This window comes from Danio aesculapii, chromosome 13 (assembly GCF_903798145.1).
Source record: "Danio aesculapii chromosome 13, fDanAes4.1, whole genome shotgun sequence".
Classification (NCBI taxonomy): domain Eukaryota; kingdom Metazoa; phylum Chordata; class Actinopteri; order Cypriniformes; family Danionidae; genus Danio; species Danio aesculapii.
The window spans coordinates 37,612,174-37,667,145 of NC_079447.1; the positions used below are offsets into that span (position 1 = coordinate 37,612,174).

At 34.3% G+C, this 54,972-nt stretch overlaps 2 protein-coding genes across 3 annotated transcripts in view; both read left to right on the top strand.

Annotated features, from left to right (window-relative positions):
* mocos (molybdenum cofactor sulfurase) overlaps positions 1 to 6,722 on the top strand; it is an 18,719-nt gene extending 11,997 nt beyond the window's left edge. For both annotated transcript variants that reach the window (XM_056470996.1, XM_056470997.1), the window contains 4 exons: positions 3,827 to 3,926; positions 4,129 to 4,270; positions 6,203 to 6,307; positions 6,414 to 6,722. In XM_056470996.1, coding sequence (XP_056326971.1) covers positions 3,827 to 3,926; positions 4,129 to 4,270; positions 6,203 to 6,307; positions 6,414 to 6,527 — 461 coding nt within the window. In that variant the 3' untranslated portion in view covers positions 6,528 to 6,722. The remainder of the gene's footprint in view (positions 1 to 3,826; positions 3,927 to 4,128; positions 4,271 to 6,202; positions 6,308 to 6,413) is intronic.
* Positions 6,723 to 8,775: 2,053 nt separating this feature from the next.
* On the top strand, positions 8,776 to 53,438 carry anxa11a (annexin A11a). The gene is made up of 12 exons (XM_056471494.1): positions 8,776 to 8,872; positions 21,616 to 21,843; positions 29,022 to 29,095; positions 33,745 to 34,074; positions 36,254 to 36,341; positions 40,749 to 40,843; positions 41,419 to 41,532; positions 45,623 to 45,713; positions 45,867 to 45,946; positions 47,431 to 47,487; positions 47,677 to 47,770; positions 53,281 to 53,438. Exons 2-12 carry the CDS (start codon positions 21,624 to 21,626, stop codon positions 53,436 to 53,438), a joined length of 1,401 nt encoding a protein of 466 aa, XP_056327469.1. The 5' UTR covers positions 8,776 to 8,872; positions 21,616 to 21,623.
* The last annotated feature ends 1,534 nt before the right edge of the window (positions 53,439 to 54,972 follow it).

Here is a 54,972-nt window from a genome sequence, read left to right on the forward strand (position 1 = left end):
AGGTGAAACAAACCACATTCCTGGGATCATTAGCCATCAAGGTCTTCAAGGTCCAAGTTTTCACAGCCAACTGCAGTAAAGGTGTTCCAACAACTTCTAGGTTTTTGCCAGCTTCTATAGAAGATTCATCAAAAATAAGCAATGCAGCTTGATTGCTTCTCCCCTTGCATTACTCCTCAATAAAAACACACTAAACTCAAGTGGACTGAGGAAGCCTCTGCAGCATTTAGAAAAATCCAAGGCCAAATTTTAAAAATAATTTCATCACTAAAGTGATGTTTCATCACTAAAGTGAACTTTAGACCAGTTGTCTGTCATCTTAAACGTCAAGGCACTTTATATGAGACAAATTTGTTACCTTGTTCTGAGCCAAACTGGTGAGCAATTTCAGTTGCAGTGTTGAAATGATTGCCTATTGAGAATTACTGCATTATCCAGTTTTCTTGTGCATTTGTGTTTTGTGGGCTAAGTTTAGTGTTGGCCAGCCTTTTCGTAAGGCTAGAATGAGTTAGTGACATTGTAAAAATGCAATATATTCTAGAAATTACAGATTTGGAATGACTAGTTTGTCTTGCAATGGCTAAAAGGGTTGTCTGTTTAGTCTTCATCTGGACCTGCTGCTGAAGGGTTTCAGTCAAATTGAATGACTCATCGTCTATATACACTGAAAAAAATACCTGTAAATTGACAGTTTTTCCATATTTTTTATTCAAGTTTTTTCCACTTATTAGGCTTTTGAATTGATGATACCTTGGTCTTTCCTCCAACAACTTTTAACCTTAAAAAGTTTGAAAAGGTGACTTTTATGAACATTTTTAATAGTTTAAACTAATATATCGTCTGGGCTGGTGTTGTACAGTATATTATGCTGCAAAAAACTGGTAATAAGCTGCCAGTACATTGTTCATGTCTCTTTACAGACTTGTTTCAATACAATATCTTGTCTCAAACTACTAAAATGTCAATAAAAGTCAATTTGTTAAACTGCAGAGTTGTATTTTCAACATCAAAAGTCAACAGAGCAAGGATCAACATCCTATAATGCAATTCACAACTGTAAACAAACGGAAAACAAAAAATATGGAACCTGATATTTTTACAGTGTGTATACAGGGGTTGGACAATGAAACTGAAACACTGGAAAATTTAGTGTTGGAGGTTTCATGGCTAAATTTGACCAGCCTAGTGGCCAGTCTTCATTGATTGCATATTCCACCAGTAAGAGCAGAGTGTATAGGTTTAATTAGCAAAGTAATAGCACAGTTTTGCTTAAAATATTGCAATGCACACAACATCTGAGTTCAAAAAAGGACAAATTGTTGTGCGCATCTCAAAAGTCTTTATGATGTAGCAAGAGCCACAGTATCAAGGGTAATGTCAGCATACCACCAATAAGGTTGAATCACATCCAACAGGAGTAACTGCGGATGCAAGAAGTAGCTGTCAGAATGTTCAGGTGCTAACATGAAAAAAAAAAAACATAATTCAATCAACATCCTTGAAACATGAATTCAATTCATGTTTATTTATATAGCATTATATAGCGTATATTTATAAATAGGTTTTGTTTTCTGATGAGTCTACCTTTAACTGTCTTTTCCACATCTGGGAGAGTTACGGTGTGGAGAAGCCCCAAAGAAGACTACCACCCATATTGTTGCATTCCCTAGGCCCAATACTTGTGCATTCTGGAGGACCATGTACACCCTCAATGGTTCAAACATTCTGAAGGCAGTGCCATATATCAGGATGATAATACACTTTTTCTTCAGATGTTAGTATCACATTTCATAGTATCAAATTAGAATCAAGATTTCTTTAGATATTAGTATATATTATTATTATTTCAATCCACATTTGAAGTGGATCATCACCTTTCCTTAAAGTTGTCATAAACCAATTGAACAGCATCCATTTTTAAAAACATTTTTGATTCATTTCGAATATTGACAACTGTACAGTATATATAAAACATATTAAAAATATAAAAACAAATCATGTTGATTTTATGCCATTGACTGTTTCTTATTTGATGTACTGATCTTACTGATCTTGATTGATTTATTTAATCTTACTTGATAACCTCATGTTAAACTGACTTTTTTTTTACTATGTCAACTAATTGAATTAAAATGTTGGTTTTGTATTCATGAAATTTGCTTAGAATTTGTTAGACATCAACATTAATGGGAGAACAGTGTTTGTCTCACTTGGGCTATTTGATTTATAATTTCTCATGTTAGATTCTTTTTAGTTGCTGTAATTCAATTCAATTAAATTCAATTATTTCTCCAATGAAACTTTACAACGAAGGCTCATGAACTAAATGTTTTATCTAAAATGTTCACCTACACTCTCAGAAATAAAGGTACACGAACGGTCCCCTGGCTGGTACCTTTTCAAAAGGTACACATTTGTACTTAAAGGGTCCATATTGGTACCTCAAAATTATATATTAATACCTGAAAATTTTAAGAGGAATACGTTTGTACTTTTTAGGTACTAATATGTACCCTTAAGGTATTAATATGGACCTTTTTAGATACAAATTTGTACGTTTTGAAAAGGTACCACCCCAGTGACAGCTTGTGTACCTTTATTTCTGAGAGTGTACTGTGAAATATTAACAAGATACATTTTTACAAAGAAAAACATTTACAACAATCTGTTATCTATTCCCTTTTACCCTTAGCAAATGAAAGCACATGGAAAGCATCTTGAAAAGGGCAAGATATGTCAGATACTTCAATGCATTTAATTAGTCAGAAGATTTGATAAGAAACTGAAGTATGTAAAAAAAAACATTGATCCATTTAGACAGAAGTGACAAACTGCAAGCTTTGGATATTTATATCTTCTAAATGTGAATTTTGTCACTGTTTTGGAGCACACTAGATCATAGATATCCTTACAACCAACATACTGATTCTAACATCTAAAGCAGTGGTTCTCAACTACATTCCTGGAAGACCACCAGCACTGCATGTTTTGGATGTCTCCTTTGTCTTTCACAGCCATTTCAGGTCTTTCAGTCTCTGCTAATGAACTGATGATCTGAATCAGGTGTGTTTGGTTAAGGAGACATAATCTGCGTCCCATGAGTATGACCGCATTCACCATTAGGAGACGGCATAATCACTCTCATAGGAGAAATTTGCTTTCACAATCCAAAATAAATAAAGTAATCCAACATCAGTGCACAAAAGCTCCGACCCTACGTGAGCAAAGCAGTGGTCGTTGAGTGTGTCAAGTGTCCATCATTCCACACTTAATTTTAACGGTTGAATAAGAGCATCATCCGGGTATTTAAAGTGCAATTATTCTTTTTAGAGTTTTCAGTGTGAACGCACTACATACACTATTTATACTACAAAATGGCATAGAGGAGCGCATAAGTATGTGATTTGGGATGCAACGGTTGAAAATGTACACACTGTAAAAAATGCAGAGTTCCACACAATTAATTCATGTTGTCTCAACACAAATCGATTAAGTTAACACTTTTAACAAATTTATGTGGATTGAACATAAAAAAATCAAGTTGTCCCAATGAAATATCAAGAATTGTGTTGTTTCAGCTTATTTCAAATGGTGGTCCTCCAGAAACGTAGTTGAGAAACACTGATCTAAAGAACTTTATTTTAATTTCACTGGGACTTAAGAAAATAAACACTATAAATCTATTGTTTGTCTTTTTTGTAGTTTCAAATGAGACTTCAGTATTTCAATCTGCTCAAATTTGCAGAGCATTTGCAACATTTTACATAGGAAAAAAATCATACTGTACTAAGGAATTTCAGCTTAATAATGTTTTCCTGCTCATCAGGTGACTATTGTCCCACTCCTCTGTCTCTGGTGAATGAGGCTCAGTTTCTGCTTATTAACAGAGCCAGTGTGTGTTTTCTACAAGAAGGCATTGCCAACAGGTATAGTAAAATCTAATCCCCTTACAACAACTAATGACCAACACAGTCATACAAATGCGCTGTTATTTTGGCAGTGTAACATTTGAGGCAGCCCAAATAGCTATTAACTAACCTTTCATTTGCCAGTGTGTTTTCTTACATGATAATATGTTGTCTATTCCTTCATTATTATTTGATGTTTTTGTTTTTTGGCATATTAAAGACATGACAGTGATAATGAAGGGACTTGGAGTGACACAGAGCAGCTCGTTCAGCGTTTCAGGGCGAATCTTGTCATCTCAGCAAAGGAACCGTTTGCAGAGGACAACTGGTCTCACCTTACAATAGGAAGCACACAGTTTCAGGTTAATGGAAATATTTAATGCAGACATAATCAGCAATGATTAAATCAGATGTTTAGGTTTCTTTCTTTATGTTTTGTTTGATGAAACTTGCTGACTAATTTTGGTGTCCAAAGCTAGCTAGCTAGTAGATATTTAGTTTTTCTGCTTTTTATAGTGTGGTATAAGAAAAGATCATAAATTTCCCCCAAGGGACTTGAAAAAAACATTATTTTAAAAATGTTTGTTATTGGTATCAGTGGTTGAGTTGATTAGCTAGATACAACTAGCAAAGCTACTATTGTAACCACACTGATTTTTGTAAATTACACAGTAGGTTATTTAACTTTAATATGAACTGAAATTTACTTTATGGCAGTTATGCAGTATGTTGCTGTATTTTGAAGCTGCATTGTGAAAATTGCTGTATATATTAACACTAATAATATACAATACTGTAAAACATAGACAGCAAGATAAATGGCGCTGTAAATGTTAATACAGTACCTTTGCTGTAGATTCTACAGTATATTCACTGTAGATTCAACAGGTAATTTTAACGGAGTAAATTTTTCAGTTGTTTGACATTATTAAACAATGTTAATGTTCCAATAGCTACATTTTAAAAAAAATAGCTTTGACGGATGAGTTATTCTCTTAATGGGTTATTATTTCTGTGTTTTATTACTCTTTCCCTGAAGGAGGGAACAGAGATGTTACGCTGGTGACCAATAGATTGGGGAATTCCTCTTAGAAAACCAATCACATTGACTTTATTTCAAATAGGGTCAATGACAATTGGCAAATGCAATCTGCATATAAGGCCATACACCCCATATGTACTGTACACACAAGTATTTAAATGGCATGTATTTCCAGTAGTGATGAGAAGTTCTGATAATCTTACCAACATTTGAGTTTCATTCAAGAAAGATGAACAAATCTTTTTTTCGAGTCATTTTTTTAATTTTGATCGATTTGCCTGTTGCTTCTCAAATGTTGCTCCCCAAACACATCTATGCATAGTGCAAATGTTTATCACACTATAAACAAGATCTATATTGTTAAAAGAAAGAGAACATAATGATTCATTGTTTACCTGGGTCTTTTGTCTAAGATTAGCTCAGCTCTCCTCTTATCTAAATTTTCAAGTTTGAGCCATTCGTTCACTTGACACTGACAGTCACTCCTACTGTATATAAGCTTAACCTATGCACGCAATCTGAGCCAGAAAGACCCATAAATAGTTCACCCTTTGAGTCTTCAGGGTTTTTTTTGTCATTTGTTCATCATGTGACAGCATAAGCATAACCTATGCAGTCTGAGCCACAATTGACTTGTTCATTTTTTTGAATCATCAAACAGGTTTTGAGTTTTTCGTTCATCACATGAATGCCTTAATTAAATCAAAAGCATTGGTTCATCTCCACCATATGGATAAAGTTTAAAAACCCTATTACCTCATTCGGTATTACAGGAAAGAACCATCATTCATGACATAAATTCAAAGATTCACAGTTTGAGATCAAAAATTGCACATAATAATAAAAATACTAAAGAAGTGTTACATCTGTAGCTGAGATATTCTCTTTTAGTCAGTCACTATGCATTACATCGGCATACATCCCATAATACCACATCTGTTCTGTATTGATGTATTGTGCAGCCCTAAAGTATTATTGGCAAAAACAATTACTCCTTTGAGCACCCTTGTCATCCGCCTATGCGATGAGTCGGCTCAGCTTGTCTTTTTTTCCCTATATGACATATAATCAAATAAATGCATGTTCTTGATTGAGAAAAATATGTAGGATGGGACTTCATTTTGGCCATCAGGGATTGGTCATTGTTGAATGGTTGTGGATCATTGATGTTGAGGATCTCATGTAAGTAACAGGTTGGAGGTAAATGAGAAATGTGAATTCAAAATTTTTTGTGAATTCATTGTGATTCAAGGTGATCGGGAAATGTGGCCGCTGTCAGATGATTGGAGTTGATCAAAAAACAGCCACTAGGACCCACGAACCCCTTAGGTCTCTTTCTGAATGCAGAAGTGGAAAGGTTTGTCAAAGAAAACGTATCCTGTAGAAATAAAACTACCTCCTCTGATTCTTCTGGTTTTGATTGTTAAACAGTACTTCTCATTCTTCTCTCTTCTTGTTTTTAGGTGACTTTTGGAGTTTACTTGGCTCACCAATCAGCAAAGAACTCCACTCACCCTGTTTTAGCCATAGGTGATCATGTTATTCCAAAGATATCTGATTCGACAGATAAACTTTAGAGGTTTTTTGTTAGTTTGATATCTAATCGGTGCTTACAGCCTCATTTTATTTTTTTATTATATATTTGCATATCATTTACTGTTTAAACAAAGTTTAAACATTTTTTTATATTTAACATGAATAATGACTTGCATATAATAGTTGTGAATTTTAAAAAGGTGTAATATAAATAAATAAATCCTCATTATAACTGTTTAAAACTTTGATCATTTTAAAGTACATCATTGCTGTGATTATTAGCTGTGATTATCCACTTACTGGATATTTTCTCTTTTTCTGACCATTCTCTGTAAACCCTAGAATATGGTTATGCGTGAAAATTCCAGTAGATCAGCAGTTTCTGAAATACCAGCCCATCTGGCACCAACAACCATGCCACATTCAAAGTCGCTTAAACCACCTTTCTTTCCCATTCTGATGCCTGGTTTGAACTGCAGCAGATTGTCTTGAGCATATCTACATGCCTAAATGTATTGAGTTGCTGCAATGTAATTGGCTGATTGGAAATTTGCGCTAACAAGCAGTTGTACCTAATAAAGTGACCGGTAAGTATATATAAAAGTATACTTAGTCCCTACTGCCACTGTTGAGACACACAAATGCACCAGATTCTTGTTTAATGTTTCTTTCTTATAACTAATTTCTTTCTTGTTTCTTGCATTATCATTTTATACCACGCGTGTACAATATGAATATGTACAACAGCATGTTGCTACATTACACAATATATTGAAAACAGAAACAGTTACAAAAATTTCATAATGTATTTTGATTTTAACATATTTTTTAAATCATAAAATATATTTTCCTACAGTAGAGAAGACCAGAGATAATTGTAAGGCATCAGTTGTAAGACTTCCAATCTCTACAACCAGGATCTAGTTACAAATCGGTTAATTCACTTCACACATGCTCATATTAGTCCACATTCCAAATCCTGTGACTGACACAGCAGATGTTAGATGGGAAAAAACTACATCTAAGCTAACAAAGTCATACTTTTTACTTAAATAATTTTTGGGATAGTAATGCTTAATTTGTACTTAAACTCATCAAAGTTAAATGATGTCATTTGTGTGTTTGTGTAGATGTTTTAATTGCATGTTGTTGGTTATAATGTTTTAGCTGTTGGCTGTAAAGACAACAAATTTACAAAAAACTCTTGGTTAGTACCAGGGGCGTTGCTAGGGTCGAAAGGGATAAGGGCCTTATAGAACTATTCAGTTTTGCAGCTGTATTATTACCTCATCAGCTTCAGTGGTGTATGTGCTAATTTTAAGAACTTGGATAACAAAATAAATGTTATACAAAATATTATTTTTAAGTGCAACATATTTAAAAAAAAAATTAGGGGCTTTTGACAATACTTCAGGGGCTTAAACCTCCAAATTCCACCACCAGTATCAGTAACCAGTATCAGGTACTCCACCATCAGTAACTCCTTCAAGAATATGACGGCGATATTTAAGCTGTTCTTCCAACTTTTTTCAGAGAAATGAAAAACTACTGCTAGTCCTGTAAGGGGAGTTAAACTCTAACTCTAATAGCTAATTTTAAACTGTTTACATGATTTAATTTCAGTATACCTCTTGAACAAGAAAGACCTCAAAGCCAAAGGAGTTTAGGTTCCGCATTGGGTTCACACACACATACTGAAAACTATGTCTTGAATAAAAAGCTTTCAGATCCATTTTTGGTCATCATTCTTATTTTATAAAGTTATATCTCACCCTTGTGGAAATCATAGTTTCAATAACATTTTTAACACACCGGTTTAAAAGATGTAAAAGCTACAGAGAAATGTTAAATGTTAAACACAACTTTCTCCAATCTCTCCAACGTGTCCATTGCACGGACGTCATACGTACCCATAGTTGGGCGTGGCTAAAATTTAGGGCGTGCTCTGCTTGGCAAACTTCCATTTATAGACGCACCCAGCCTTTCTTGTGTGGATTGCCCTATTTGTGCTGAGACATTTGCAATAATACTTCTTTAAAAACATAATCAAATACATTTGCAACGGGTCCATGGACACGGTAGTGTACTCTGAAAGTAGAAATCTTAAAGCATTTCATACACTTGTTTTAAACGGTAAATTACACAATCGATTATGTAATTTTCAACATATTTATGGAAAGAATACAAATGTCATTCCTTTGTAACCAAACAATATGAGTCATGTTGCACGAAAGCGTCACATGTTTTGTGTTTAGTTAAAGACTGTTGTGTACAGTCATGGAAAGTATGAGTCCAGCCCACCTCATTAAATATTACACTGCGTGTCTCACGCAAGAGCACAGAGAGGTACTCTGTACCTAGGAAGTGACTGCCCGCTGCTTAAACTGTAAGTGACATAAAACCTTACTGTTTTACGCTATTAGGGTTTTATATTATTAAAATAGTTACACATTTTCGGAATGTGCTGTTATGTAGACCTTTATGCGCTTTCAAATCAGTAACTCCTGCAAGGACGGCGATATTTTAAGCTGTTCTTCCAGCTAGCTTTTTTCAGAGATCCACCCATAAAGCTGCATTAAACGCACATTTGAACTTTTACGTCGTTGATCTTCGGCTTCTTGAAATTAACAGTCCATCTAAAATAAAGTCGGGTTTATAATGTTGCAACAGGAGGAAAATGTTAATATAAACATTTTTTTCTTAAAGGGGTAGTTCAATCAAAAATGAAAAAAAAAAACTATTGCTTGTCCTGTAAGGGGTGTTAAACTCAGTTTCTGTATGCCACCGCCCAGTAAAGCTTATACTCAAAGCTATTAGAACATCCTTTTTAAACTAGTCAATGCATTCTGGCTTATTTTGGAAAAAAAAATACAAATATTTGTGGTTGAGCAGGGTTGTAAATAAACTACAAAACCTATTGTTAGAGTTCCCTTCTTTTTTCTTTTTTTTTTTTAACCAAAATTATATTTTGGAACTTCCGTGAAATTGAATTTCGTGGAATTTTTTTGAATCTGTGGACTGTGGATGCAGTCAAACTGGTTTCCAACATTCTTTAAAATATCTTCTTTAGTCCAGTGAATAAAGAAACCCAGAAAGGAACAACTGGAGTGTGAGTAAATTGAGTACATTTTAGAGTTAACTAATACTTTGAATACGGTTGTGTAAGACAGGTGTTACAAGAGTTTTCCTAAAAACTAAAATGTGAAGTCAATAGCAATTTCACAATCCAGGAAAATATAGTACATTGAGGATACTATTAGTCCGATAATATTCCAGAATTGTATTAGACAAGATTTTTAGGTAAAATACTTTATTTAACCCGCTGTATAAAATATGACATAAAATGGCAAATCTAAGATCAAAAACAAAAGCATGAGACTCATAATTTTGGTTCTAATTCTTAATACCACTCAATATCCCTCTTAAAGTTTTTCATTCAGATGTTTGAGATTACGAGGAATTGGTTATTTACATAACAAAAACACAGTAAATTTATTTATAATGTCATGTCTATGTTTTTTAAATAATAAATGTTTGTATTTTTGGACTTTCTATTCATCAAACTGTTTTTAAAGTAGTTACTGCATAATATTTTCCACAGTTCATTAAACAACACAATCTTTTTCAACTGTGTAAAAATGAATGTTTCTTTAAAGCAGCATATTAAAATGATTTCTAAAGGCAAAGATTCATATGGCTCTTACTGAAGTAATCAAACTCTGCCATCACATGGAAAAAATCTAAATGGCTGTTAGGTATTTCCTCTTTATTGTAAATGTAGGATACCAATTGTTTTTTGCTTGTGTTTTATGCCTGTGTGCGGTCATATCATATTACCTATAACCCATTTGGCTTCTATTTACTAAATAGACAAACATTTAAAACAATCAAACCAGCACAGACAAAAATATTAGTGCGGTGAATATAGACCTGCACTGTAAAAAATGCAGGGTTTCACACAATTCATTCATGTTGTCCCAGCACAAATGAATTTGAGTTGATTAAACATAAAACAATTAAGAAGTCCCAAAGAAATCTCAAGAATTTTGTCATTTCAGATCATTTAAAATAAGTAGATTAAACAAGCAGCAGAAGTCTTCATTTTTTTGAGTGTGCAAACATTTGTTTATTTCATATTTTGAATTTCAGATATGATAACAACTAGTAAAAGATGCTATTTTAAAGAATCAGCAGAACAAAAATCATGAATGCCAGTGAAGGCTATCATTCACTCAGTGATGACTGTGCAACATGCACACAAAAACACAATAAGCTTACAAAATGTTACTTTATCTTAGACATACATTCGCATGACCGTGAGTTTAACTCTTTACTTAAAAAAAATCCTCTGGTGGTATAAAAACTACTATAAAACTACTAAGAACTAAAATTTTTAGTTTCACATGCATGGCTGGAAAACTCAAGAATATTAATAATGAAAATCTCAGAAACAGAAAACCTCACAACACCAAAACTAAAATAGTTTTGTGGATTAAATTAAAAGCTTGCAAATATAGGTAACATATGTGGTGTTGATTGCGTAAACATAATTTGGGCCTGAATGGAAACTTGTTTCTCCTTATTTGATTAGGGTACATAATGGTAATCTTATGTTTTTACCTAAATTCTTACCTTTTTTTTTTTTGCGATGTTGTTGGGTGTAGAAGATCAATTTATACTGTAACAAATTATGGTTCTAAAATCATTTGAGGATTCATTTTGGTGTTCACATCAAATTTACTTAATGCAAGTGATTCATAGAAAGACATTAATTGCAAGTAAAGTATCTGCTTCAATGTTTCAAATAACTTTAGTTTAAAAAAAAAAATACTATGTTATATACATACAGTGCTCAGCATAATTGAGTACAGCCCATTTTGAAAATGAATATTTTTGTCAATTTCTCAGTGAATATAGGCAATGTATTTTGGTGCATTTGAACAAAACAAATTTATTAAAACAGATATATTTATTAAAATAATATTTTAGTCACCAAACATATTTAAAAATTGAAATATAATGCAATTTAAATTTAAGCAAAATATTGCAAATATAAAATTACAACCTACAAAATTTAAACTAAATTAATTTTTTTTTTTTTTTTTTGCTTCTCTTGATTTTTCTTTTTTTAAAATTTGTATTTAATATATTTCTATAACATATACATTTTGGTGTTTTTTTAGACTGTTATCATAAGTTATTTTGTTAGATAAGCTCCAGATTTAGCTTCAGTACTGACTAATCTAATGTATATGCACAAATATAATATTCTATAGCTTCCTATTAAAAATATAAATTTGAAAGATAGTTGATAGTAGATTTGTGAGAGGTGTACTTATATATGCCCAGCACTGTACTTATTCTGATATGGGCTTATAAAAATATCTAAAATGCTAAGTGAACACACAAAGTTTACATACACATTACAGTTTCCTTCTTTCTATTTTTGTTTAAACAACCCAACCCCCACCCCCAATACCAGAACATCCCAAGGCAGCTTGATAAAATAATTAGGGTCAAAAACAATAATTACATAGTCTAGAGTCATGCATGTCCCAACATAGCCTGTGCTTATTTAAATATCTAAAATTCTAAGTGAACACAATTGTATAATAATTTAAATGATTAAAAATTGGTAGTGGGTGACGCGGTGGCGCAGTAGGTTGTGCTGTCTCCTCACAGCATGAAGGTCACTGGTTCGAGCCTCAGCTAGTCAGTTGGCATTTCTGTGTGGAGTTTGAATATTCTCCCCACGTTGGCGTGGGTTTCCTCTGGGTTCTCCGGTTTTCCCACACAAGTCCAAAGACATGCGGTACAGGTGAATTGGGTAAGCTAAACTTTTCCGTAGTGTATGTGTGTGAATGAGTGTATATGGGTGTTTCCCAGTGATGGGTTGCAGCTGGAAGGGCATCCGCTGTGCAAAACATGTGCTAGATAAGTTGGCGGTTCATTCCGCTGTGGCGACCCCAGATTAATAAAGGGACTAAGCCAAAAAGAAAGTGAATGAAAATTGGTAATGGTGTAATGGACCACAAGTCTCACGGTTTGGATCACATTATGTTTTTTTAGTCACGGATCTGACTATTTGTTGGACCAGCCAAAAAGGGGAGGAGACAAATTTAATTTGCTTTCCATTTAATTTCCATAACTCAAAAGACTAAAGCTTAAAATTATTTTCTGATTTTTATGTTTTTAAAACACAGATTTGAATGCAGTGATTCGAAGGATCAATTAACATATGCAAATCAGCATCATTAATAATGTATTGCGCGTGGTTGTTGAGATTCTGATCTTTTAATGATTAATCATGCAGCTTACACTGAATGCATTAAACAATTAATGACAGAAAACACTCTAATAAACTAAGAAACCAACCACATTCCGAAAAACCTATCACAACTTATTTCGTCATCATATTTTACAGGAAAGCCTAAATCTTTTGCGCATGTAATTTACTTGACACAAAAGGCGGTCTCTAAGCCAAAGATTTAACATTAAATTAAACTACAAGTGGAAAAAAGAAAATATTAATCCATGGGTCACATGTGTTCAGATCAACCGTGATCCGTTACACCCCTACATATTGTTAAAAACCTTGTGGTCTGATATGCCTTGTAACATGTTGTCAAATGATTCTTCTAAATATACATGACAATAGTTTTTGGAATAACTTTTGTTATACTGAATGACATTTTACTTGATGTATTCTGTAAATTATCATAATAATTTACAGATCATATGATATATTGACACAATTGATTATTTTTATTTTATAAAGTCATTAAATTATTCATATTAACAGTGTCATGAATGTACATTTGAGAAAATAATTGATTTTATACTACAGTTAGGAGTAAACAGTTTGTTATGTTATGGTTTTAAATGTGAACACAAGGCCTGTTGACAAACTAAATGCTTGTGAAACTTATAGGCAATGCATTATAAGTATAACATATAGACATAACAAAGTTTTAGCGTGGGATTTGCATTATACAGTATGTTAAGGTGTGTCAGCTAAAAGTCTATATAGAGTTTTATGGCAGGTGAGGTGCTGTGACAAACCACTCCCACTAAGTAAAGGTGATAAGACTGTATGCAGAGTATATTTTACTTTCAAATATGTCCAGATAGTTTCCATATTAACCACAAATAGAGCTTGAATATATAGGCTGAGCATACTGTAGGCCTAAATGGTTATTTGTAGGTTTTAATCATGGACAAGCCAATGCTTCATATTACTGAGTAGTATAATAAAAGGCCTATTTTTTGTATCTTATCTGCTCCTATCATGTTATCCATATATTAAGTGCCCCATGTACTGTCCCTGTTTATTTTTCCCCATTTGCTTGCTTCATTGCCTGAATAATTAGTTATTTAATATGGGTAAAAATGTACAATATTACCGGTGGCTATACAGGCTTTTTTCCTATACAGATTTCAAAAAACTGTCCAATGTAGAGTTTAAAACAAGCTAACTTGTTTAGTGATCTACAATTTCCACAGTTCAGATCATGCCAACATGCACTGTAAAAAAAATGCTAGGTTCCACTAAATTTCTTCATATTGTCCCAACACAAATCGTTTAAGTTAACTCAATCGTTTTTGCAAATTTAAGTGGATTGAACATAAAACAATTAAGTTGTCCAAAAAAAACCCTCAAGAATTGTGTTGTTTGTACTCATTTGAAATAAGTAGTTTAAACAAGCAGTTAAAGTTATTTTTTAAGGTTGAAAAGGATTGCTAAATCCTTTTTTCCTGGACTAGATCCAGCAATTCTGTTTATGTTCTGTCTATATTTTGTGATCTGAACTGTAGAAATGTGTCATATTTTTGATGAATAAATCAAAAGTCTACATCTAATCAATTAGTAGCTGAAAATTAAACAGCTAAAAATATGTCAATCACCACTCTTTCAGTGAATGAATGGTAGTTTTTGTTTATTACACAGACTCTCGAGCAAGTGTAACAGAAATATATTGCTATTATACAGTAAAAATGTACTTGAATTTGAATGTACACATTTGAAATAATTTTTAAAAATTATTTTATTAGGGTTATTAGTGTTAGATAGCTAATGATATTTACAGGATTATGTTGTTGATGAATAAAGGATTATTTTTGTGTAGTTCTTTTGCACATAACAAAATCGCACAAAACAACTGAACTTAAAAAAGTTTCATATGGGCCTATAATTCCTAGATCACAACACCGTAACATTTCATTCAACATGAAAATTTATCCAATCACCCCAGTCAATAATAAAAATGATGTTGACGATGGGCTGTCATTGAATTTCTGTTTTCATATTAAAATGACAATGTCTTATTAATGAGGCTGTCTTCGGGATTTTAGGTGGTGTATTACAGTATTTCAAATATTTCAAAATGAAAATGTTCTTAGAACACTGATGTTTTGGCTTCTACATAAGCATCTACAACCTATCAAATTGTATGCAAATTTTTGCAAACAATTACATAAACTGAATGAAAAAAAACAAAGGAATTTGAATAGTACTAAATTTAATTTCCTTGTTTAAATTCAGCCCATAAAAGATGTTTATAACCGATTACCTTTAAAAAAAAAATTTGTAAATCCAGTGAATGTTTTTTTTTTGTGAATCTGAGAGCTTACAATATATATATATGTGTGTGTGCGTGCGTGCGTGCGTGCGTGCGTGCGTGCGTGCGTGCGTGCGTGCGTGCGTGTGTCAGTTTTAGAGGGTTAGTATCACTAAAAATCTATTTTCTTATAGTAAAGAACTAGATGGGAGTTTCACTTCCTGATCATGACAGTGATTTTATATAGCACTAAAGTAGACCTTCAGCTGTTGTGAGTTTTGTTTGTGTAATCTGTTTCCATGGTTTGTACCACATGGGAACTCTTTAGGCAGACAAATTGACTGCTAGTTAATGATTGGCGCGAAAATTAGGGCTTGATTTTTAAGAGCATGGACACTATTTTCCATTTAGTGTTTATGGTGTTTATAGATGCATTTCAAAGGGAAGGGTGAAAAGTCTGAGTTGTGTCTGAAAAAAGTTAAACAAGCTGTTTTTTTATAGAAATTAAACTCAAACGCAACACATTGTTGTTTTAGTTTAATTTAATTGGGACGTTATCAAAGCTTTTCATTTGCACTACCTGACAAAAGTCTTGTCGTAGATCCCAGGTAAATGCAACAGATAATAACTTCTAGTTAATCATTTGGAAAAGCGGCAGAAGGTAGATTTTTCAGATGAATCATCTGTTGAACTGCATCCCAATCAGCACAAATACAGCAGAAGACCTATTGGAACCCTCATGGACCCAAGATTCTCAGAGAAATCAGTCAAGTTTGGTGAAGGAAAAATCCTGGTTTGGGGTTCCATTCAGTATGAGGGCAGAGTGGATGGCAACATCAACAGCCTGAGGTATCAAGACATTTGTGCTGCCCATTACATTACAAACTAAGGGAGAGGGCAAATTCTTCAGCAGGATAGCGCTCCTCATACTTCAGCTTCCACATCAAAGTTCCTAAAAGCAAAAAAAAAACCAAGGTGCTCCAGGATTGGCCAGCCCAGTCACTGGAGTTAAACATTGTTGAGCATGTCTGGGGTAAGATGGAGGAGGCGTTATAGATGAATCCAAAAAATCTTGATGAACTCTTGGAGTCCTGCAAAAATGCTTTCTTTGCTATTTCAAATGACTTTATTAATAAGTTATTTGAGTCATTGCAGAGATGTATGGATTGATGTATTAATTCTATACTGTACATTATTTCTGTTAAGTGACAAGACTTTTGTCTAAGCAAAGTTACCTTACTGTTCTAATAAAAAAATCAAGACATGATCATATTTTATTTTGGTAAAATAAGCGTAATCTAGGCCTTTGCCTTTCATATAAGCCACTTCTGATACCAAATGATCAACTAGAAGTCAAGTTATTATTTGTTGTTCCCAAAACTTGGATAGGCGACAAGACTTTTTTCAGGAAGTGTACAGTATAAGTCAAAATTATTAGCCCTCCTGTGATTTTTTTTTTTTTTTTTTTTTTTTTTTTTTCCAAATATTGCCCAAGTGATGTTTAACAGACCAAGGAAATTTTCACAGTATTTCCTATTAATTTTTTCTTCTGGAGAGAGTCTTATTTCTTTTAGTTTGGCAGGAATAACAGGAGTTTTTAAAATAATGTTAAGGACAATATTAGTAGCCCAATAGAATTCTAATGGCTACAGAACAAACCAATGTTATTCAATAACTTGCCTAATTTTCAAACGTGCCTAGTTAATATAAAAACCTAGTTAAGCCTTGAAATTGCACTTTAAGCTGAATACTAGTGTCTTGTAAAATAACAAGAAAATATGATGTACTGTCACCATGACAAAGACAAAACAAATTAGTTAATACAAATAGTAAAACTATTTTTTATAAAGTGTTGAAAAAAATTGTCTCTCCCTTGGAAAATATTTTAAAAGAATTTAAGGGCTAATATTTTTGACTTCAATTGTATTTATGTGAAGCTCAGCACAGTTTACAGCTGTAAATGCATGTGATTTAATTATGTTTTTAGATGTACTGTACATCAGCCTGGGTTAGGGATCATCATTCAAGTTACACAGAACAGATGTGGTAAAGAATATAATGATTGGGCCTGATGGGTCATGTAAGTTTTGTGTGAGTCCTTCAGGGATTACTTTTTTTTGTAGGCAAACCCAGAAGTTATCCAGACCCTGGTTCTCTTGATAGAAACCAAACACAATTTTCCATTATCTTTTGTGATATTGCAGAAATTAAGTTTTATATCCAACAAAGTTTATGATTTGTACATGTTTGTATAAAAATCATCACAAATTAACAAAGATTTTATTCATTCAATTCAATTCACCTTTATTTGTATAGCGCTTATACAATGTAGATTGTGTCAAAGCAGCTTCACATAAAAGGTCACAGTAAATAGGAACAGTGTAATTCAGTTTGTAGTGTTTAAGTTCAGTTCAGTTGAGCTCAGTTCAGTGTGGTTTAATAATCACTACTGAGAGTCCAAACACTGAAGAGCAAATCCAACGATGCGCAGCTCTACAGATCCCGAACCATACAAGCCAGTGGCGACAGCGGAGAGGGAAAAAAAACTTCACTAAAGGCGTAAGTGAAGAAAAAAAACCTTGAGAGAAACCAGGCTCAGTTGGGCACGACCATTTTAATTTCTCCGCTGACCAAACGTCTTGTGCAGAGCTGCAGTCTCATCATTCATTCATTTTCTTTACGGTTTAGTCCCTTTATTAATCCGGGGTAGCCACAGCGGAATGAACTGCCAACTTATCCAGCATATGTTTTATGCAGCGGATGCCCTTCCAGCTGCAACCCATCACTGCAAAAGTAAAATGCTAAAGTTGGGCTCAGCAATGGGGAGTAGCTAGCTACCAGTAGCTCAGCTAGTGTAACTGAATTTTTCAGTAGCTTAACAGTAGCTCAGCCTCTTGTAAAACAATGTAGTCTTTCAAATAGCTACTTTTTTCTGCAAATAGTGTTGTAGCTTGACAATAGTTACTCTCCATTTTACGGCTGCACAATCTTTCCACCATTGATATCACAATGTGCGCATTCACAATAATCACAATGCAGGATCTGGAATGTTGAATCAGGATTAGTTGAGTAAGAGCCACAGTTATAAAGACACATGATTGTGGAGTAATTGCAAAGTTTAACCATAAAGTTAGAAAAAAAATTAAATTTGCATGTGTTTTTGTAACTTTAAGAAAGATCAATAGTATTTATGTACAGTGTATTTATGTACAGTATGTTATTTTACATTTAATTATTCAGTTTAGGTACCTGAATACTGTTAGACTCCCAGAAGACCATAAAGCATTTTTTTCATTTGTAACTTTGCTCTAGTTTATTTATCTATCCTTGTGATTGGTTTGTTATATTTTATGCAGATAAAGATGTTTTGCTCCTAATCAATATAAAATTATGAATTCTTTCCAAAAGGAGCTACTCATTTCATCTGTTAATAATACTCTATTGCCATATGTATCACAGAAAAATAAAATATCGCAATGTCAGTTTTTTTTAATATCATGCAGCCCTTCTCTATTTTGTGAACCTGCTACGGTCTGAAGCAGCAAAGCGTCTTAAGTTCACAATCTATAGTAGAGTGTTACAGCCATCTTTTGGTTTTGGGACGTTCAATTATTATTTTATCATTATTTTATAATCATGAATTTAATTTTATCATATTTTTCAAGTAACAACAATTCAAATGTGTATATTCTAACAGTTGACATTTAACATAAAGTTAGAACTTTGTGTGAGGGCTTTAATATATTTTTTTTTTACCAAAATAGAGCCATCGACTCTATTTTTGAGAAAATGTTGTTATTCCATTGTTTCATTAGTGCTGTTTTGTACTTTGACTTTTAACAGTCTGTTTGAGGAATTTGACATTCAAGATGACATTCAGTTATAGTAATTTATTTGCAATTGAAGTCAATGTTAAAAAAAATTACTTTCTACGTTTTGGTAGTCATTTTTGTAGCTAACCTTTTTTTGAAAGGTAGTTTGACAGTAGCTTGCAGCTTCCCCAACACTGGTTAGGTTGTAATCAACCTACAATGAAGTCACACAATTTCATAGTCACCATCATAAACGTCCAACAACTCTTCATTTTAATTTCCAAAATTTCAAGTTGGTAAAATTTAGAATAGTTTGTAAGTGGAAAAGTGGACAAGTAGACATCTTTTTTCTTTCTCTAGTACCATTAGCCAATTGCTTTTTCAAAAAAATTATTTTAAATTGTAGGATAAAACATTAAAAACTTAATTTCAGGCATTTAACAAATAACTTTCACTTATTTTATTAAAATAATCTGTTACAAGACTTGTACTTCTCTATGAAATAACCTGATTTCAAAATAATGTTAAAACGTGTTCCATGCATGTGTTCTACTCTTACAGCTACCCACCCTTGTGGTTTTAAGCACTTGACACATGTGTGCATGTATTCGACAGGAAGTGAGCTAGACTGGTCCAGGTGTAAAAAATGGTAAAGCTCACTGCTTTAAATGCACACTAAATTCACAGCAATCTCAGTATACAGCTCTGGAGCAGTGTTGTAAATTAACAAAATACAAATACTCAAACTACTGTAATTGAGTAGTTTTTCTCAGAAATTGTAATTTATCAAGTAGTTTTAAAAATGTGTAATTTTACTTTCCCTTGAGTAAATTTTGTGCTGTATCTGTACTTTTACTCCACTACTTTCCTTCAACCTGCAGTCACTACTTCATTTTTTCTACTCAGTAGAAAAATCAGTCCTGCGATTCCTGTCCAATCAATTTGCACATAAATAGTAAATCGCATTATACTGAACAGTTTCAAGACATAGGTGCTTTATAGCAAACCATTTGGAAGCATTGAAATTGTCCAAGAAGTCAGTGTCCTAAATCTAGAGAGTGTTTAGACTGCATGTCACCGATCCCAGCAGACACACAATGTCATAAGGCATTAATAACAGGTTAGATTTAGGTCACCAGCATCTAAGGACAATGTTATTTTGATGTCCAATTATGACTTGAAATGATGTTGATTTGTTGATTTTCATTTTGTGTTGGTAAGTGACCAAAATCCGATGTCGAACTAACATCTTAAACCATCGTCATATTGACATCAAATACTGACATTTATTTGTCAGGTATGGCAACCAAAATCCAACGTCTGATAGACGTCATACTGGTAACCTCCACACACCGTCAAGCTGTAACATCATTAGACATTTTGTTGGAAAGTAACCAAAATGTAACATCAGTCGGACATTGAACATTGATGTTGGCCTGATGTTGGGTTCTGACGTCAACCTGATTTTCATTACCTAACAAAATACAACGTCCCATGACATTAGGGTACAACATCAATCTGATGTCATGTTGATGTCCTGTGTCTGCTGGGATGAAATTGCCAAATAGTCTTAAACAATAACTAAATGCACTGCAGAATGTCTTGCGCAAATTGCATAAAAACGCATCAGCACATCACAGCTTAATACTCACTACTCACTAGTACTTTTAAAAGGGCTACTTTTTATACATATTTTAAGTACGATTTACAACAGTTATATTTGCTCTACTTGCACTACATTTTTGGGCAAGTAATGGTACTTTTTCTGGTGTATGATTTTTCAGCACTCTTTCCACCACTGTTCACGACACACGCAGTGATCTCAGATCAGTTCATCCAGATATTTTAATCTGATTCACAAACTTGTTTGATGAACCAAATTAGCCAGAGATTAGTTATCAAGATTAAAGGTCCAGGACCAGCAAAATCATCTTAGACCATTTAAGCGAGGTACGAAGAATGAACCAGAGGTTACCAATAGTTTTCAAAATATCATTTTTTTTTTGTGTATTCAACAGAAGAAAGAAACTCAAACCCTTTTGCAACTGGGGTTAAGCAATAGCAGATATTTCATTTTTGTGTGGCAGATCATTTTAAGAATGTATATGCAAACTCACTCATTGACATTGAAAAATTAATTGTTTCTTCGGTGCACCGCGATGCAGACGTGTACAATTCGGTATCAGTTCAGTAATAATCATAACCGGTTATTGTGTACTGACGTCATTTATCTCATACGTGATATTGCGCCGTAGCTTACTATGGCGAGGGAGGCGAGCGCGAGTAATTACAATGCTCCAACTACTAAAAAAACGCAGAAACAATTTCATTGCATGTGTGTTTGCTGGATAGTCTTTCACTGACACTTACAGTAGAAACCCCAATAACATTGCGAGAATGTAATTACATTGAGAGAATGAAAGTAAACTCCATTTCACCCTCTCACTTTGGCCCATTCGACTGGCTTCGTGATCCTCTTGGCTGTTACAGCGATACTTCTGGATTTCTCCACCGCGTCTCTCATGGATCAGCTGTGATTGCCAGATGTAGCTGACTAATTTAAGCCCAAAAACTATCCAAAACCGCCCAATCTGTAAAGTAAAATATAAAAATGTGTATAGAAAGCATAGTCAATATATATATATATATATATATATATATATATATATATATATATATATATATATATATATATATATATATATATAATTTTTTTTTTTTTTTTTTATAATAATATTATATATAATTTTCAATTTCAGGCACAACAATGAGCTATCCAGGCTATCCTCCTCAGTCCGGCTATCCTCCTCAGGGTGGTGGATACCCACCACAACCAGGTGCTTACCCTCCTGCCGCAGGAGGTTACCCACCTCAACCTGGGATGTACCCTCCACAAGCAGGCGGATACCCTCCTCAGCCTGGTGCTTATCCACCACAGCCAGGTGCTTTTCCAGGCCAGCCAGGGCAATATCCTTCTGTTCCCTCAGGTGAGCCACTGTAAAATAAGGAAACTGCACTTATCTGAGTGTTAGCTGGGTAGATGATTTCCATATGTGTACACTGCCTTATATCAAACTTGATGCTGTTTGTATTTGAAATGCCTATCAGGTTTAATGGACTTTCAAGTTCAAGTCATAAAGTCAATGGACAAACTAACTTTGCTTAGTGCCGCTGGTGATGAATAGTTATGTTGACATGGTAATGTGGAATTCTTAGGTGGAGCCAGTGGGAAAAAAAGTGAAGGAGTGACTAAATGTGCAGTTAGTTAGAAACACAAACTAGCTTCTAGCATTGTCTTGCACTGACTGACATTCCTTTGGAGGCTCATCTTTTGAGAGGCCTAGTCACTGTGTGGGTTTTTGTGCCAGAGGTCACATGGATTACGTTATTGAATGAACACATATGAATGTTCTTTTGGGAGGAGTCCATTAGCTTGTTGACTAGTGTCACACATTTTCCATAATCTGGTTGCTTTATCCATTTTGCCATAGCAAAATATGCTTTGTTTGTTGTGTGTATACATGCTAGCACTTTTGACCTTGCTTTGTTTTGTTTACCAGCATTGCTTTAGTCATAAAAATGTTCAAAGCTCTAACGATTTGGTCACAATGATTTTACGTGTGATTTGGTTTTCAGATCTGATCTTTAGTACTGTCAGTTTGAAAGTGATGAAAGCTGATCTGTTCTGACCGGGTAACCAACATCCGGTGGATCTACATCAGTACAAAATCTGACAGTAGCTGTCAGTTTAAGAATTTTGCCTCTGTTTCTGTCTATTATGATCTCGCTGAAGTGCTGAACTCACGAAGCACAAGACAACATATACGCTAGAGGTGTTGTACATGCTCATGTTGTAAAGCAGAGGTGTCCAATACTGCTTCTGGATTTTAGCTGCAACTAACTCTCCTGGAAGTTTCTAGCGATCCTAAAGACATTGGTTTAGATGTGTGTGTGTGTGTGTGTGTGTGTGTGTGTTTGGGTTTGAAAACAAAAGCAGGATAGATACCGTGTTGCAATAGACACTTTAACTCTAACTTCTCACTAAAAATACCACCAAAGCAGTAGAAAACCTTGGTCAAAAACACACAAATTGACACCCAAGCCGAACTTGAGATGCCATGTTTTATTTATTTTTTTGTCAGAAATGGTTTTTATAGGATTGGGGGATATTAAAGGCATCAGAATAATCTTTTTTTTACGTCTATGTATCTAGACTGCTTTCAAAATTCGATCAGAAAAAGGCACCCATCTAGAAAACAGAATTTGGAATGGACATCCCTTGATGCCTTCCTATTAGTGCTGGGATGCTAAATCGCTGTATTGTGATTCATGGATGGATTCTTAGATTTTTGGAATGCATGGCGATTCTCTCTGGAATTGATACTGAGCTTAGTTTTTAACAGCAGATGGCACTTTAGGCTATTTTTTTTTATCATAATCTCTTAATGGGCATGAAGATGAATGCTAATGCTTTCAGTCTGTATTGTAAGTGGTCAAATGTACTTGCGACAGTTTTTCATTTTTTTTTATTTTATGGATTAATGTAAACAGCTCACTATGAACACTCTCGTTGTTCATTTTTGTTGTCATAAAATCACTTTATTGATGATTGTTTTATGTTTAAGTGCTATGTGTAAGGATCGGATGTGTAAAGTGGGGTGTTTGGTATGCATACAGTGCCATATGGTGGTAAAAATTAAGCTCATAATCAATTCAAGTGAGAATTGCAATGCATTCTGAAAATTTCAGAATCAATGCTAAAATTGAATTATTTCTTAATTTGCAGTGCTTCCATTTGTTCTCCCAACTACTCTTTCCTTGGAGTTCTGCCTCTGGTGGCAGCAGTTTAGAGCTTGTGAATGCAGTCTATGATATGTGAGGTGTAACAGAATTTGCGTAAAGGAATTTCATAATTACCAATTAGTTCATAAAATGTTTTAAAACACCAGATGTCAGGTTCAGACTACACAATATAAGTCTGCTTTTTGCTTGATTAACTAGACGTAGAGTGTTGTGGTGATTTGTACAGTATACAATAATGGGCATCTGGCCATACATATACTTAATTTATAGGTATATTTCATGCAATGTGTGATAGTGGTCATCAACCAGTACCTCATCTAGGATACACAATGATAGAAAGACCAGCATACTTTATTGTCTTTCGTGACAGGTTTAATCAGGTGACGCTGACCAATAAGAGCAGAGTATCAGTTCCATACACCAGTTTAAAACATGGCAAAATGGAAGGGAAAAGGTGGTATTGGTTTAGTATTTTTCACAAGTACAAAACAAAAGGGATCATGTTAATTTGCACATTTAATGCTATAAAAGCATGAACAACCACATTTTTGATAAAATGGCTGTATTTGAGACTATATTTGCATATGCGATGCAATCAACACAGTGTCACTGGAAATCCAACAATTTTTGTGTAACCACAACATAAGTAAACATAAGTTTGACTGCAGTATCTAGCATGACAGCAACAACCTTTGTTCGTTTTCACACTAATGATATTTACATTACATCATCAACATTATATTGATGAATAAACGATTATTACACCACAAAATAACACTTATCAACATGATGTCTATAATTTTGTAATCGAATACATTTCCCTCAACTATCTATGGCTATATGGACAACTTTTCTGACTTGGACAGTTTGCAGTTAGCTCAAGTTGTACTTGAGATGCAGAGCTCTCAATTTTGAGTCTGGTGAAGCAAGGATCCACTAAAGAGATAAAAGCAATGTAAAATCGAGGTAAAACAATGTGGTCACTATGTACTTTTCTCTTATTTTTGCTTCTGTAAACACATGTTGGGATTATAGAAGTGTGTATATCAGTGATTCGTTAGGCGATTTGTACGACAAGTGCCACCTTCTCGTGGAGAAGGTATACAAGAAGGAGGTGTATCTAAAACGTACAAAGCTAAGTGATGTATTTGGGATTTGCAAAAATGTAAATGACGCCCTCAAATATATTTTTCTTCTGAAATGTTCAACAAACATACCCAGAGCAGCGTATTCCAAAAATTGTCTGTAAAGTGTATTTCCAATGAGCCTTGATTGGATGCAGTGGCATATGGGATAATGTATTTCAACATCAGGCATCATGTTTATTCACCAAGGAAATAGTAATGGTGTTTTGACATGATTGTAAAAATCACTCACTTTATTATTTTCCAGAAAAAAATTCTGCCTTAACAGAACAAACTGCATGCTATTCATACTTAATATATTAAATACCCCTATTATGGGTTTTTTGAAAATTACCTTCCATGCAGTGTGCAACACAGCTCTAAATGAATGAAAACATCCAGTTGAGGTTTAAATCTGAAAGTGCACCTTGTTTAAAAAGATTTTTTTTCTTTTTTTTTTTAAATAAAAGATTCGACTCGAGTCATTTAAATGATTCATCATTCGTCTGGATCTTTTGCCTGTTCGTATCAACGTCAACACGAAACGATACCAAATATGAAGTGCCGGATCCGGTAAAATGTGAATGCGCTTTCCCCTTCAAACACTAGCAGAGTGCGGGTGTGTGTGTGGGATTGATCATGACTGAATGAGTGAACATTGAGTAAACGTTCTGGTGATTAATAGAATAACCTATACCTGCAATAGGGGATTTGTCAGCTGTTTGTTAAAGGAAGGATCAGAAAAGACTATTAATGAATGGGACTTTTCAGAGCTGGACAGGAACTTTATCAGAGATCATGGATTCATGGATCAGTTTCTTCCTCCATTTCACAAGTGTAAGTGCGGTTTAAAATGGTTGCCTCGTTGTTTTCCCTAGCTAACAAAATATGTATTTAATTGTGTTTTGTTACTTGTAATTGCTCCACGCTGGTTAACTTTTTATATTCACATATTGCGTCTAAAGCCACGTTGAAAACGTGGCGCGTGCTGCTTTCTTTACAGATTTAAATACATTTGTGAGCTTGCTATCCTTGCCGTTTGTCGTTACTATGGCCAGTGTTAGCCGTTCCTACACGCATACAGCAGTCAAGTTTCAAAATAGTTAATCTTTTGCCACTGTGTATTATTACTGAATGTGTGTCATTGTTTTTACTTATGGTTAGGAATAGAGCAATATGCTGGTGTTTAACTGCATTGATTTAATGCACTCCTGCATTGGGCTCACACATGTACTCTGCACTCTGGCTACTTCAACAATGTTGATAAGCTATGGTGGGCATTTCTCTTTGTCTCGCGCTGAATGCAGTCGACCTAACAGACTAGGTCATCGGACCAATCAGCGCAGATTAGCATCGTGCTAAGGATGGGTTTTAGAACAAATTAATCATTGAACAAATCATACGGGAGTTGTTGGGATAATTAGGTCTACATAAATGCATATTATAAGGCAAGGCAAGTTTAGGCAAGGCAAGTTTATTTATATAGCACATTTCATACACAGTGGCAATTCAAAGTGCTTTACATAAACAGGAATAAAAGAAACAAGTATAAGAGAAATAAAAACAAATAATAGAAATGGTAAAAATAAAAATTAAATAAAATAAAAGCTGATAAAATGTGTTATAAAAGAATTAAAAAGAAGAGAAAAACATAGTAGTTCAATCTGTCGGACGTAGCACAGTGCTCATTCAGTAAAGGCACAGCTAAACAGATGTGTTTTCAATCTTGATTTGAACGTGCCTAATGTTGGAGCACATCTGATCATTTCTGGAAGCTGATTCCAGCAGCGAGGGGTGTAGTAGCTGAAAGCCGATTCACCCTGCTTTGACTAAACTCTTGGGATTTCTAATCTATTTGATCCTAAAGATCTGAGTGATCTGTTGGGTTTGTATTCAGTGAGCATATCTATAATGTATTGAGGTCCTAGGCCATTTAGTGATTTATAGACCAGTAATAATACTTTAAAATCTATTCTGAATGTAACTGGGAGCCAGTGTAAAGACCTGAGGACAGGTGTGATGTGCTCTGATTTCCAGGTTCTGGTCAGAATTCTGGCCGCAGCGTTCTGGATGAGCTGCAACTGTCTGACTGTGTTTTTGGGAAGGCCAATGAGGAGGCCATTACAGTAATCCACCCTGCTGCTGATAAAAGCATGAACAAGTTTCTCTAAGTCTTCACTGGAAACAAAGCATCTAATTCTTGCAATGTTTTTGAGATGATAGTATGCTGATTTACTAACTGCTTTGATATGACTATTAAAACTCAGATCTGACTCCAGAGTCACACCAAGATTCTTGACCTTATTTTTTGTTGTTTGACCCTTAGAGCCAAGGTACGCATTCACCTTGAGAACCTCATCTCTGTTCCCAAACGCAATCACTTCAGTTTTCTCTTTGTTTAACTGAAGAAAGTTTTGGCACATCCAATTGTTAATTTCATCAATGCATTGGCAGAGGGTGTCAATGGGGCTGTAGTCATTAGGCAGTAAGGCTAGGTAGATCTGAGTGTCATCAGCATAGCTGTGGTAGGAGATTTGTTTTTTTCTCATTATTTGGCTCAGAGGGAGCATATAAAGGTTGAACAGGAGTGGTGCCAGAATCGAGCCTTGTGGGACTCCACATGTCATGGGTGTCCACCTCGACCTATGGTCACCTATACTGACATAGTAACCTCTTCCTTCAAGGTAAGATCTGAACCATTTGAGGACCATCCCAGACAGCCCAACCCAGTTTTCCAGCCTATCCAGAAGTATGCTGTGATCGACAGTGTCAAATGCGGCACTGAGATCGAGCAGCACCAGCACTGTTAGTTTGCCTGAATCTGAATCGGATGTCATTGATTATCTTTATAAGGGCGCTCTCTGTACTGTGATGTGGTCTGAAACCAGATTGAAAATTGTCCAAACACCCCTTGAAGTTTAAGAACTTGTTAACCTGGTTAAAAACAACTTTTTCAATGATTTTGCCAATGAAAGGGAGATTTGAGATGGGCCTGTAATTGCTCAATATGGTGTTATCCAGGTTGCTCTTCTTCAAGAGGGGTTTAACAACTGCAGTTTTAAGTGAGTTAGGAAAAATCCCTGAGAGAAGTGAAGCATTTACCACTTTTAGAAGATCCACTTCTAAACAGGTAAACACCGACAATGAAAGTGTTTTTTTGACCTTGCATGTATATCAGCATGTTGTTTGAGACCACCGAAACCAAAACTTTTTAATGCATAATATGGGCTCTTTAAGAAATCCTTCTTTGCATCCAGTGTTGTTTATATTCTCGTTTACGGTAGAAAAGTCAGTAGTTCCATCTTCTCAATGACATGAACATCATTATAGACAGCAAGCAATTATTGGTCATAAAACAACATGAAATTCTCATTTTCAAAAAATAACATTAATCAAAAAGTGACAGAAGTATGTAATTTAAACCAAGCATCAAGTAAAATGGCATAAACTAACAAATAATGTTTAAATACTTTAATTAAAATTTAGTATGTAACACTACTAAGCAATTTCCAAAACATTTCAATGTCATCTAATCAAATATAAGCAAGAGTAAGTAAAAGTGTATAAAATCAAAGTAAATACTTAATAATAAATATTGTGGAGAATTTAAAACCTGGCATTTTTATCACCATAAGAAAACCTGCTGCTCTGAATTCAGCAGTGTTTCTGTATTGTCATATTACATCAAAATAGGCTCAGAACAGACAGGATTTTTTTACAGTTACAAGACAATGCAGGGCCCTCAGGGCACTGCACAGAAAAAAAGATCAAAAGTTGATGTCTAGATTATTATTAACCTGACGTATGATACACTGTGTATCTTGATTTCCTGAGTGAAAAAGAAATGATGCTCACAGTCCATAATTTTTGTGCAATTTGACACGTGAGACAGAGTAGTCAATAAGCAAGACGCACTGCAGTAATTATGTGGATTGTGAAAAATAGGGCAGAGCTATTATAGATGCATTGTAGGCAATGGATTGGAGAAAAGACATAGAAAAAGTAAGAATAACCTGAGATATTGGCTGAAAATAAAAGTAATTTCACTGGCAGAGAAAGTGATTATATTTTTCACTTTAGAATATTATCCACTATTGAATCATGTACTACCAGGGACATATTTTAATAGAGTAAGCAGTGTCATTTTTGAGTCCATGTTAACTGTGAAGTGCACTGATATTGTTCTGTCATAATTTGTGCGAGCTTTTATCTTTTCTTGTTTCTGTGTTTGGTTGTAGGAGGTTGGGGTGCCCCCATTGGCTTGGATAATTTGCCAAATCCTGGATTTAATGCATCAAATATCCAAGGAATGGTAAGTTGTGCAAAGAATGGACTGTGTATGATGCATAATCAAAAATGACATTGGTCTCTATTCCAAACAGATGCTGGTAATTTGATTCCAGTAAGCATGAAAAGCACAGCCTTGGCTAAAATCAAATCGTATCTTTCCTTTATCAGCCTTTTACAAACCTGGGCTCTTGTGACCATGACATTGATGTCTTGTAATTTATCTGTCGTCAGAATTTGCTTTGACCCCCAACAATTTTTGGTCCTATTCAATTTACTGATGAATAAGTTGATATACAGTATGGTCTGTAATCAAACTTAGACATCAGTGAAAAAGTGAACAAGTGTGGACTGAACTATCATAGCAAAGATCCCCCCCCCCCCCCAAACAAACAAACAAAAAAATAAATAAACATCAATATTGTGTATAGTAGGGGTTGGAATGATTTAAGAAAAAATCTAAGAAAATATTACACTTTTATGGTATGTATAAAACAAAAAAATTTAACATTATTGAGTTAAGAGCATCCTTTACTATTACAAATCATTTTAATGAAGGTAGTAAAGTCTCCCTTTATAAGAAAAAAATTAAGATATGCTTCACATAAAACAACATATAACCGTTTAGCAGACAACAAGAATATAATATAATTTAGATGTGGCAACCAGTGGTGTTTCTTCAGGAATTAAATGTTGTAACAAGCCCTATAAAGTGTTTTGTTTCATTTCTTTTTTTTTTTCATTTGTTTTATTTCAAAATCTTTTATGTTATTTATAAATTCTGCGTTTTCTGAAATCTTAAATGTATTGTCAAAATCAAAGGATATAAAATCAACCAGTAACACCTTAACATTTTAATTAATGTTTTAAAATGAAAACAAAATCAACCGAGCTGATATTCACAGACCCGGCCATAACCAATTTGGCGCCCTTGGCAAGATTTCAGGTGGCGCCCTGTCGCATCGTGGTAAATTCCACTGCTAGTTTAAATATACTCATAAGAAACTAAATAGCTTTGTCTTGGACATTCTTTTATTTAAATAAAGCAATTGCACATTCAAAATACTTAGAAAGAAGGATTTGCAACGGTGGAACTGAGAAACCTCAGCAGCACATCTGAAGACAGAAGAGGAGTATGTGACACCAGTCTAATAATAAACACGTGATTTAAAGAATAAAATAAGATTAATATAAATGAAAAACCTAGAGATACAAGCATGATGTAGACAACTGTATAATACACTATGTAGCCTACTTTTTGTAATATATAGAAATTATATTAGTAATTCATATATAACAATTTAAATTTTATTGTCATTACAGTGAAATGCTAATTAGCAAAATGCAAAAAAAATTTGTGAATTGCAGTATAATATACCATGTGGTAATGCTAAGATACTTTAGACACTATGAACTGTAACACAACAAACAGCTAGACTTACAACTATGGAAAATTAAGAGCATTTTGATTGACTACTACAATCTGGTAAAACATCAGATAACCATGCAAATCAATTAGCGTTATAACACCGAATGCTGCTGAATAGATCTAATATTTACACATTTGCCTTAGGAAGGAATGATGGGGGTAGTTACATTAAAGTTACTTGCCATAACATCTATGTCCTTCCATAACATTAGCTGATGCTAAAACAGATAGAGCTAGTTATTTTTTGATTAGCAAACCATATTATGCCATACCTGTCAACACTGGGATGTAAAAATATGGGACATTTAACAATTATCTTAAAATAGAAGAAGACAGCAAACATTAGAAAATTTTGACAATAAAATAAAAGATTTTGCCTATTAAAATAAATGGCCTATACTGAAATTAAATCAAGTTATAAAATCCCATTCACTTTTTACTGTATTTAAATATTGATTAGCATTACTACAGTTATTTAGTGAAGAGCAACAAATGAATCTCTCATTTTGTTTTTGATAACAGAGGTGTCACTGTAAGAATGCACTGATCTATAGGCTAATAAAAGCATTCCATTACTTTAGTAACTGTTTGTGCTCATTTAAGCAGCATGCATACTGTGCACTGTTTCAGGGGTTGCGACGATCGACGCAGAGCTTTAACGCAAAGAAAGTAATTGCAGATGTTTTTATGAATGTGCTTTCAAGCCAAAATGAAGCTAAAGCACAATTCTCTTGAACAGCTCTTGCAATTATTTCACATTTGAGATCAGCTCTGTGTTGACGGTACTTTCACTATTCATAGAAAGTTTAAACATACAGGGCAACTACTACTACTACTACTACTACTACTACTTAGTAGGCTTTGCACTATGCAGTTAATTTAATGTGGGCTTATTCTTTTCTGAAGTCATAATACCAACTAGTTTTAAGTATAGTGGAAGTTACACTTTTTTTTCTTCCCCCATTTCTGGCGCCCCCCTGGATGCACGGCACCCTTAGCATTTGCCTATACTGCCTATGCCATGGGCCGGCCCTGGATATTCATAAAATCTTCCAATTAACTCTGTTAATTCATTTATTTATTTTCTTTCAGCTTAATCCCTTTATTCATCAGGGGTTGCACAGTGGAATGAGCTGCCAACTTATCAAGCATAGGTTTTACACAGCAAATGCCCTTCCAGCTGCAACCCTGTTCTGGGAAACATATATACACTCATTCACACACATAGGGCTCTAGTTTAACAATCTAGGTGCAAAGTCTAATGCACATGGCGCAAAAGCATTAAGAGCATGTCCGAATCCACTTTTGCTATTTTAAGGACAGAAAAATATGCTTTGCGCCACGGTGCATGGTCTAACAGGGTTGTGCTTATTCTCTTAATGAGTTTTGAGCATAACGTGCATTAAACCAATCAGGATCATCTCACATTCCCTCTAAGAGTCATTGTGTCGTGCCATGGCGCTTTTGCTATTTACATGGCAGACTTTATAAGTGGAAAAACTGAATGCTTCACTAGCAAGAAAACAGTTAAACAGACTATCTGTAGCGCGAGAATAAAGAATAAGCCTCCTCATATTTTACTTTCTTTTTGGTATACTTTTTACTCTTTACATTACTCATTTACTTTCATAGATAATCAAACCATGTTGTACGCAATCGACTAAAGACATCCATTAGCCTACATATTTAATTTAGTTTGTTTCAAAACTATTTCTGAATTCAGTTCTAATTTCAAGCAAAAGAATAAATAAACAAAAATAACGAAGTGTGGTAAAAAAAATATATATATATCCAAACACGCCCTTTTTTTATACCCCATATGGTGATGCATACGTCTCCAAAACAGGTGGACAAATCTAAGCTTGATTTATTAAAACAAATATAAATGTGCATATAATAAATAATACTGCTAATAATATTAACATTATACAAATGCCAATTGTCATGAATGAACTGAAAAAGACCCCTGGTAGTGGTTTTTATATTTACAGTATGTAGAAAATAATAATTTTTGTAACATTTTAATCCTTTAATCCTTTTCATTATGTAAAGATAGTTGTGTATTGCTGTCAGTTCACCTATAGCGCATGTCTTTGGGCTGTGGGGGAAACTGGAGCACCCAGAGAAAACCCATGCCAACACGGGGAGAACATGCAAACTCCATACAGAAATGGCAACTGACCTCATCAGGGATTCAAACCAGTGAACTTCTTGCTGTAAGGCGACAGTTCTAACCACTGAGCCACCGTGTCGCCTAATTCTATTAATATAAAGAATATTAAAATTGTTGTTGATATACGCTCCATTGTACAGAGGTCTTTCAGAGAAATGTTTATTAAATTATTCTGTCAGAGCAGCTGTGCTTGCGTTCGATGCTGAAAACACCAGCGTCTTGCTTGCTTGATTTATGTAGCAAAAGTCTATAAAACAACATGACTCAGAGATGTTCTGAAACGAGCAGATTATTTATATAGGATTCTTTTTCCCTTTTTATATTACAGACACATTTTATATTTAGATTTGAGAATGAGAGAGAGAAAGCAGTCCTGCGTAGATGTTTTTTTTATATACTGTTACAACCCTTGTGTGTAATTGGCTAAACATTGAGCACACTTCTTTTTTCCAAATGGGAATATTTATAAACATGTAAAAATACATATCAGAAAGACATTTCCAGTGTCTTAATTGGAAATTTGTGCAGCTCACAGGTGCAATTCAACCTCTGGGACATACGTGTTAAAAGATAAGAAACGTCAACACACTGCAGCTGAACACACTGCGTTCTAGATTTTGGTGTTGGTGTCAGCAATAAAAAATAATAATAGGTTATTATTGGCTTTGGTTAACCACCGCTTTTTATGGAAATAGCCTTTTCAAGACCTAGTTTCTTTACTCCACCACAGTATTTCAGCATTTAGTGTCATCAAAGGAAACTCAGTACATATGGAAACTCTTCCCACACTTGAGTGTTACTAAACATAGTCTCCGTGACCATTGCCCATGTGCAATGTGATCCAAGAAGTCAACAGTCTATTTAAACAAACCTCCCAATGAATGCACACTTGTTCACAATCCTTCTAATCTCCCTTTGCTGGACCTAATCATGTCTATGTCTATCAGTAATGTCATTTGAGGGCTATATATGTTATATTTCCTGCAATGTCTGCTTTACTGTCCTAATTGTTTTGCTTGCTTTTGCTTTTGTGTTTTTTTTTTTCTGGTCCCTTCAACTCCTTCCATCACAGGCAAATCAGTTTGCAGCCGATGGTGGATTTGCACCAAATCCATCCATGTTCTCTGGTGGCTACCCTGGTCCTCAACCTGGGGGCCCACCAGCTGTCTCCCCTAACCAGCCCTATGGCATGTACCCGCAGCCAGGAGGAGGTATGCCTCAGAATCCTGGAATGGGATATCCTGGAGGGCCACCCCCTGGTCAACAGATGCCGAGCTATCCAAACATCCCAGTGCCCAATCCGTCAGGGCCTAGCTATCCTAGAGCACCCTCACCCAACCCGTCCATGCCCGGATATGGTGGAGGTTATGGAGGAGGTGCACCAGCCGTTCCAGCAATCAGTGTAAATGAACTGTCTTCTTTGTTGTTTGTTTGTTGAATTATACACTAGCTAGCTAAAAAAATGGTTAACTGGTTAAGATCAGGTTAAGTGGTTTAACAATGCCTGATATAAAATTTCTCTGTTAGCTTGGGGTTTTGTTACCACAGGGGATATAGACAGTGACTACGTTTACATAGACATCAGTAATCAAATTATTTGCCTTAATCTGAATAAGACAATAATATGCATTTACATGAGTTGCTTTTTGGATGTTCCTTTTATGATCCCGTTTTACATGTTATAGCACGTAATTGGATTAACATCATTGCATCACCACGCTATCCACATTTCCTTTGGAGTTTCATGTCATTTCGGTGGTTTAATTTTTAATTTGTCAACTTCTGCATTTCTCTGCAGAGACTCGATAAGTACAGAGAACAGCATCAAACAGCCGTGTGTGTATAGACTATCCTGTCACAAAATGCAGCGAAAGTCATACATGGTGAAAATCATACATGACAGTAATTGATTAAGGTGATTACATGTTTAAATTCGGAGAGCAGCATTTACAGCAGATCTTACAGTCCATAATATTGTAGTGATTTTAACGTACTGTAAACATAGTAACTAAATCACTTTGACTAAGGTATGTCTTTAAAAACTGAAAAAGTACTGCTCACGAATAAACATGAATAACATAAACAAAGAACACTGATCACACACTTACCAAATCCGTAGACAGGTCAATCAACATGAACTGGAACCGCATCTCTTTTTAAAAGAAGATGAGAGGCAAGTCCGGATTACACCATTCCCAGAAGCGAAAAGCACTCGGGTAAAAATGTTCCTTACAAACATATTTTTGTTGCATGCTAGCAGACCACTGTAATCCACAAATGTGGTTTCACACGTGAGCTGTGCTCTCATTGCAGGGAAATGGAAACAAAAACTTCATTGCGGCACATTTATAAACACAACATTGATGACCCATATCTCACAAAAATAATTTTTCTTTCACTTGTTTTAATTATGGTTGGCAACACAACATGGCATCTCTCTGCCAATTGAACACTGTAACAGGTAAAACAGTCTTCAAAGCTATATCATTCAAATTAATGAGGTTGTATCTCATTCATGTGTTGATTGGGTTTTTCTCATGAATTATGCTGAAAACTCATAGACATCATGTCAGCTTCAAAATCTCTTTTTAAACCGGAAAAACGTATTTGCACGAGATAACGCAAAAACAACCAATTTTCACTTTTTTTGTGAAATGTATGTGTTCTATTAGCAATGTGGTACATATATACGACGTTTAAAGCAAATTTTATTGTATCAATGCAAATCAATCAACTGATTTTAATAATGTAGGTTCATAGTGTGTGCTTGTGTATGTAATTATTTAAATGTACATTTTGATTTAAAGCTATTATTAATATTAATTTACAATTAAAAACTATTTTATTATAAAAACAAGTATAATTTATTATTTATATAATATTGCTTATATAATATAAATAATACTTTTAGTGTAAAAGGTTTGAATTTGGTGCAAAAAAACGGACAGGCAGTGGTTTGTTATATAGTTCTATAAAATATAGCTCCCTTTGTATGGTGCTGTAATTGTAATGCAGCGCACTCAGGATTGAGTCCATTGAAGAGTGGTTCCACAAAAAAGGCAATGTAAAATCGAAGTAAAATATGTGGTTGCCATGCACTAACTCTTGTTTTTTTTGTAAACACTATTGGATGGGTTTAGGGTATGGTTTAGGTCTGTGGTTTGCTAGTTGATCTGTACAACAAGCTCTGCCTTCTCATGGACGTGTATCTGGTTCTGAAACATACAACAAAGTGTAACCTAAGTCAGTGTTTCTCAACCACGTTCTTGGAAGACCACCAGCTGTACACATTTTTCCATGTCTCCTTAACCAAACACACCTGAATAAGATTATCAGCTCATTAGCAGAGACTGAAAGACCTGTAATGGGCCTGAAAGGAGACATCCAAAACATGCAGTGTTGGTGATCCTCCAGGAACGGGGTTGAGAAACACTGCCCTAACGTATTTCATGTTTTGCAAAAATATTAGCACATATTCCCACTCGGATAATAGACGTGACTTACTTCAATCCAAACAGCAACATTTGTGTGACTTTATTAGTGTTTTAACATCAATGTTGGATTATTTCTTTTAATTGTAGCGTGGATTCAGAGGATCCATTCAAGATTTCCCTGGAGCTGATCCACTTAAGGATGCAGAGGTCCTCAGGAAGGCCATGAAGGGCTTTGGTGGGTTATTTTTCATGTTCATTTTCTACTGACAGCCCTGATATAGAATACCTGACTGTGATATTTAAACCCCAATTCATTGCTTCTTCCCTAAAGATTTTCCTATTGGTTTTACAATGGGGATTTTTAGTTTATGGGTTTAAGGTCAGTGGTAAACATACAGTAAATTGACAATGCTTAGACATTCTGCTTTACAAAGTCAATTACACACATTCATACAAAACAGAAATTTAACACTAGAACCACTACTAGGTAAATTTTACCCGTCACTGGATGAAAGATCATCATCTTCAGCTTAACCTCGCAAAAACGGAAATGCTTGAAGTTTCTGCCAACCCGACTCTACACCATAACTTTTCAATCCAGATGGATGAGGCATTACTGCATCCAAAATGGTAAAAAGCCTTGGAGTAATGATTGATGACCTACTAAACTTCTCTGACCACATTTCTAGAACTGCTCGATCTTGCAGATTCGCACTTTATAACATCAGAAAGGTCCGACCCTTCCTATCTGAACATGCAGGTCAACTCATTGTTCAAGCTCTTGTTCTCTCCAAACTGGACTCTTGCAACTCTCTACTAGCCGGGCTTCCAGCTAACTCTATCAAACCTCTTCAGCTGCTTCAGAACGCAGCAGCACGAGTGGTCTTTGATGAACCGAAAAGAGCACATGTCACTCCGCTACTCACCCGTTTGCACTGGCTGCCAGCTGCTGCTTGCATCAAATTCAAAGCTCTGATGTTTGCTTACAAAGCAACCTCTGGCTTTGCTCCTTCTTATCTGCTCTCACTTCTGCAGATTTATGTGTCCTCCAGAAACTTGCGTTCTGTGAATGAACGTCGCCTCATGGTTCCATCCCTAAGAGGGAAGAAATCACTTTCCCGAACTCTCGCATTCCATCTGCCAAGTTGGTGGAATGAACTCCCTAACTGCATCAGAACGGCAGAGTCACTTGCTGTCTTCAAGAAACGACTAAAAACTCAACTATTTAGTCTCCACTTTCCTTCCTAATCTGCAACTGCCTCTCTGGCTATACCACTAACTGTACTCTCTCTCTCAAAAAAAAAAAACTTACATTACTAATACTTTGCTTCTTAGACTTTACACACCTGAGCACTTATTTACTGTTGCTCTTATAGTTGTGTAAATTGCTTCCTTGTCCTCATTTGTAAGTCGCTTTGGATAAAAGCGTCTGCTAAATGACTAAATGTAAATGTACATAACAGACCTTCTATTCTAAAACATTCAAGCCCCCCAGTCATTGGCTTTTATTAAAAGTGGCTTATTTACAATTCCCAGATGTTAAAAATTGTTTAGATAAAACCAGATAAAAAAAAAACCTGAGAATTCATACCTATAAGTGGCAGTGTGGGTCAAATTTACCCACTATATAATGCCTGTATTTATGCACTGCTTATGTTTGAACTTGCTAGGCAATGATTTTCACTTACACTGAGTGAATTAGTGGTTATAATAAATAAAGTCATAATGAGTAAAAGAAGGTGATTTGTAGATTAATTAGAACCACTAAATGCCATGAATGATAGAGAGTCCTTTGGTGGGGAAATAAGTTATGAATCAGGGTCAACTAAAATGTACGTCTAATTCTCGTGCTGACTTGTTTAGCTTATGTAGTGTACAATTCTGAAAGTGAAACTCTGGCATAAAAAGCCTCAAGGTAAACAGCACAAATATGATTAACAACTAGAAATAACCTTTTCATGAGTCTACACATGGCTTTGTTAACACACTGGTGTAATACAGTGATATATGTTTCTAAGCCATTTCTAAATGGAATTTGCATGGGTTAATTTACCTGCACTGGTAGTTTTATGTATACAGCGACCACACAGGAGTTCTAGTGTCAAAGCATTAAAATGGTTACATTACTTGATGTCGATTGGTCAACAGCTGGGTATTATTCTCGATAAAGCACTGCTGTGACCCCAAGGATTCTGTGGATTACCCTCACCATACTCTTTGCAACCATGCTTATCAACAGAGATGGCAAAAGTACACACATTCTTTACTCAAGTAGATGTACAGATACTCATGTTTAAACTACTGTTAGAAGTTGAAGTACTGACTACACTTTTGTACTCAAGTAAAAGTAAAGGAGTACAGCCTGAAATATGTACTTAAGTAAAAACTATTCATTACTCACGGTGGTAACTACACCGCACATCATGTATACATCTATACAAAATAATTTGCATTAGTAATTATTTTGTAAATAATTTGTTGCCAATTTTCAGCTGCAACATCGCTTTACAATAATGTCTAACAACACTGCTCAAACAGTTGCCCTGTGTGTCAGCATCTGGACACAAAATGTAACTAAAATATATTTATCTAACAAATTCAAATGAAGACTACAGTGTATACATTTTAAAAACAATAAAACCGTATAAATTCTGTACTAGGAAATATGAACTCGTCGGAAACAAAGAAAATAAACCTCACTGCATAAAGTATTTAATTCCTTTAGTACTAAATGACAAATGTTGACAAAAAAGCGCGATTTGTTATATTTTTTCGCGGTATTAGACTGAAAGATCAGAGAGGTACAGTACATGGTCGCAAGTGGACAAAAGACTTTAACCCTATTTAAATGCCAGATTTGAACAGGAATGCGACATCGGTCATGTTAACATTGCGCACTCCCACTGTCTCATCCACTTTAGCTGTTTCCATGGTAAGCTTAAATAAACAAGCCTACTTAAGCCTCATTTATACTCGACGAGTCCACTAGAGTGCACGCGGCGAATGTGACATCATCGATGTGTTTGCGGAGGTTTGTTTGGGTGCGCGCGACATGATTTCGGCTGCCGGAGCGGACAATTTTTTTTTGAGAGTCGAGCAAACAGTTCGCTCGGTTTTAATTTGAGTTAAATATTTTAATGAGTTTTAATGTTTAATTTGAGTGAAATATGAAACACTTTGAAGAGATTTTGTCTGAAACGGGTACGACTGTACAGACATCTTTATGATCCGTGATCATAGAGATAACCAGATGATCGCTAAATCTTGGCTAGAAATGGCAACAGCCATGGGAAAGGAGGAAAGTTTTTGTTTAAAAGTTTGGAAAAACCTGAGGGATAACAAGAGGACAGAAACTAGGCAGACAATATTGTGTGAATTGTGGAGTGGGCTAAATCTAAAAAAAAAAAACATCAGAATTTTTTAGTAAGTGTAACTTACTAAAGTAACTTTTTTTTGCTTTTATTCTTGCCATAATAAAAATATATAGTTTTTAGAGCAACCTATGTTCTGTTGTCATTAATGAATGATTATAAAAATCTTTATAATCATTCAAATAATTTATAAAAATAATTAGTTTAAAAATATTGAATGATATTAATGATATGACGTAGTTTCGGAAACTTTCTACTTCTCTGTTTTTCCATCTGATTTCACGGTCAGTTTCTTGTGACCGCCCCCTTTTGTTTTAAAGAATATCACAACAGCGAACGCAGCAAGTATAAAAGCCTTGTCCGTTTCGTGAGGTGCGGGCACAGTCAGCGGAGGTCCGTGATGCGGTGCCAGGCGAAAGCATAAATCCAGCTTTATAGCGCATGATTAAAGAAAAAGCCCTGCACTGCAGCACACAGGCGCGAGATGACAAAAAATATTTCAGTTGAATCAATAAGGCGTTCAAATTGCGCAATGACAAGAAAGATTGTATATTGCGTCACAAAACAGATTAAAACAAAAGTAACAAGCAGATGTAAGGAGTAAAAAACACAGATATTTGTGTAGAAAGTAAAAAGTTGTCAAAATAATAAATAGTGGAGTAAAGTACTGATACCAGAAAATTCTACTAAAGTACAGTATAAAGTACTAAAGTAAAGTATTTATAATTCGTTTCTTCCATCTCTGCTTATGAACTTAAAAAAAAAATTACTATTTTAATATGTGCTGTAAATCCAAAATAAAGACATTGACGAGAGAACATATCATTGTGAATATAAATTTATGACCGCTCAGCCATTAGGTCATGCCACATCAGATTTCTTATGCAAAAAACGATGTTGTTTTCAGTTAGAATTACTACTTATTTGTTCATTGAAATTAGCATTAAATAATTTTTTCCCCCAAAAGCTGTTTAAAACTTTATTTTGACCTGATTTTGTTTGCCAGAAAGGAATATCAGAGCCTTTACTGCATTTCTTAGAAAGTAGTTTCAGTCATTTACCCTTGAGCATAAAAGGTGTTCTATTCTATCTTCATTGGATGTTTATCTACTATTAATTTTAGGTTCTTTGTTGATGGATGTTTAGATACTGAGTGCTTTTTTATCCTGACATTGAATACAATATGAGCTTTCCCAGAAAATGACTCAAATGGTTGTTTTCTATATGTGCTGCTGCTTCTAAACAGGCTGCTAATGTACATGTTTCAACAGGCACTGATGAACAAGCCATCATTAATTTGCTTGGAAGTCGCTCCAACAAGCAGCGTGTACCTCTCTTGATGTCATACAAGACTGCATATGGAAAGGTAATTAAGCGCTTTTAGGTATTTGCTATTCAACAGATGCAACCCCTCTCCAGGGTTTATTTCAGATGGCGGAGAGTCTTTCTTGGCAGATGTGAACCATGATATGCTACTTACTTTTATGTAATGAGAGACAGGTGGTTTTAGTGGAAGAGACTTTTCATAAAAGCAATTGATTGAACAAATTTTTATGTTTGCACCCAAGTGCAAGACGAGGCATCATTGTTTTTGATCCATTTTCCCCAAAGAGAAAGACTAAGAGATAATAAATATGCAGCTAAGCCTGGTTTTATTATTGATTTTCTTTTTTTGTCAAACACACTTTACAATAAGGTTTCATTGGTTAATATATTTACTAATCTGAACTGAGAATGAATAATACTAATGCATCGTTAAAATCCAAACTTGTGCGTATTAACATCAGTTTAAGCATTGTGAGTTAACACAAGCTAACAATGATTGACTTTATTTTCAATAACGTTAACAAAGTTGAACAAATAAAGTAATAAATGTATTTTTCATGTTCATAAATACATTGTTAACGATTTTAAAGACAAGAATCCTTCTCTTCTTTACAGGACTTGATTAAGGATCTGAAGTCTGAGCTTTCAGGGAACTTTGAGAAGGTGGTGCTGGCTATGTTGAAAACTCCATCTCAGTATGATGCATATGAGCTTAAAGAGGCCATCAAGGTTTGTCAAAGTGCTTATGTGTTATGTAAGGTTATGTATTCGGTTAATAATTGTCCAACTTGGCACCTTCACATAGATAACTAATAAGTTTTTCAAATATGCTGATATGCTGCTCAAGAAACATTTATTATGAATGCAAAATAGAGTTTTTTTGTTTTGTTTTTTTAAGCTGTGATAAAACAGAATTTCTTGATGAACTAAAAACATTTTTTAAAATGAAAATCATTTTTAAGATCAGACTTTTATTTAACTTTTACTTTTAACTTGTAATACACATAATTAAAGGTGCAGTAGGTGATTGTCTTCAGAAACATTTGTTGTTGTGCTGGTTGAAAGTCTCTTCACATTCCAATAGTAATGATTAAAGTAAATGATCTTAATGTATTTATATCTATTTTTATGTTCTGGGTAAGGCAAAAGACTAAAAAACGTTCATCCAATTAAATTCTGTCAGGCTGACAATTCCCATAATTCTGATAAGTAGCCCAAACTGTAGATTTGTACATCTGTACAGCCGTTCATGTAGATCTGCCATTTGTGCATGCACGTGCACTGCGTTCATGTGCACATGAGAGAAAAACAAATGCTGAATCAAAACTTTTGAAATCTTGAATCAATTTTGGAGTTACTTTAGCACACTGGAGGAAGGATGACACCATGGCTGAAGTATTTCTTTTAGATGGCTAACGTTCTGTTTTAAAATTATTTTAGTTATGCAAAGCTTATGTAGATTTTGTTGTTTTAACGAGTGTTGTTCAGCCACTGAAATCTTCCGGCAAAAGATTGATGTGAGTAGGGCTGCACGATTCTGCCAAAAATGTGAATCACGATTTTTTTTTGCTTAAAATCAAGATCGTGATTTTCTCACGATTCTGTAAATGTAAAATAAAGGTTAATATGATTAGCCTATTATTATTAATTATCAAACATATGGTAAAACAGCAATAATATTATTAGGCCTATGTGTAGGTATACTGTAGCTTAAAATGCTAAATTTTGTACAGTCATTATGGTGGACTTGAACAGACTTTCGAAATGTCCTGTTTGTTAAATCACAGTAAAATGATGACATCAGAATACAACTATTCATAATTATAAAGTTAATTTATTATGTTTAAGACATGTGCTTGTCATCTGCCATTGACAACATTATTAGACCATTTGTTTTCACTGGTAAAATTAGAATTTTGTCATTCCTTCTTGCATTATATTCATCATTATATAGGCTAGGGTTGTTATACTGATACAGTAAACATTTATTTTCAGGCACAACACTGTGTTCGCTATGAAAGAAAAAACATATTAAATGCTTGTCGTAATCATAACTCTAAAATGGCATATGATCATTTAAATGTGCACACAGGTTTCACTTTCACTTCCTAGTGCGGCTCATGGCTGCCGCCACTGTGAGAAAAAAACACATACATGCAAATCAATCCTCCCGCACGCCCTACAAACGATCGCTCTGTGCAACAAACTGAACATCATTTACAACTTTATTACCTGTTATTCAAAGCCTCTGCACCTTCTGTTCACTAAAGTGGGCATCGTAGATGGGCACGCTCGCATTCTCGGAAGTAAACGAACAGCTTGCGGTCAGCTCACTTGTGATTTCGTGAATTATGCCTTATAAATACAGCATGTGACACTTTTAATGCCATTTGAAGGTGTCAATGAATGTAAATATTCAAGGGTTATTTGATTATATTCAGTTTTATACCACCTGCATTTTGTTGTACAAACACCTCTTCATGGCTTACATATTATGCTGGTGGTGTAAATATGATAATTTTGCTAATATTCGATTCAAATTGTCTCATTAGTAGATTTTCCTCATTTGCATATTAAGATTTGTATAAAAAATGTGCATTAGTAAAGTTTTACTGCTCACTGAATTTAACATGTTAAAGTAAATGTGAAATATATACAGACTTTCCCCCTCTATCCAAGAATTCTATTGCGAGCAATTGCCAGTAAAGTCACTAAAGTTACCCAAAATGCTTTCTGCTGTCTTAAGCTATCTGTCAAACTTTTGGTTTAACAGCCTATTGCTAACCAGTGCCCAGCCACTAGCCTATTGCAACCAGTGCCTATTATTAAATTGTAGTATTTTCATTGCAATTTAAACTACTCTTCAATATGTACAACAAGAAACAAAAATTATGAGCTTTGACTGCATATACTCTAGGGAAGAATGTCTGAATGCATCAATTACATCAGGTTTCCACTTTTTTTTTTCTTGTGCTTGAATGTTAAAACGGCCCTCCTATGAATTGTCAGTCACCGATATGGCCACCTGCCAATGAGTTTATTTAGTGTAGATTAATAATGTAGATTTTTATTTAGTTTAACAACAAAACATCAGTAAATAGGGCTATTCCGCCTAGCCTGCTTTATTAGGGTGAAGTTGGTTTTATGTTCACATCACATGGTTCATTTTTGAACAATGACAACCTGTGACGTGGTCCCTATACTGTTTACCATGCTACTTTGAATATTCGGCCTGAAATCGGATACAAGTATGGCTTAGTAATAAGTGTAATTCCTGCACCCCGCTGGCCAACTACTAAGTATACAGTAGTGGCTTTAGGACAAAGCACATGAGAGAGTGAGATCAGCGATCCTTGCATGCATGAATATTGCATATTATGACAAGTTTTGCTTGCTACATAAGTGAAAATGTGCTAGATATAATACAGTTTTTAGTTCGGAATCGTAGTATTATAAAGCACTATAAAGTTTTCTAACTGGCGACTGACATGATTTAGTTGGTTGTCTACTACAGTGGTTCTCAAAGTGGGGTTGCAGGATAATGAGGGAGGGTCGCTTGGTGCTTTTCAAAAATTTAATTTATTTTAATAAACTTTGAAATTAGCATGTTTTAAAAGTAGTCGTTATAAATAAAAGTAGTCGATAATAGTTACATTTAAAAAAACAGCATGCATGTGTAGCAACCCCTGGGGTGATTAATGTTATAACAAAAACACAGCAATAGCATCAGATGCAGCAAATTGATTTTATAAAGTTAAACTTTTACGGTACGTGAAAAATAAATTAAAAACATTAAAAATAAACACAGGCCACAATTGAACATGGTGGATGATCTCTGAGTGGCGTTCTCCAAAATTAAGTGACAAATAGACTTGGGCCATAGTGTGTGTGCCGTTGCATGCAAGGTTTGTATATGTATAACAAGCATGTAATATGTATATGCATATGTATTGGGGGTCGCGAGTCACTGGCATTGCTATTTTGGGGGTCGCGGGCTGAAAAGTTTGGGAACCCCTGGTCTACTGTTATCTTTAAGGTGCGTGTTCGTGATTTAAGGAGGCATTGCTTTGGACAGTGAGGGAGGGGGCCTGTGTTTTCAATGATATTATGCTAACAGAGGATTTTGGCAGATCACCTACTGCACCTTTAATTAGTACATTTTATTTATTTAGATCTTTTACAAATTTATTTGAAGGCTATTTAAACATGTCAAGATTGGGACATAAGAAGGCGTCTTTGTCAGAAATTCCTTTATAAAATAATTCTTGAAGTTTTAAAAAATTTGCTTTTTTATTTTCCTATCTCAACATTTTTTAGACTGAATTTAGTTTATGAATATGTATATACACTGTGATTGACTTAATCTTAAAAAATGCACCACTGAAGCATTACGTTATTACATATTATTTTGTGTTTATAAAGTAACATTCAAAACTTTGACAATTTTCAGATTTACTTATTAATGAGAAGCGGCATCATAAAATATTTTAAAATATGACTTTATAGTGTAACAATCTGTTTTGTACAAAAAAAAGACAAATTTCGAACCATTGTGGGGGTTAAATGGTAGTGTATATTAATAAACAAATGTAAATACATTGAATGCATATTAAAGCAAATAGTATTAGTTGTATAACATTAAAGAAATACTTTACCAAAACACAAGCACAAAATGAGAATGTTTGAAGAATGTCCCTGCAGCTCTTTGCCACGCAACAATTAACATTTAGAGTGAACCGTTTCTTTAAGGTGTGCAGATAATAGAATCACTGATTAGATGTTTTGATATCCCATTAATAATGTGCTGATTATTTGACAGGGAGCAGGGACAGACGAGGCCTGTCTGATTGAAATCTTGGCCTCGCGCTCTAATGCGGAGATCCGAGAAATCAATCAAGTTTTCAAAGCTGGTGCGTACTTGACTCATATTGCTTAATTCCTTCCTTCTGCAATTACAGATTTGATTACTTCCCAATCAAGCATCTGCTACATGTCAAACTTGCTTGAATATGAAGCTCTACAGTAAAGCGTGATGATTGATAACACTCAGTGTTTTGTTTTAGAGCATAAGAAGTCACTGGAGGACGCCATCAGTGGAGACACTTCTGGACATTTCCGCAGACTTTTAGTCTCTCTTGCTCAGGTACAGTCGCTGTTTTTTTCTTAATTTGTGGATTTCATTTAAAAAAAGTTTTAAACAGACATGACCGGCTCTTATATGTAAGATCTGAAGTGGTCACTGAAGTGGTCACATTTAATGAAGGGGGATGTAAAAATCTCTTGTGTGTTTGGTTAGATTGTTTTTATTATTAATTATTTAAATTTATTTTACAGTTTAAATCATATTATTATTATTATTATTATTATTATTATTATTATTATTAGTAGTAGTAGTAGTAGTAGTATTAGTAGTCGCAATAGTCGTAGTAGTTTTAGTATTTGTCGTAATAGTTGTCGTCGTAGTATTATTATTAGTCGTCGTTGTAGTAGCTGCAGTAGTGGTAGTCGTCGTAGTAGTAGGCGTCGTCATAATAGTTGTTGTCGTCACAGTCATTGTAGTAGTAGTCTAAGTCGTATTAGTATTATTATAAGTCATTGTTGTAGTAGTAGTTGTTGTCATAGTCATCATAGTAGTAGTAGTTGTAGTAGTTGTCGTCGTTGTCATAGTCGTATTAGCCGTCATCGTCCTAGTAGTAGTAGTCGTCGCCATAGTAGTAGTCATAGTAGTAGAGGTGGTAGTAGTAGTAGAAGTCGCCGTCATTGTAGTCGTCGTCGTCATTGAACATGTACATAGTGCACAAATACACAGACTTTTTACATGTACTCAACTTAGTAGCACCATTGCATTTTACAGTGCAGTAAGAATATTAAGATAGTAAATAATTAAAATCAAAAGATGGTAAAAATAAGTAATTAAGTAAATGAAAAAATAAAACATCACACCACTTGAACTACAACAGTAGCTGCAGGTGTAATAAAAAAATGAAAAAAAAAACATGGGAGATTGAAGGAGAAAAATAAAAGAAAACAAAAAGTGAGACATTTATAAACTTCTACAAATTCTACATAGTTATTTTGTTAAAGGTTCCCATTGCTCATCAGACACACTCGTTCTTAGACTACATGTATGCATTGTATTTTCCATCCCATAGATTTCCTTCACTGTTCTTAACCAATCCTCTAAAGTCGTGGCCTTCTCTGGAGCCATTAACATAGTAACATTAATCAGGAATAGCATTCATGGAAAATGACTTGTAGAACATATTTTAATAGAATATCTGTTTTAAATTGATACTTGACAGAAAGTGTATTACTGGGGAATAAAGTACAAAGAAAAATTATATGCCATTGTTATTATTACTATTTATTTATTTATTTATTTATTTATTTATTTATTTGTTTATTTGTTTATTTTATGTATATTTCTGCATATTTTGTATTCTTACTATTTTTGCTAATATTTTATTTGAATTAAAATTATGTTGTTTGCATGACTGTTTTTGCTATAAATATAGACAATGTTGTAGTCATGGCATTAAATATTAATACAATAAATGAAAACTTCATAAACGCTTCAATCATCAGTGAGAGATATGTCAAAGTCATATCAATATTTCTTTCTTAAAGGGTAACCGTGATGAGAGTGAGAATGTGGACATTTCATTAGCCAAAACGGATGCTCAGGTAATTATATAAAAAAAAAAAATAAAATATATATATATATATATATATATATATATATATATATATATATATATTATATATATATATATATATATATATATATATATATATAATTTTAATTATAATTTAATTTTGTAATTTTTATTCTTGGAAGACTCTTTTCTAATCTGTATGTGTGTTCTTCTGCAGGCTCTGTATCAAGCTGGGGAAAATAAACTCGGCACAGATGAGTCTAAGTTTAATGCCATCCTGTGTGCCCGGAGCAAAGCTCACCTCAGAGCAGGTACATCATTGGCTGAAATAATCTTATTCTTTTATCAAGTCAAAGTTCCTTGTTGATTGACTAGTTCACTCAGAACCTACCAAGACAGCTTTTGTGTTTCTAGGTAGTAAGATTGCAAGTAGAACTCCTACACAGAAGAAAATTACTTTAGCTGCTTGTTCAGACTACATATTTAATATGAATAGAATCAACACTATTCTTGAGTTTTTGTTTGTAAAACTTAATTATTTCATGTTCAATCCACTTAAATTTGTAAAAACGTTAACTTAATCGTTTTGTGTTGAAACAACATGAAGGAATTGTGTGGAACCCAGCGTTTTTTTACAGTGCATGTTGAGTGTGTTAGTGCCTGCCTGTGCACTTTTCAAGTTGGTACCATTCATTTTTCCCCAAAATACTCTTCAGTAAAGCATTATTATAAGCCATAAACCCAACCAAACAGAACAAGGCGAATCACAATATTGATTTAAAGCCAAGATAAAAAAAATGTCAGCACAACTATGCTAATTGGATGAGTTGATTGATATTATTTCTGATATTATTGCTTTTATCATTAAAGAGGTGAGGGAATTACACGTACAAGTTTTTAATAATAAACACATTAGTTACACCTAGCGCACTTTATTATTACTGCAGCATCTTCGACACAGTGTTTTGAAAAGCTATAGACTCATATTAGCTTAGAAATGTTGATTGTTATTTTTTAGTATAGATGTACTTAACTTTTGAAAATGAAGGCTTAGCTATCAACAATCGCTCTCTGATTGGTCTTTCAGATTGCTGCGTATTTTTCTGATTCGTCAATGGTTGCATGACCATTAGACAACCATTGACCTGTATGAATTCCAGCAAAATACATACATTACCAGTGAGCATGAATGTCTGGATGGAGATCGTTTTTATAAAATGCAATCAAAACGCCAGTCTGGATGTGGAGCGTTTTCTGTAAAAACCTAAATGCACTAGTGTGTTGTTGTTGTTGTTCTTTCTGTTTTACGTAATGTACTTGTATAGTCTGTCCAAGGTTATGAGTATAGCTCCAGTATTTTAGTTATGTATAGGTTTAAAACTTTCTCTTATGTCCAGTGTTTCCATTTATGTTTATTTATATTTATAATGTTTATTTATGTAGCACCGTGGTTCTGCAAGAAACGACATTGCATTCAACTTTAAGTCCACACTTATAGCAGAATGACAATAAATCTCAACTTGACTTAAATGACATCTTACAGAAAAGTTCAATGGGAACCCAAGTAGAGGGATTATGAGTGTCTCTACTTTTGCAAAGAGAGTGGGATGTCTGTCTGACGATGCCTTCTTTTGAAGACTGATTTTATACTTTTTAAATGTTAGAATGGACTACTACCGCCTCTTGCGCTCAGCTTTTCTGTACATTCTTTTCATATTTTGTACTGCTCTTAACTCTCTGCTGACATGCTTTGTGTTTTATGACCTCCATAAACTGCACACTAGTGTTCTCATTTAGGCATCGCTTTCTGACAAAGACAGGAGTGATCAGTAAACCAAAGAAAATACAGAAAGTCCACTAATATGCACAACTGTTAAAAATAAGTTAAATAAGCGTGAACAGATGGGTTCCAGAAAAGCATACAATCTGCTAACAACCCCAGGTCTGCTTTTAATGGTTTATCAGCTATTGCTAAAAATCTGTTTTCCTATTGAGAAAATGGATGGAGTTTTATCTTTCAGAACTATTGGACTCTGTTATGAATGGCATAATTATAAGCAATTAGAAATATACAACTACCCCTTTTAAGTTGCAGATTATTCATTCATTCATTGTCATTCGCTTAGTCCCTGATTTGTTAGGAGTCACCAAAACAGAATGAACCGCCGACATATCCTGCATATGTTTTATGCAGCGGATGCCCTTTCAGCCACAACCCAGTATTGAGAAACACCCATATACTCTCATATTCAAACACCACAGGCAATGTAGTTCATCTAATTTACTTATAGTGCATGTCTTTGGACTGTTGGGGAAACCGTAGCTTATGGAGGAAACCCACATGAACATGGGAAGAACATGCAAACTCCACACAGAAATGCCAAATGACCCAGCCGGGACTTGAACCAGCAACCTTCATGCTGTGAGGCAACAGTGCTAACCACTGAGCCAATGTGCCACCCAGTTGTATATTATACCAATATAAGTAATAGATTTTAAGTCTGTTGCAGTGTGCTAATATCATAGCAAGTCTCAAATCCATAATCTCTGGTGCTTGATGTGATTGAAAAGGACACCATAATGAAGCTAAAATAATAAGAATAGATGAATTGTTGATAAAAACAAGTATTAAATAATTTCTCTGCTGTGCTGACTTTTGCTTGTGATTGATTTTTGGGGTTAAGCACCATAATTGGGCTTTTTTGTGTGCTGAATTTGCAATATTTATTTGCAAAGGTTGAGTTAATTTTAACAAATGCATATGCCATTGATTTATAACTTCAGCACTCACAAACGATTCGTCACACTAAAGTTATTGTGACAATCGATTCTGCTTTGGAGAAAATTAATGCAATTTTTACTTCTGGGTAAATTCTATAGGCAAAGGCTGAAATCTGCTAATCTGCTTGTCAGGATTACTGTACTATTGCATATACTGAATCAGAAATAATCATGTACTATGTATTTTCGCTTTAGCTGAAATCAGTCTAAAGTAATGTATTTTTTAATCTGGTCCACCTAATGAGGAGGGGGAAACGATAAAAGATTATTTAATTTTCCATCCCCCCATCTTGTATGTAGTGAATTCTCTGTTTGTTTTTCTACAAGTGCTCACCTACAGGTACTGTTTACTGTCAAGTTAGTTAATGAAGCTTTAGAGAGTATAATGATGGGAAATCCTTGCATTGCCATGCAGTCAACTGACTTATTGTGACTCATAACTGGACAGTGTTTTGAGTGGAAACACCGGAATATTCCCTTTAGCTTACTCACTATGTCATTTTCTGTCTTTCCATAGGAAAGATGTAAGTCATTTCTGGTCTTTCATTTGAGACCTTAATGTGCTGGAAAATGGCTATTTGTTGGGTTTAAATGAAACAAACAAATCTGTTGAGAAGTTCTTCAATTGAGCTGTTCAGATACTTAATAAAACAGTATTTCTAATTCTTCAGACTATGTATGTAATAATAACATGCTATTCTTAATACGCCATGCATGAAATGATCAAAAATGTAATTGTACAAACTGTACAATCACACCTAGTCTTACTTGTGTGGAAGAAGAAAACCAGAATCAGTCATTGGGATCTATTTTAATGATCTAGGCGTAAAGGCTATAGCGCATGACGCAAAAGCATTAAGGACGTGTCTGAATCCATTTTTGCTATTTTAAGGATGAAAAATACACTTTGCGCCCTGACACATGGTCTAACAGGGTTGTGCTTATTCTCTTAATGAGGGATGAGTGTGTTTTGAGCATAACGTGCATTAAACCAATCAGAGTTTCATCTGCAATTCCCTTTAGGAGTCAGTTGTGTTGCACCATGGCACATTTGCTATTTACATGGCGGACTTTGTGGAAAAACTGAACGCTTCACTAGCGGGAAAACGGTTAAACAAACCATCTGCGGCACAAAGATAAAGAATGAGCCTCCTCCATTCGGCCCCTTTACTCTCTCTTTAGTTTTACTCTTTACTTTACTCCTTCACTTTCATGGATTAGATTTTGTTTGTTAAGCACAAAGGTTTGTTTCAAAACTATTTCTAAATTCAGTTCTATTTTCCAGCAAATAAATAAATGAACTATAATAATGAAGTGTGGTCAAAAAACTCAGTTATATCCAAACACACGTCCTATTCTTATGCCCCATATGGTGATGCATATATCTCCAAAACCCGACAGGTGGACAAATCTAAGCTTGATTTATTAAAACAAATCTAAATATGCATATAATAAATAATACTGCTAATAATAATAACATTATACAAATGCAAATTGTCATGAATAAACTGAAAAAGCCCCTGACGTGATGATGACACGGAGGTAATGGATTTTATGTAGAAAATAATTATTTTTGTAACATTTTAATCCTTTAATTTTTTCATCATGTAACGATATATATGTATTGCTGTACATCCTGTGTGTATTAACCAATATGTAAGCATTTGGACTCGCATAGGCGCATAACTAACACGCTCTGCGCTGAACTTTAGACCAGCTTTCAGTTGGTCAATGGTGCAGTCTATTTCGGTTCCTCAAAATAGCCCACACCAACAAATGCACCTTAACACAACTCCTTTTTAGACTGAAACACCCATGAGTTCACAAAGTGGCGCAAATGGATTTGCTATTTAAACAACGTGGCACAAAAGGTGAAAATTGGGGTTGTGCTGGTCTGAAAATAGCAACAAATCATGCCAAACACGTCTTGCACCTTATTGTGCCAGGTTTATGTTTGGGCCCATTATGCCAAATATTGTTTAGTTGCATAATATGTGTAATTTATGTATTGGTATCTTACTGCATCTGTCATTATTGGTACCTCAGCAACAAATATTTTTACCTTTTGTTTTATTTAAGATTTTAAATTAATTGTTTTTATTGTTTGATTGTATTTTCTTTTTTTCATTGATTGATGATTTAGTTGATAAACCAACATTATAACACATTACTACAGTTTTTAAATTGGCATAATGCAGATTTAGTTTTCTCTGGTTATGCTCAACAAACCTACATTTGTTTGATTTAAATATTGTAAGAAATATTTTGCATTTTCTGGTTTATGTTTTACAAAGCAGCTCATATTTAGAGTAAGTCTTCAGTGACACGTGATGTACAATAAAAACTCTTTTGCTGAGTTTTTAAGAACTTATGAAGAGCATAATTTTAAGAACAGAACGTTATAAAAATATCCACACTGAATAAAAGCATACATACAGTTGAAGTCAGAATTATTAACCCTCCTCAATTATTCGCCCTCCTGTATATTTTTGTCTCCACTTTCTGTTAACACATTTCTGAAAATAATAGTTTTAATAACTGATTTATTTTATTTTTGCCATGATGACAGTATAATATTTTACTAGATATGTTTCAAGATACTAGTATTCAGCTTAAAGTGTGATTTAAATGCTTAACTTAGTTAATATTGACCTTAAAATGGTTTTAAAAGAATTTAAAATTGCTTTTATTCTAGCCAAAATAAAACAAATAAAACTTTTGTCGGAAGAAAAAACATTATAAGGAATTACTGTGAAAAATTCCTTGCTCTGTTAAACATCATTTGGGAAATATTTGAAAAAGAAAATAAAAATCACAGGAGGGCCAATAAGAGATTTACAGTTGTCTAAACCTTTTTATAATAGCACAATAGTCCATTAATAAATGGTCGGCTAGTTTTCTATTCTGAACATGTAGCCATCGGCAGCAGTTTAATGAACATAAAATTATTGATTGTGTTTAGAGTTCATTAGTGCTGCTGATGTGAGTTTTTGCCAAAATGTTGTTGTATGAAGACTTATTGTGTCTGTATTTCTGGCAGTGTTTAATGAGTACCAGCACATGTGTGGCAGAGACATTGAAAAGAGCATTGAGAGGGAGATGTCTGGAGATCTGGAGAGCGGCATGCTGGCTGTCGGTGAGTTTTTCTTCGCTGTCATTTATAATCGTTTTATTAATCTTGCCATTGCACACTTATAATTGTGTTTCTTAACTTGCTCTCCATCCTGCTGGCCACTTTAAGGGTAAAGCTGTTGTAGGGTAACTATATGGGAATACGTTTTTATCACAGAGGAGTTAAGGAGGTTCATAACTATGGATGCCTGTTTTCGTCCTGGAATAAAAATGATAATGATATTTGCATGCAATAAAAAGGCAATTGCAAGTTTTTTTTCTCACAATTCAACATTTTTTTTCAGTTATAAACTCATCATTGTGCGAAATAAAGCAAAAAAAAAAGGGAGAATTGCAAGATTTAAACTGGGAATTCTAAAAATGCAGTTGGGATAATATATTTCTTTTTTAAAAAGTAAATTTGCAATATATAAACAGAGAATTCTGAAATAAAAATGGCAAAATTGCAATATATGAACTACTAAAAAAAAGGCAGAATTGCAAGATATCATCTCAGAATTAAGAATTAAATATGAATTAATTAATTAAAAGGCAGAATTAAGGCTGGGCGATTTGGCCTAAAATCTCGATTAAATATTTTAACTCTATTACGATTAATAAACGATTTATTTATTTATTTATTTTGTGTTTTTGCCCTCGTAGCTCACTGACAAGTTTTGTTTAGTAAATATGCTCATATATTACAAGTGAGAGATTTTTGAATGAAGGGTCAATTACTTGATTTTAAAATAATTGAAGTAAACACACATTATCTACTATCTATGATTATTTATTGAACATCAACACTGAACAACTGAAATTTAAACACACATTGCCTAAAACGTGGCTATCTGCGCCGCCCACCGTCATCGCTGCTACCAAACCGACCAATCACAAAGCTTGCACTACGCGACATTGTGATGTGTAAGTACTTTTTTTTTGAGAGTTGCACGGGTATGCGAAGGCTGCGTCAGACTGTACCCATGCCCTTAGCAAAGTTATAATATCATATTATTATAATAAGTATGAATCATAATGTAACAAGTAGAATTCAGCCTTAATAAATCAGGATCATGTGACTCTACACACATTAGGGAAAGAAATTGAATAATTTGACCTGGAAAAATGTAATCGATTATAGATTCTGAATGTCGATTTTGATTACTTTTCGATTAATCACCTAGCCATAAGCAGAATTTCGTAATTTAAGCTGAGAATTCCAGAAAACAGAATTGGACCATATAAACTGATAATTTTAAAACAATTTGGTAAGGTATAAATCATGCACTGAGTTACATGAACATACAATCATATATATATATATAAACTGAGAATTTTAAAATACAAATGGCAATTAAAATTCCAATATATGAATTGGGAATACTTAAAAAGGAAGAATTGCAAAATATAATCTCAGAATTTAAAAAATAATAAAAAATTCCAAAAAACACAAAATTGCAAGAACTGCAAGATATAAAAACAAAATAAAAAAAAAGAATTGTGATTATATAAAAATGCTTTTATGTTTACATTTTGCAGTTTCTCAATACTGCCAAATTCTGTTATATTATATTTTATATTAAAGTTTATATTTCACATGCATGAGCTTATGAATCTCAGA

What these genes read in the sequence shown, in the direction of transcription:
- anxa11a (XM_056471494.1), top strand. Translation starts at nt 21,624, where the DNA reads ATGAGCTATCCAGGCTATCCTCCTCAGTCCGGCTATCCTCCTCAGGGT. An exon ending in GAAGGCCATGAAGGGCTTTG is followed by an intron (nt 36,342 to 40,748) that starts GTGGGTTATTTT and finishes ATGTTTCAACAG; the next exon opens with GCACTGATGAACAAGCCATC. An exon ending in CAATCAAGTTTTCAAAGCTG is followed by an intron (nt 45,714 to 45,866) that starts GTGCGTACTTGA and finishes GTTTTGTTTTAG; the next exon opens with AGCATAAGAAGTCACTGGAG.